The sequence below is a fragment of the Halichoerus grypus genome, chromosome 8 (assembly GCF_964656455.1).
Source record: "Halichoerus grypus chromosome 8, mHalGry1.hap1.1, whole genome shotgun sequence".
Taxonomy (NCBI): Eukaryota; Metazoa; Chordata; class Mammalia; order Carnivora; family Phocidae; genus Halichoerus; species Halichoerus grypus.
In genome coordinates, this window is record NC_135719.1 from 40800251 (window position 1) to 40851997 (window position 51747).

At 47.2% G+C, this 51747-nt stretch overlaps 2 protein-coding genes across 6 annotated transcripts; one reads left to right on the top strand and one right to left on the bottom strand.

Moving 5' to 3' along the window:
• Positions 1-2069: 2069 nt before the first annotated feature.
• Positions 2070-7814, bottom strand: LOC118543671 (cytochrome P450 1A2). Of its 4 annotated transcripts, none has more exons than XM_078079086.1 (7): positions 7708-7814; positions 6022-6852; positions 5345-5465; positions 4782-4871; positions 4399-4522; positions 3416-3502; positions 2070-2473 (listed from the first exon to the last, which is right to left on the bottom strand). In XM_078079086.1, the coding sequence occupies exons 2-7, from the start codon at positions 6838-6840 to the stop codon at positions 2176-2178; spliced, it is 1539 nt and encodes a 512-aa protein (XP_077935212.1). In that variant the 5' UTR covers positions 6841-6852; positions 7708-7814; the 3' UTR covers positions 2070-2175. The 4 variants fall into 4 exon arrangements, with proteins under 4 accessions (XP_077935212.1, XP_077935210.1, XP_077935211.1 ...); XM_078079084.1 differs by having other exon boundaries at positions 5345-5480; XM_078079085.1 differs by having other exon boundaries at positions 5345-5480; positions 6022-6849; positions 7708-7735.
• A 14282-nt stretch (positions 7815-22096) lies between these two features.
• On the top strand, positions 22097-28686 carry LOC144382871 (cytochrome P450 1A1). 2 transcript variants are annotated; one of them, XM_078079088.1, is made up of 7 exons: positions 22097-22221; positions 25012-25876; positions 26412-26538; positions 26627-26716; positions 27023-27146; positions 27292-27378; positions 27526-28686. In XM_078079088.1, the coding sequence occupies exons 2-7, from the start codon at positions 25031-25033 to the stop codon at positions 27809-27811; spliced, it is 1560 nt and encodes a 519-aa protein (XP_077935214.1). In that variant the 5' UTR covers positions 22097-22221; positions 25012-25030; the 3' UTR covers positions 27812-28686. The 2 variants fall into 2 exon arrangements, with proteins under 2 accessions (XP_077935214.1, XP_077935215.1); XM_078079089.1 differs by having other exon boundaries at positions 22127-22221; positions 25015-25876.
• Positions 28687-51747: the final 23061 nt, after the last annotated feature.

Below are 51747 nucleotides of genomic sequence, written 5' to 3' on the forward strand. Positions count from 1 at the left end.
CCATCTGGTCTAACATGTCATTAAAGGCCAAGGCTTCCTTATTGATTTTCTATCTGGGTGTTCTCTCCATTGATGGAAGTGGGGTATTAAAGTCCCCTACTATTATTGTATTACTGTCTATTTTTCTCTTTAGGTCTTTTTTTTTTTTAAGATTTTATTTATTTATTTGACAGAGAGAGACACAGCAAGAGAGGCAACACAAGCAGGGGGAGTGGGAGAAGGAGAAGCAGCCTTCCGGCTGAGCAGGGAGCCCGCTGCAGGGTTCAATCTCAGAACCTGGGATCATGACCTGAGCCGAAGGCAGACGCTTAACGACTGAGCCACCCAGGCGCCCCATCTCTTTAGGTCTATTAGTATTTACTCTATATATCTAGGTGCTCCTACGTTGGGTGCATATTTACAAATGTCATATCCTTTTGTTGGATTGACCCATTTATCTTATGTAATGACCTTCTTTGTCTCTTATTATGGTCTTTATTTTAAACTCTTTTTTGTCTGGTATGTGTATAGCCACCCCAATTTTCTTTTGGTTTCCATTTGCATGAATATTTTTTTTTATCCCTTCACTTTCAGTCTGTGTGTGGCCTTATATCTGAAATGAGTCTCTTGGAGGCAGCATATAGATAGGTATTGTTTCTTTTATCTATTCATCCACTCTGTGTCTTTTGATAGGAGAATTTAGTCCATTTACATTTAAAATAATTATTGATATGTACTGATTGCCATTTTGTTAATTGTTCTGTGGCTCTTTTGTATTTCTTCTGCTCCTTTCTTCTTTTCTTGCTCTCTTCCTTTGTGATTTGACGATTTTCTGTAGTGGTGTGTTTATTTTTGCTTTTGTTTTTTTATTTTGAACATAATATATATTTTTAAACATTTTATTTATTTCTTTGTCAGAGAGAGAGCATGCATACCACACACGTGCACAAGCAAGGGGAGCGGCAGGCAGAGGGAGAAGCAGACTCCCCGCCGAGCAAGGAGCTTGTTGTAGGACTCTATCCCAGGACACTGGGATCATGACCTGAACTGAAGGCAGACGCTCAACCGACTAAGCCACCCAGGTGCCCAATCACTGTAGATTTGGATCAAGATATACTACTAGCAGGGCACCTGGGTGGCTCAGTCGGTTGAGCGTCCGATCTTGATTTCTCCTCTGGTTGTGATCTTGGGGTTGTGAGATTGAGCCCCGCCTTGGACTCCATGCTCAATAGGGAGTCTGCTTGGGATTCATGTATTAGGTCTTTGTCCATAGATCCTGGCTCATAGCTCCCCAAACCCTTGGAATTTCCTAAGTGTTGAGAGTGATGAAGGTGTCTTTTGTTATATTAATGAAGGTAACGTTTGGACTGCACTCAAGGGCAGGAGCTGGTTGGCAGGAGATCCAACCATGTGTTAGAGTGGGATCTGTCCCACTCCCTGACCTCCAGGGAGAGGAAAGGGGCTGGAGGATCAATCAGTCAATGGCCAAAGCCTTAGTCAGTCCTGAGTATGCAATGAAGCCTCCATAAAATCCCAAAAGGACTGGGATCAAGAGCTTCAGGTTAGTGAACACACAGAGTGGGGAGAGTGGGGTGCTTGGAGAGGGCACGGAAGTTCCGTCCCCCTTCTCCAGACCTCCCCCTGTGTATCTCTTCATCTGGCTATTGATTCATATCTTTTGTCATATCCTTTAATAAACTGGTAAACTTAAGTGTTTCCTTGAGTTCTGTGAGCCACTTTAGCAAATTAAAAGACCTAAGGAGGAAGTGGGTGGAACCTCCAATCTGAAGTTGGTCGATCAGAAGCACAGGTAACAGCCTGGGGCTTGTGACTGGCAACTGAAGTCAGGGGTGAGGGGCAGTCTTGTAGGACTGAGCCCTTAACCTGTGAAGTGTCATGCTATCTCTGGGTAGGTAGTGTCAGAATTGAGTTGAATTCTTGGACACCCTGTTGGTGTCTGAGAATTGCTTGTTGTTGCATGTGTGGAGAGCCCCCATGTCGAAACTGGGTCCAGGAATGCCCAAAGATCTGTGAATACACTAAAAGCTACTGGATTGTATGCTTTAAGAAGGTGAATTGTATGCTATGTATATTATGCCTCCATAAAGCTTTTATTTAAGAAAAAGGATAAAAACAAGGGCTGAGGCCCCATGGGTGATCCTTACCCCTCCCTCTGCTTTGGCATGCCCGGTGCCTTCACTTGGTGGAGAAACGTGGCCGTGCCTGGACATGCTCACAGCGGGTGTGCTTCATGGTCAGCCCATAGATGGGGGTTAGATCTACTTTCACACCGTCTGGCACACTGAACTCCAGCCGCTGCAGCAAGATGGCTAGGAAGAGGAAGATCTCCCACTTGGCCAGGAGCTCCCCTATGCACCGGCGCTTGCCCATGCCAAAGATCATCACCTTCTCACTCAAGATCTTGTTGATTGAGGTGCCATCAGCAGTGAGGAATCGCTCTGGTCGGAACTCAAATGGATCCCCCCACACCTTTCTGCAGGAAGAACAGAGGAGATGGGATTTCTGGCTGGGGGAGACCCTGGGAGGAAAAGCCTTGGGGAGACTTCTATGGATGGCACCAGTGTTAGAATAGATTGAGAGTAATGAGAAGAGAGTGGAGAGAGGAACCAAACTGTACTTTCATGCTTATTTCTTTTACAAAACTCTTTCTAAAATGATTGGCCTTGGGGTGCCTGGGTGGCTCAGTCGTTAAGTGTCTGTCTTCGGCTCAGGTCATGATCCCAGCGTCCTGGGATCGAGCCCCGCATCGGGCTCCCTGCTCCACGGGCAGCCTGCTTCTCCCTCTCCCACTCCCCCTGTTTGTGTTCCCTCTCTCGCTGTGTCTCTCTCTGTCAAATAAATAAATAAAATCTTAAAAAAAAAAAAAAAATAAAATGATTGGCCTTGCAAATGGTGCTTTGTCATATCAATTTGTTATTTTAAAGAAATAATGTTTCAAATAAAAGAAATTAAAAGAAGGAAAACATCTCTATCCTACTCAATATACAAGGGGAATTAGCAGTATATCCTGGTTTATGCTTTATTGTTTTGGAGTAATTGTTGACAGCATCCCTTTTCACACTCAGAAGTGCCTCAGTTTGGGTGGTAAATTATATGGTCCCCCTACCTCTAGGCTAGATTGGGATTTTCCAAAGAGAGGTCGCTGGGCCATTGACATCACAATCACCTGAGGTACTCCACTTTACCTACCAAAGTAGAATTCTGGGGGATGAGGCCCCCTAATCTAACCAACCTTCTGGTTATTTCCTATGTACACTAATGTTTGAGAAACATGGACCTAAATTTTGCTACTTAGAACAGAGTATATATAGCAATTGAGGCCCCATTCCTCTATTTACACCCAGTTCCTAGGGGGACAAACAGCCTTCCTGTCTGCTGAATCTCATGTATTTTTCTGTGGGGGAGGTATACTCACTGGTCGTGATTGACATGCCACTGGTTTATGAAGACACAGCGTTCCTTGGGGATGTAGAAGCCTTTCAGTGTCGTGTCCCTTGTCGTGCTGAGGAGGGAAGAGGGCTCTGTCAGGCTCAGGGCAGGAACACCGGGGCATGTCTCTGGGAGCTACTTGCTCCTACTTCCCCCCCACCCCCCGAATAGCTTGCCCTCCACAGTCTCCATAGTCTCCATATCCTACACTGGGAGGGACGATCAGGAGCAGGGAAGGGATGAAACTATCCTTCCCCTTCCTCAGCTCCTTCAACTTCAGCAAGTGTTTACTAAACTTTTGTTTGTGTCCAGCTGTGCACTTGGTCATCCTCTGGAGCCAAGAGACAGGCAGTCTGGGCTAGCCCTGGGGAGTTCCCAGCCTGGCTAAGGAGTCAGGCCTTTTGCTCTGGGAATAACTAGACCAACATATGGGTAGAAGTAAATGCTCACTAACTCTCTTGACATTGTTAAAATCCCAGGACATAATCAAGGACAAATGACTGATCAGAGAATGAAGCTGTGCTAGCTGGATGAGTCAAGAAAGCCTGCTAGTGAAGGGCAAGTTTGTGATTGACCTTGGACAGGGATAGGATTCTGGTAGCGGAAGAAGAGGTTAGAAGGCATTTCAAGCAGAAGGTCCAGCATAAGCAAAATTGGAGGTTGACTGCATCATGCTGGCCAGGTGCAGTGAGGCCAGCCTGGCTGGGTTGAGAATACTTGTAGGGAGGGAACGTGAGCAGAGGTGAAGGAGAGCTGAGGTCAGGAGTGTGACTTTCTCCTGAAAGCTGGGTAGTTTGATCATGGTTGGACTGGTTAGGGGCAGCCTAGAGGTTGAGGGTCTGTGAGGAACTTGGTGACACAGCCAGAAATGAGAGGCCAAGGTCTGAGCCAGGGCCAGGGCTGAGAAGATGGGAGGAAGAAACATGGTGAGGACTACAAAGGTGGCAGGTCAGGATAAGCTGGCTTTACCTGTGCGGGATGGTGAAGGGGACGAAGGAGGTGTGTCGGAAGATCTCCAGGATGAAGGCCTCCATGTAGGGCAGCTGGGGTCTGTCGGAGAGCCGGGGCTGCCGGGCCCTGCCAGTCACTGTGTCTGCAGAGAACAGAAGACCAAACAAGGCTTAGGGCTGCCCTGACTGCTCCATGGCATCTAAGTCCCCTATTACATGGAACTATGCCTTCTATATCTGAGGCCCATTAACCACCCTTCCCCCAGCATGTTCTAGGCAAGAGTGGACACCACTGTATGCCCAGGGCTGCTACATAGTAGGTGCAAAACAGCTATATGGACATTGAAGAAATGACCTGGGGATCCCAAGTCTTCTCTCAGCTTGTACATCTCTACCACATACCCAGCTCCTCCTGGATCTTCCTCTGTATCTCAGGGTTTGTCACAAGGTATATGAGGCTCCAGGAGATGGCCGTTGTGATGGGTTCAAATCCTGGGCAGCATGGTGCAAGGTGAGGAAGGGAGGAAGACAAGAACAAAAAAACAGCATTTACTAAGCACCCAGCACTTATGTACCAAGCATTGTTTTCTCTGCCTCCTTCCCCCTACATCCTCTACCCTCCATGAGTTTCCTGAAGGCAGAGACCAGGTCTCCTCAACACAAATTTGAGTCACTAGTTTCATAATTAGCTGCTGGAATTACAGGGATCTAGACTTACAGGCTAGAGAACCCCTTATTGTTCAGGTGGGGAAACTGAGGCCAAGAGGCCAAGAGGGGCTTAGTTGAATTCCCACTGGGAGTTGTTGGCCCAGCCTGGATTCAGACCCTGAATATGGGCCAGGTGTCTGTGTCCCACACCATCTGGTATGTGGTTAGCAAATGATCGGATGGACTCAGGGGCTGGGCAAGTCTGTGGGTGAACAACAGGCACTGATGGATGGAAGGGGCATGGGTCTGGTTCCTACCTGCCCCAAAAATATCATTGATAAGGCTGACGATCTTCTCATGGGGAATGTGGCCACCACCAGCTCTGGAGCCCTTCTCATTGTGCTTCAAGAGGGCACCTGTGACGTCCTGGATGCTGCTCTGTGGGGACACAAGCTTGGGGCGCCCTGGCACTTCCAGGTCAGACCTTGCCCTACCCCACAGGGCACTCCCGCCCGGCCTCCAGGCAGTAAGCTGGGCTTCCAGGGGGAGCTGGTAGCAGCCCTGGGTGCCCTTCCTCCCAATAACCCAAGGGGGCCAATTTCAAGGGAGGGGGTTGGGGGAAGTACTGGGAAGCCAAGTGCCGCCTGAGCTGCAGATTAGCTTCTGTCAGGGTTCAGGTTCCTGCAGAACAAAAGCCTTCTCATGATAACAGCCGCCCCCCCCCCCCCCACATTGTGGCACTCTGCCAGGGCCCCATTCACAGACAAATATCTCTGGGGCTCTGAGTGACCCTGAGAGGGAGGCAATTGGTTGAGAAAACTGAGGCCTGAGAGGGAGAGGGATTGGTCCCAGGTCACACAGCCAATCCAAGGCATTCCAGAGCCTTCCTAGGCCTTGGCAGCACATCAGCAGTGTGTGTACCTGGAGGCTGGGTGAGAGTAGCTACACCCAGGCCCTGCAGGGTGTCCCCTCACCACCAACACCCTGGGCTCACCTCGTCAAAGTCCTGGTAGTGCTCCTGCACAATTTTCTGCAGGAACTGCACTAACTTCTGGTTAAAGGCCTTGAATCTCTGCAAGGCGGGGTTGGGCATATACTGCAGGATGGGGAAGAAGTCCACAGGGTTCCCGGAGGAGGCAGTCTCCACAAAATCATTGCTGCTCTTTATGAGGCTGAGCATTTCCTCATTGCTCTGAGGGAAGTGCTGCCCAAAGCACATGGCACCAATGACATTGGCCACTGAGAGCAGCACTTGGTTGTAGGGGTCAAAGTGCCCAACTTCTGCCATCTGTTCCTGCAGCCTGCTGAGGAGGGCCTCGGCCTCCTTGCTCACATGCTCTTCCAGGTAGCAGGAGGACGAGGAACCCGGGTCTGAGGCAATGGAGAAACTCTTCAGGGCGTTCTGGGCCAGGCGCCTGCGGGCAGCCCACACTGGTCCAGAGTCTGGGCTGAAGGACATGCTTTGGCCATTAGTAATCAGAGTGAAGCTGTAGAGGTCGGGCCGGCCCTTGAAATCCTCACCCTGCCTCACTAGGGCCTGCCGGACAGTGTCCAGGCCGCTGAGCACCAGCACGGGTGTGGAGCCAATGTGGATTTGCAGCACGTCCCCGTAACGCTGGCTCAGCCTGGACAGCGCCAGATGTGGGTTCTTCCCCAAGGTCAGCACGTTCCCCAGCAGGGGCCAGCCCCAGGGCCCGGGGGGACTCTTCAGGCCTTTGGGAACCCGAGGCTGCCAGGCCCTGACCACCCAGAGCACCAGGCAGAAGACGGCAGAGGCCAGGAGAAGCTCTGTGGCCATCTGGGACAATGCCATCTGTACCAACTACTAGGGAAGAAGGAGGAGCCAGGCTGAGTGTCAAGATGGAGCCATCCCTTCCTTCTTTCATTCACTCCCTCAGTCAGTAGACACTAGCATATGTTCGGTGCTTGGCTCCCAGCCGGACACCAGAAAGACTAAGATGCATCCACCATGGGTCCTGTGTCCCAGGAGCTCACCCTGAGAGCATCACAGAACCTGAGGCCTGGAAAGGAACCTCAAAATGCCCAACCTGAGTGTCTGCACTTTGAGCCCTGACCCTCCCCTCTGCCCGTCTCCTCAGTCTCCAATTCTGAGGCTGGAGTGGAGGCAACTGACACTTCAAAACAGGGAAGCACCCTTGCCAGGCCCCATCTCAGGGTTATGCTCGGCATTATGCCAAAGGGTCCGTGCCAATGCTGGCTTCCCGCCAATACCTCCTCCTACCCAGGGAACGGGGAGCTGCTCCCACCCAGCAACACCAAGGAGGCCAAGGTCCCACCCAGGGCTGATGCGAATGACTGGTGATGGCCCCTTCCCCAAGGCACTCTTTACCACATCCAAGGAGAGCACCTCCTCCCCATCCCCTCACAGTATTAGAGCCTGAGGTCGGGCTGCAGCCAGAGCCATGGCTGCCCCCGTGCCAGGTGGGGACCCCTCCCCATTTCTCCATTTGAATCACACTAAGGGTCCTTAGAGATGGCCCAGTCCAAGCTGCCAATTGAAAAATGGAGAAACTGAGGTCTGGAGTTGGGCAGGAAGGACTAGAACTCAGGCCTCCTACACCTAACCCAGGGTCCCTTCATTCCTCCATCTCCACTGGTTCCCAGGATACATTGGGCGGGGGGGTTCCCAGGGACTGGAAAATGAGCCCCAGAAAGGTACCTGTAGACGGAGGTGCTTGAAATCAGCAGGCTTGTGGAGGCTGGTACAGAGCTTCTGGCTCCGGGGGAGGGGACCTTTTATAAATACCACCCTCTGTCAGATTGGCCTGGCCATCCTGGTCACCTGATATCAAAGTTACCAAATGAAGCTGGAAGGGTCAGCCCTTGGCCTTGGGCCATGATCCCTCAGCTCCACCTACTACCTGTGGCTCAGGGCAGCTCTTCAGGGAGAGGTGCTATGTCCCTAGGGAGGAATGCCCAGCTCTTTTCTGGGTCCCTAGGATCAATAGACTTATTTTTTTCCAGGGCAGGGCAGGTGCTGGGAGCAAAAGTCTTCTGGGTTGTTCCAGGCTCCTTTCCCACTGCCCCCATGAGGAGAGACCCTGCCTGAGCCCTCGGACCAGGCTGATCTGCTCCTCTCAGGAAGGGTGCTCTGTAGCACCCCTCCGACCACCTGCAAAACCAGGTAGGGAACGGGCATGCTCTGGCCACCTCTGAATTTCAGCCCAAGTCCTCAATCTGAAAACAGATGAAAAGGCTGCTGCATTCTAAAGGGCGACCCCTTAGCCCTCGTTCCTCCTGGTAAGAAATGACAAGAAACTTAAAATCAAATGAAGAATATCCATGCTGTGAGCTGTTCCTCATGGCAACTGACTTAGATTCTTCAAGACAGTCAATGTCATTAAAAAATAAAAGGTCCTGGGTGCCTGGGTGGCTCAGTTGGTTGGGTGTCTGCCTTTGGCTTAGGTCATGATCCCGGAGTCCCAGGATGGAGTCCCGCTTGGGGCTCCCTGCTCAGCAGGGAGCCTGCTTCTCCCTCTGACCCTCCCCCTCCTCGTGTTCTCTCTCTCAAATAAATAAATAATAAAATCTTTAAAAAAAAATAAATAAAAGGTCCTTTTCTAGAACAAAGAGCCTAGAGACAGAACAACCAAATGCTAATGTAAAATTTCACTAGACCCTAGACCTCAAGAAAAAATGTTTTAAAGCTGCAAAAGACATTTTTGGGACAATTGGAGGCACATGAGCATGGACAGAAGATTAGAAAATATTATGGAATTAATGTGTATTTCCTTTTTTAAAAAAAGATTTAAATGATTTATTTGAGAGAGAAGAGTGCACAACTGGGGGGAGGGGCAGAGGGAGAGGGAGGAGCAGGGATTGGGGGGAGGATTGGGGGGATCCCAAGATACATCCACCATGGGTCCTGTGTCCCAGGGGATCCTTGGGGATCCCAAGACCCTGGGATCATGACCTGAGCCAAAAGGCAGATGCATAACTGACTGAGCCACCCAGGCGACCCTAATGTGAATTTTCTTAGGTGTGAACATAGCATCGCAGTTATGTGGGAGGATATTGTAGGAAATCTTCTTAGGAGATTAATGTTGCAGCATGTAGGGGTGAGGTGTCATGATTTCTGCAACTTACTTTTAAATGATTCTGTTTAAAGATGAAATCGGAGAGGGAGACAAATTATAAGAGACTCTTAATCATAGGAGACAGACTGGGGGTTGCTGGGGGGAAGGGGGAGGGGGGTACCTGGGTAATGGACATTAAGGAGGACACATGATGTAATGAGCACTGGGTATTATATAAGACCAATGACTCGGGGCGCCTGGGTGACTCAGTCGTTAAGCGTCTGCCTTCGGCTCTGGTCCTGATCCTGATCGAGCTCGGCATCGAGCCCCGCACCGAGCCCCACATGGGGCTCCCGGCTCCACGAGAAGCCTGCTTCTCCCTCTCCCACTCCCCCTGCTTGTATTCCCTCTCTCGCTGTGTCTCTCTGTCAAATAAATAAATAAAATCTTTAAAAAATAAAAAAGAAGACCAATGAATCACTGAACTCTACCTCTGAAACTAATAATACACTATACGTTAATTAATTGAATTTCAATAAAAAATAAATGATTCTGTTTAAAAGTGTACGTCCACGTTCGTATGTATATAGAGAGGAGAGTGAGTAGATAATGGCAAATGTCAGCTATCCGAGGTCCTAGGGGAAGGTATGCGGGCGTTCAGTAAAAGTAAAGGAGCCTTCAGGTAGCAAGAGGGCTGTTGCTTGGTAAGGAGTTCCACAGTGATTCTCTCTCCTCTCCCCGGGAAGGCAGGAGGAACTCTCCATCTCAAGGAGCCACGTGAGGAAAGTCCAGGAGACCTTAGCTTTGAGAGCGGGATACCTGCAAGAGGGGAGAATGGCTTCCCCTTCCCAGCCAAGAGGCCAGGTGGGTTGGAGAATGGGGAGGGGAACTCTGCCATTTGTATATTTATCACATACTTTATAGAGCTTGATAGTTATGGGCCCAGTTGTTCTAAGAGCTTTACATGTATGAACGAAAAACATTCTCAGTAATCTTGTGGAATGGAAATTAACACTATTTTGTTTTGTTTTGTTTTTTTATTATTATATTATGTTAATCACCATACATTACATCATTAGTTTTTGATGTAGTGTTCCATGATTCATTGTTTGTGTATAACACCCAGTGCTCCACGCAGGACGTGCCCTCTTTAATACCCATCACCAGGCTAACCCATCCTCCTACCCACCTCCCCTCTAGAACCCTCAGTTTGTTTTTCAGAGTCCATCATCTCTCATGGTTCATCTCCCCCTCTGATTAATACTATTTTTATATTACAGTGGAGTAATAGAAGCACAGAGAAGTGGTGTAATTTGCTCTAGGTCCCAGAGCAGTGTGTTAGAGCTGGCACCCAAACCTTCAGAAGACTGCTCTGGACCAGCACGCTATGCACCTGCCTGGAAAGTATCCCTGGACTGGGGGGAGCAGCTGAATTGTGGGGGCAGCAGAGGGCAGCCTGCATGACCAGAGTGGGGTGCAGTACCAGGATATGAGTTTCCTGAGAGTCAGGTAGACATCCTGTAGGGATGGGACCTCACTGCAGAAGAGAGGGACCGCTGTGGGGGTGAGCTGGTGGGGGCGGGCAAGATGTCAGCCAGGGTCCATCAGCCACTTTGGGACTCTGTGATGTGAGGACAGTTGGGGCTCTAAGGCACTTGATGAAAAGCTGGCCGTGGAACATCTGCGACATAAGGGCATCCTTAACCCAGAGAGGTGATACACAGTACCAGCCAGATAAAAAGAAATTGGCTTCTCCTCCAGCACCCTCCTCCTTCGCGCCCTCTGATGGAGAGGCCAGCAAGGTGGGGGGCAGTGGAGGGAAGGAGTACAGAAACAGAGCAAACTTCTCCCCTTCCCACGGGGTCTGGTTGGGTCCCCAGGAGGCTGGGAATGCTCCCTACCTAAATTGGATATGAGAAGCCATGTTTGATTTAGATTGGACTGGGCTCTCTAATTCCTGAAAAAGAGAAAGCTGTGGGGTCAAACTGGGCTGAGGTCAAGGGGCAAGGTTGGGAAGTCTGATAGAGCTGCAGAGCATGTTTGAAGACCTTGGCTGAGAGAAAGGACAACTGTTTTCTGTCTGTATCTCTACTGGGTTCAGCTCACACAATAAAATGATCAAGGTCTGAGGCTAGGCTAAGTTTTATTTACAGAAAACTATTTCTCTCTTTCTGTCTGTCTGTGTCTCTCTTGCCCCCACCTCCTTCCCTCCCTCCCTCCCTCTCTACCTCCCTCCCTACCTCCCTCCTTCCCTTCCTCACCCTCCTCTCTACCTCTGTCTCTTTCTCCCTCTCCCTCTCTCTTGCTCTCATTCTTCAATGAACTAAAGTCATACTTTATTCAGATCTCCTTAGCTTTTGCCTGATGTCTTCTTTTGTTCCAGGGTCCCATCAGGAAGACACCACATAGTACTGAGTGATCATGTCTCATTAAGCTCCCCTTGCCTGTGACATTGCTCAGACTATCTTTGTTTTTGATGACCTTGACAGTTTTCACGAGTACCAGTCAGGTATTCTGTAGGATGCCCAGTACTGGAATTTGTTTGTTTCTTTCATGATAAGGCTGCGGTTATGGGTTATTGGTAGGAAGACCAAGAAGGAAAGTGCCATCTTAGTCATATCATGCAAGGCTACATGTTGTCAACCTGACTCAGGATGGGTGATGTTGGCCTCGACCAGCTGGCTGAAGTTTGTCAAGTTTCTATATGGTGAGTCACTCCTTCCGCCCCTTTCCATACTGTGCTCTTTAGAAGAAATTCACTGTGAGCAGCCCACATCTATGGAGTGGGGAGTTCTGCTCCCCATCCTTGAGGTTGGAGTATCTACATAAAATATTTGAACTTGTACATGACAGACCATCTTTATTTTTAATAAAAATCTTAAAACTTTTAAATTATAAGATCCATCCAGAAAAGTGCAGCTATCATGTACAGCTTGAATTTTTACAGATTTAACAAAACCACATAACAAGCTGTCAGATCAAGACACAGAACATTACCAACACCCTAGAGCCCCCCCTTGTGCTCCCTCCCCAAGGGTAACCACAACCCCAACTTCTAATAGTGTAGATGAGTTGTGTCTGTTTTTGTTCTTTATATAAATGAAATCATGCTGTGTGTACTGTTTGTTTGGTCATGGAATATTTTTTTAATTAATAGATTTTTAAAAAGATTTTATTTATTTATCTGAGAGAGAGAGACCTAGACAGAGAGAGTGAGCATGAGTGGGGGTGAGGGCAGAGGGAAAGGGAGAAGTAGGCTCCCTGCTGAGCAGGGAGTCTGCTGCAAGGCTTGATCCTGGGACCCCGAGATCATGACCTGAACTGAAGTCAGACACTTAACTGACTGAGCCACCCAGGTGCCCTTTGCACACGTGCTTGTATGTATTTCTGCTATGTATAGACCCGTGAGTAGACACGCTAGGTCATAGGCTAGACATATGTTCAGTGCTAGTAGATTCTGCCAAACAATTTTTCAACATACTAGATATGCCCACTAGCTATGTATGAGGGTCCATGCTTCTCATGCTCACTACCATGGAATATTTTTAATATTTTTCATTTTATCCATTCTGGAGTGTGTATTGACCACCTCCCTTTTTAAAATCCCTCAATGCTTCCCATAGATTTCAGGATAAAAACCAAACTCCTGGGACGCCTGGTTGGGCATCTGCCTTCAGCTTGGGTCATGGTCCCAGGGTCCCGGGATCAAGCCCCACGTCGGGCTCCCTGCTCAGTGGGGAGCCTGCTTCTTCCTCTACCCCTCCCCCCCCCGCTTGTGATCTCTCTCTCTCTCTTTGTCAAATAAATTAATTAAATCTTAAAAAAACAAAAAATTCCTTTGTTTAGCACCCAAAGGCTTCAGCAGCAGCTCTTGTTCACCTCTCTGGCTCTGTTTGCCCCAATGAACCCCCTGCCCCACCCCCATTGTCTTCTCCATATGTCTGTCCCTTTGCTTGAAACTCATGCCCCCATCCTGGGTTCTCTGGCTAGCTCCTGCCTATCATTCTATACCCTGCTCAACTGTCACCACAGGCTCCACACTGCCCTCCTTCGTGCTGCCTCCCCTTTGGACTGTGAGCTTAAAGGTTGAGGTGGCCTCTGCTTCTCTTCTTATCTCTAGTTTCTAGCACTGGGACTGGCATACAGCATTCATTCAGAATAAGATTTGTTGAATCAATTAGTGTTCCCAAGTAAGAATGCTAACCGGCACAAGAGCTTTGTGAAGACTCTGCTTTGGGCATTTTCCTGCATCGGTTTTATGGAACTTGCTATAATCCTTATGGTTAAAATTTATTGAGCACCTGCTATGCCCTAAGCTCTGTGCTGTGTGCTTAAGGTCGGCCATCTCTGGTTTAGCTTCATAATAATCCTATCCTGAAGAGAGGATCCCAGGGAAACACACAGGGCTTGGCTAAGTTTAAGGTGAGGGGAAGGGTGAAGGGCACTCCTGGGTCACTCAACAAATTAATTCAGTGCACATTCATCAGTCTGGCTGCTGGTCAGGACTCAGTAATTGACAGCCCCTTTTCTGCTCCTTGGGTGAGTCCTTCTTTGTGCCTCTCATCATTCAATTCTCACTTCTGCCACGGCTCTGGTCACAAGGAGCTGTGGTTTTTGGCTGGCCCATCGTCTAACCCAAACTCCAGCAGAGACTGTGGGCCCCTTGAAGGCAGGGGCTGAACCCCTTTCGTCTCTGAGCCCAGACCTGGCAGAGAAGGAGCACCTTGGTGGACACAGATGAGTCATTAAATCTAGGGAGTCTCAAATCTACAAGATATGGACCTGGAGCTTCAGTCCTGGACATCCAGTCAACTGCTGCATGTGTCCACCCCGAGACCCCCCTCTCACAGCATCCTCATCATGCCCGAATGAAGCACGTCACCTCCCCGCACACACACTTCCCCTCTGATCCTCACCCCAGCCAGAAACCTGGGAATCCTGGAAGTCTCTTTCTGTCATTCACCACTAGCAGAATTCTCAGGATTCTACAGTTTAAATACCTCTTGGGTCTCACTCCTTCTCTCCATTCCTGTGGCGCTGTCTGCAGAAGGCTGTCAGTACCGCTTCCCGCCTGGGCTTTTGCAGGAACCCCCTACTTGATCTCACCACCTGTAGGCCAGTGCTGTCCCATAGAGCTTTCTGCAGTGCCACAAATGTTCTCTGTCTGTGCCATCTGATAGGGTAGCCACAAGCCACAGGACCCAGTGGCAAGATGAATGAGATCATTGCAGACTTACTGAAACTCCTCTTTGTCCTCCAGATCCAACCCCCCGCTCTTGCTCTGTGCACCGAGAGGCTGAACTCTGCAGACTCTATCAGTGGGCTGCCCCCATCCTCTGGCTCCTTGTTGGGTTCAGTCAATAGGAGGCACTAGCATGAGATGCAAGGGTGGGAAGAGAATGAGACTGGCATGCTTTTTCTCCACAGGTCCCAGCAAAGTCACTATGGTAGGCCACAGCTCCTGCCAGGCAGTCTTCCTCTCCTTAGTCTCTCTCTGGGTCCAGGAAACACCTTCTTCTTGTCCCTTCCAGCCCAAGAGAGTGAAGGCTTCTCTCTGTTACTAATTGTATGGTACCACACTATCCTGTGTTGGTTTCCCCAAGCCCTGCCCACACCTTTGTAAACCGTCCTTATTAAACTCTCACCAATGACCCAGTTTGAATGGATCTTGTTTCTTGCGAGGACCCTGAATAATAAATGGGTTCTTTGCAAATATGTGATCCACCATCCTTGGAACCTCGGCTTTTTGACCCAAGCTACCTCCCTCTGGTCACAAGATAGCTGCTGCAGTTCCAGCCATCACATTCAGACATGACAAGGGCCAGAGGGACAGGACTGCACCTCTTGCCATGTATCCTTTTTCAGAGTGAAGAAGTCTTTCTCAAAAGCTGTCCCAGTTGACCCTGTTTTCAGAATAGCTTGCCTTGAAGCATTTTTTCATTAAGGGAATTCCCCTGTCCTTCCTGTGGCTTTCAGTAAACAATCACAAATATGTTCCAGAAAGTATTTGGTCCCAGCTATAATAAAATTACTCTTAGTAACAAACAAACAAACAAAAAAACTTTGTCAGCCAAATGCTCTTGGATGTGCTCCCACAGTGTCTGCAAGGAGGTGGTCTCATTCAGACCTATCGGGGCACACCCTGGTTGCCCCACCTGCCAGTGACAGGCCACTCAACAAACTTAGGAACCCTATCCTACCTGCCCCACCACTTGTAGACACCCAATGGCCATTCCTTATTTTTCATCCTGGGGAATAAAAACTGAAGCAGATTCTCAGTCTCTCTCCACCACACCTCTAGCTCTTGCCTTCTGTTTCCCTGCTGGCCACGAGGCTTTGGGGGGCATGCTGGGCCTTCTCAGGCTCTTGGGAGCCTCTGTCTTCCTGGCCAGTGGTGCAGGCACTGTCTAGGACCCAGCACCCTTAGGAAGAGCAGTGGCCTTGACTTTCAGCCCCTCCCAGGCCCCTTGGCAGCTGCCTCAATTGGACCTTGTTTCACACACAAAACAATACAAATGGTCCAAAAAACATTCTCCTTTCTTTCTGAAGGTTTTGCGATCAGTTGTTATCATTAACCAGTCTTTCTTTTTTTTTTTAAAGATTTTAATTTATTTGAGAGAGAGAGAGAGAGATCATGAGCAGGGGGAGGGGCAGAAGGAGAAGCAGACTCCCCACTGAGCAGGGACCCAGACTTGGGGCTCCATCCCAGGACCCTGGGATCATGACCTGAGCCAAAGGCAGACGCTTAACCGACTGAGCCACCCAAGCGCCCCTTAACCAGTCTTTCTTAACCAGATTCCTATCATGAACCAGATTTCTCCTACATATCATTGGCCAGAATCCTGTCACAGATCTGTGTTTAATCCAATCACCAGCAAGGCACCTGGGGCCACGATGGCTGGTGCAGAGCAGCCGGGACCCAGTGCTTTAGGCCGGGGGGCTAGGGTCAGCCTCCTCCAAAGCACATAGCTCGGGACAGGAAGATGGAGGACACTGCACAAAACTAGGCTTGAGGAGGGTGTTAGGAAGAGGAAAACTCAAGGTGGGGAGAATGGCCATCGGGTGCCTACAAATGGTGGGCCAGGTGGGAAGGGGTTTCTCTGTTGGTCAAGTGGCCAGGTCCTGGCTGGTGGGGCAGCCAGGCTGTGCCCTGATAGGTCTGAATGAGACCACCTCCTTGGCAGAGACAGTGGGAGGTCATCCAGGAGCATTTGGCTGACAAAGCAGAGGCCTTGCTTTGATGAGAGGATGAGAACATTCATTCTCAGCAGACCCCGGTGTTTATATATAAAAGGCCATCTATAACTGGGAATCGGAGCATTCCCCTGAGCATGCCCAACATCCCCTTCAGCAGGCCAAACATTTCCCTGCAAGGCTGTTTTCACAATCCACTGGCTTGGTAAACATTCCCCCAACAGTAAAGGCAACTGCCAACCTGAGTAGATTAGTTAAATTCAGACATATACTATGGGTCTAAATTAATCATATCTGTTGCTATTGAAGGAAGAAGAGAAAAAGGAAGAAGAAGGTCTGCCTTCATTTCCATTGCCCTCTAGAGTTAGCCCAGAGCCTATGGGCACTCTCCCCGGTTCCCCAGCCTTCTCTGTGCGGTTTCCCAGGTCTGCTCCTTCCCAGCTGTTCCCCACCTATCAAAATATGGAGGTCTCTCATCCCAATCCTGCAGAGCTCTCTGTGCTGAGGGCCACCCCAGAGCCTGCCCTCTGCCGATTACTGCGGGGGACCCGACTGTGGGCCCATTGAGAGGAACCAGGAGGCTTTGAAATGGAAAGAAATTGAGGGCTTCTGGTGACCACGGTTATGTGGTCCGCCATGTGGCCTCGCCCAGATGCTGGCCCTGGACAGAAGTGAAGGAGGCATAAGGTAGGATGCCTGATCTGGGCCAGGCTGAGATGAGCTTCTGAAGACAGGATGGTGCCCAATTGCCTGTCTTCTGGGAACAGAATGACTGACTCACTGAACAGGTGCTGAAAAAAGGATCCGGGGGGGAGGATCTATTTGGCTGACCACCTTGGACCTGGTGCCCTGCTCACAAAGACCCAGAATCTCACTAGGCTTCTGCTATTGAAAACTAGATGTGTTTTCCTATTTGGGAGTTTTGCATGTTTCCATTCACTTATGTCACAAATATGCTTTTACCATCCACAATGTGCCAGTTTGCTATTGATGAAGCATTGATCAAAACAGACAAGAGGGGGTGCCTGGGTGGCTCAGTCGGTTAAGAGTCCCACTCTCGATTTTGGCTCGGGTCATGATCTCAGGGTTGTGGGACGGAGGCCCTGCATTGGGCTCTGCACTCAGCCCAGAGTCTGCTTATCTCTCTCCCTCTCCTCTGCTCCTCCCCCTGTTCATACTCTCTCTCTCAAATAAATAAATAAAATCTCTCTCTTCTCTCTCTCAGAGTAAGAGAGAGAAGAGAGAGAGAGCACGCACAAGCAGGGGGAGTGGCAGGCAAAGGGAGAGAGAGAAGCAGTCTCCCCACTGAGCAGGGAGCCCGATGCAGGGCTTGATCCCAGGACCCTGGGCTCATGACCTGAGCTGAAGGCAGACGCTTAACTGACTGAGCCACCCAGGCGCCCCTATAAATAAAATCTTAAAAGAAAAAAAAAAAAAAACAGACAAGAGTCCACACTCTGCTGGAGCTTACATTCTAGTCGAGGGACATAGACCATACACAGCATGATAAAATATACAGTATATTTGAAGTTTGGAAATATACAAATAAAACTCATGTTGAGAAGAGGGGTAGACTGGGAGTCAGGGTAAAATTTTACATAGGATGACTAAGGAAGGCATACTGGGAAGGTGATATATGAGGAAGTAAGACAGGAAGATTTGGGGAGAAAGTCTCCAGGGGGAGGAGAACAGCAAGTACAAAGGCCCTGAGGCAGAGTCTAGAACTCTGGCCCCTTGCTTCCTGGCCAGGACTCTATCCACCACGATGTCTTGTCCCAGACTACCAGCAAAGCCGCAGGGGTCCAAAGGTGGACAGGCTCAGCCCCTGGGTCAGGGCCCCCCATCTCCCCATACTCCCGGACAGGTGCACTGGGGTTATGGGAGGCGTTGCACTTCTCATTGCCAATGCTGTGTCAGTGAACAGCCCACAAGACAAAGGGGCCTCCAAATCACCAGGCAGAGAAGGAGGGAAGCAGGCAGGAGGTTAGAGGGCAGTGTGTGGAGCTCAACAGCCCGTCCTGGGTCAAAGTTCGCATGCCTTTGCGTGAGAAGATCTTTGGCTAGGATTCCCGAACCATCGATCCATCTGCTACCAGGAACATGGGGACAGCGGGGCAGTGAGGAGGGTAGAGGGCTCTGGGCTGAGGGTCTTGGCCCAACCAAGACTGTTTGGTCAGCACTGCTGAAGGCCGTGGGGGGTGGGGAGAGGGTTGGAGAGACAGTAAGATCCACAACAAAGCCCTCTCCCACGGTGGAGATGGAAAGCATGCCCCAAACAGCCTGTGCCAAATCTGGAAATGCTCCAGGAGCTGTGAGAAGGCTGAGACCCTGGGGTGGGGGTGGGCAAGGGGCTCGGCAGGAGGGTAGACTAAGAAGAGTATAAGGGGGGCGTTCCAGGCCTGGGGAGGAGGCATGGCAATGAAGAGCTGGATTTAATTGTTTTACCAATTATTAATATCTTGCAAAGGCTTGGCTTATCAATCTATTCCCCCAGGTTGGTGTTCGTTCCATGTTAGGGCATGGAAGAAGGAAGGAATGACAGGTTGGGTTGAGGTCATAACAAGGGTCAAGTGCCCTGAGAGTTACTATGGAGGAGTGCTGGAAACATAGATCAGGAGACATTGAACTAGCTGTGGGGAGGATTTGGGGTGGGGTAGGGGCTTCCCAGAGGAAGTGATGTTTTAGCTGAGATTTATTTATTTATTTAAAGATTTTATTTATTTATTTGAGAGAGAGAGAGCACAAGCGGGGGGATAGGGGGATTGGGGAGAAAGAGGGCAGAGGGAGAGGGAGAAGCAGACTCCCCATTGAGCAGGGAGCCTGATGCAAGGCTCCATCCCAGGACCCCAAAATCGGGACCTGAGTCAAGGCAGACCCTTAACTGACTGAGCCACTCAGGCGCCCTTTTTTATTTATTTTTTCAAAGATTTATTTATTTATTTATTTTAGGGAAAGAGAGAGAGGGAGAGAGAGAGCTGGCATGTGCAGTGGGGGAGGGGCAGAGGGAGAGAGCGAATCTCAAGCAGACTCCCCGTTCCATCTCATGACTCTGAGATCATGACCTGAGCCGAAAATCAAGAGTCGGACACTTTAACCGACTGAGCTACCCAGGTGCCCCTTAGATGAGATTTAAAATAGGGCAGATTAGAAGTAGGAGTGGTGGGGCTCCTTGCTCAGTGGGGAGTCTGCTTCTCCCGCTCCCTCTGCCCTTCCCCCTGCTTATGTGCTCTCTCTCTCTAATAAATAAAAAAAATTAAAAGTGTGATACCTTAAAAAAAAAAAAAAAAAAGAGGAAGTAGAGGTGGTCCAGCCTGGTAGGGTCTGTCAAAGACTCTGGTTTTCCTTCAGATGGGAACTACTGAAGGGGTATGGTTGTGACAGAATGAGATTTCCCACTTTTGAAAAGACCCCTCTGGATGCCACAGGCTTGAGAAGGAATTGGAGGGAGTGACAGGCAAGTGGGAACCAGCTTTGGAGGCTATTTTTACTCTAGGGAGTGATGATGGGGTCCTGGTGGAGGATGGGGAGAACGGGGAGGATAGGGTAGTGGGGCTGGACAGATGTCAGGGGGGAATAACCTATCCTCCACGCGGTCTGTTCTCAGCACAGGACCCAGAGTGATCTTCTTTGCCTCACACCCCACAGTGTGTCCATCTCACACACAGGAGATGTTTCTCAAGGGGGTGCTCTCTGTACCTGGGCAGGGGGTCACTCGAGGCTAGCAGAAATCCCTCACAAGACCACTGCCCATCTCCAGTGCACCTGGTACTGGCCCCTTCCTCCGTCCCTCCCAAGGACCACCTTTAGCGGCCTTTGAACTTGCTGTTTCCTCTGCTTCCAGATACTTGTGCGCCTTGAGCCTTGATTCCACATTCTTGCCTCTGCTCAGTGTCATTTTCTCAGTGAGGCCTTCTCTGACTACCCTATTTTTTTAAAGTAGGTTCCACACCCAAAGTGGGTCTTGAACTCACGACCTCGAGATCAAGAGTCGCTTGCTCCACCAACGGAGCCAGCCAGGCGCCCCTGACCACCCACCCTATTTTGAACTGCAATTTTCCCCAGGATTTTCTACCCCTTCTCTCCTTTGTTTTTCTCTAAAGCACTTTTCACCCCCTGACATTCTCTATGCATTATCTGGCCCCGCCTCGCCCCGTCCCCAATGTAAGGTCCATGTGAGCAGGAGCAGTGTCAGTTTTGTTCACTTGTATATCCATCGCCAGCATCCAGGACAGTGCCCGGCACATAGTAGGCGTTTGGTAAATATTTGTCCAATGTTTGAGTGGAGTGGTGAAGGGGAGGGATGAGGCTCTGTTTCTGGTTGGGCCGGCGGGTGGAAGTGTCATTCGCTGGGTCTGGGAGCACGGCGGGGAGGGCGGGTAATGTGGTTAGTTGGGGACAGGATCAGCAGGACAAGCAAATGCGCCACCCCTCCACCCCCCCGCGCGCGTTCTACAGCGGGAGGGCTGGGCAGGGGCAGGGGCAGCCTCGGAGGCAGGCAGCCAGGCGAGCCGTGTGGCGCTGGGGCTGCGTGTCCTGCCACAGGCGTGGACCACAAATACCACACACGCAGGCTCCTGCTTGCAGGCAAAAGCCTAGCTCCGCACGCAAACCTGGGCCCTTTGCACCGCCCGCCCCTCAATCCAATCACTCACCCGCCCGGCTTCCCCGTTCCTCTCCCTCCTCCCTCACCTCCAGGCTCGCCTAGAGTCCGGCTCTTTAAGAGCCCCGCCCCCGACTCCCCTCCCCCTTCGCGTGACTGTGCCGGGACCCGAGGTGGGGAGTCGGGCAGCTGGGTGGCTGCGCCCGCCTCCGAGCCCTTCTCACGCAACTCCCGGGCACCGCGCCCCCGGCCAGGTGGGGCGGGGACGGGCCGCGTGACCTCTGCCCCCTGGAGGGGTGTACCAGACACTTGCACGCTAGCCCGGGGGGCTTCTGCGCTGGGCGCCCCCTCCCCTGCCCGGCCGGAGGGTCCCCCTCTCCTCGGCCACGGGGAGCTAGCCGCACAGCCCCACTCGCCGCAGCACAGCCCCACTCGCCGCCCGATTTCTCCGCCCCGCCAATGAGCTAGCAGCCCCGGGAGTCAAGAGGGAACCTCGAGGGCCTGTGGGTGCCAGCTGGAGGTACCCCGGGTTTGCAGCATTCCAAAGTGGCCCTAGAGCTAGTGAGGGCCAGTGAGCGCTCAGCGAGACTGCGCGTTTCCATCCATTCGCGTCTGTCTGTCGGGGAGCTCAGACGTCGGCTAGTCACCCGGGCTCTGGGGGCTCTTGGGGAACGAAGCCAGCCCTTCGGCGCCTCTGGCCTTCCGGCCCGGGTGACCTCGGGGCTGGGGTCGCCGTGCTTCTCACGCGAGCCCGGACTCGGTAACCCGAGGGAAAGAGGTCATCACACGGCAGCCCCGCCCCGCCTGCCAGGCCACTTGTCAACTAGTAGCAGGGGGGAGGCACTTGCAAGCCCAGTGTTCCAGTGGATGCAAAAATTAGGCTGAGGGGTTCCCCGCACCCGGGGATGGAGGGCTTCCCATACCGGGTCTTCGGGCTGCCTTGAGACTTCTCCCTCAAATCCCCACCTCAGTTGGGGTCTGCGCTGTCCATGGGGACCTTGGAACTGGGGTCTCAGGTGTCTCCAGCCCTCACCCATTCATGTGCTGGCACTTGGATGAGGAGTCCCTATAGTGGGTTCTGACCTGTCCCTCTGAGTTCCCCCAACCCTGTCTTCTTCCCCACTTCCCAACCCCCTTCCCTCCCTTTTCTCTCTTTCCTAGAACCATCCCCCCCCCAACTTTAGCTCGCCCCTCCCTCTCTCCTAGCTCCAGGGGGCGTGGCCAAGCGCAGAAGCTCTTTATAAAGGTGGAAGTGCTTTCACCCTCTTCAAGGTTCCTAGGAGCCTTCCCTGATCTTCTTTGGGGCCTCTGGCTTAAGAGACCACTCCTCCCAGCTCACTTCAGCACCTCCTCACAGCCACAGGTGAGTGCTGGGGACTTCTAGCTTGCCCTTTCTCTCCCAACAGAAAGAAAATTTTGATGCCTCCTAGGTTTTCGTAGGTGGCCACTGGTCTGGCACCTCAAAAAAGGAGGCTAAGAGTGTCCTTAGTGACCAGGGACTCTGGCTCCATAGTGGGAAGACTGAGGCCAGGGCAAGGGCAGGAATTACCCAAGGTCCCACAGATAGTGCCAGAATTCTAGATTTTACATGGCCCCCCTTCAAGGACTCCAGGATTCAGGCTCCGGATCCATCCCCACTGATTCTCTGAATGCCCTGGGGCTTCCCCCTCAGGGTCACCTGGGAGGCTGGAATAAGGACACTACTGTGGGAAGCTAGGATGATGTGCAGCTCCTTGTCCAAGCTGTGTGAGGAGGGCAGCTTCTCCCTGGGTGGGCAGGATGGATGGAGGGGGCAGGTTGGGTTCCTATCGGTTGTACCTTGCCTTATCTAAAAGCTACCCCTGGCTGTCTCGACCCTCCCAAGGCCTGGCTTGTCAGAGCCAAGATGTGCTGGCCGGGACAAGAGATGCTGATCTGAACGGGAGTCCTGGGCACCGTCCAGGGCCCTTCCCTATCCCATTGACTGCCTTCTCTGTCCTGTACTAGGGGGCGATCTGTGTGAGAGACTGCCAGCTGCAGAGCTGGACTATCAGTCCCTGAAGACTCACCAGTCACATCTTTCTTGGCCTCTTACCGTCTCGCTAAGGCTGGAGGTCCTCGGGGCACCCAGTGTGCAGAAGGGAAACCAAGGCACCCCAAGACCTGTCCCTAGTTCACTCAGGGAGTCAGGGCTTGAGGGACGCAGCTCCTCCAGGAGGCCTCCCTAGACCGATGGCTATATACTTAGAGTAGGAGCCAGACAATCTCCCCATCTTGGCAGGTTCTCCTGTGGGGAAACCAGGATTCAGAAGGGGAGGTTCCCCAGGTCAGATCTGGGTTTTCTCTTCTCTGAAATCTAGCTGGGCCCCCTGAATCAGAGATCATATCCCCCGGACCCCCACCCCAAATGATATAACTGGAGCCCAGAAAGGCAAAAGGACAAGTCCAAGGCCGTGCTATTGAGCCTGGAACACTGGAGCTCCTCATCTCCAGTCCAGGGCACCTGGCAGGTGCCCCAGTCAGAGGCCAATGTCTTGAGGAGAATAGTCCATGAATTTGCACACCCTTTCTAGAACAAGCCTTGAGAGAAAGTATTGTCTCCACTTCTGTTAAATTTAGATTGATTCCTAATTTCCCTAATTCCAGTCTAGCATTTTCTTGCAGCCCTTATCTCGTGAGAGTCTTCCATTTATTCTCTGTTCTCCTGTGACTGGGAAATGGGGGAGGCCCAGACAGTTCATTCATTGAGAACTGAGCCCAGTGAAAACCCTGGCCTGGATTTCTGTGACCCAGAGCCTCAATGTAGCTTGTCTCCAGCTGCTTTTAAAACGTGGGTCAGTTGAACTCAGAGAGCCTCATGAGGCAGAGTAGTGTGGCTTAGGCAGTGGCCTTCAGGTCCCCTGTCCCTTCCCTGCCCTGTCCCAGGGTCTGGTCTGGCAGGATTCCCTAGACCCTGGGATGGAGCAGAAGAAAACTGAGAGTTCTGGGAGAGAATCTGACCACTCTTCAAAGGGAAGTACCTGTGATAGGAGCTGTGAACTTTCCAGGGAACTTGCCCTAAGAGGTCTGAGTCCAGGCTCTGTCACTGAGTGCTGGGTGACTTTAGGCAAGTCAATGGCCCCTCTGGAGGTCAATTTCCCCAAATGTGAAATGATGCAAAAGGAGTGCATGATCCCTAGTTCTGATGGCAGTGTTTCCCCAAGTGTGGTGGATAGTACTCAAGGGGATTGGGGGTGACACATGTCGGTTATGTGTTTAATATACATTAGCGGGGGAAAAAATCAAACCTGTACTTTGACGCAGATATTTTTGTTTGGGATGATGCTAAGTGGGTAGATTTAAAGTTGATTTTAGAAAAGCATAAAATAAATAACAGTACAGGTGCTATATGGGAATCACAGACTGATGTGTGGAAAACCTGTTTTATTTTATTTTATTTTATTTATTTTATTTTATATTTTTTTATTTTATTTTATTTTAATTTTATTGTAAGGGGGCTCCACGCTGGGCTTGAACTCATGACCCTGAGATCAAGACCTGAGCTGAGATCAAGAGTCGGAGGCTTAACCAACTGAGCCACTTAGGTGCACCAAGGAAAACCCTGTTTTAGATTGGTGCAGGATTGTTCTGGAATTGGGCACTTTGGTTTGGGAGTATGGATCCAACACTTCCTGACTGTGTGAACTTGTGCAAGTTACTTAACCTCTCTGAGCCTCTCTGTAGTCTACCTTTTAGGCTGTGGACAGGACTGAATGAATGGCTATGAAATTATTTTATTTTATTTTATTTTATTTCATTTTATTTATTTATTTGACAAAGAGAGCGAGAGAGCACAAGCAGAGGAAACAGTAGAGGGAGAGGGAGAGGCAGGCTCCCCGCCAAGCAGGGAACCCGATGTGGCACTCAATCCCAGGACCCTGGGATCATGACCTGAGCCGAAGGCAGACGCTTAACCATCTGAGCCACCCAGGTGCCCTGGCTATGAAATTCTTGGTACACGGTGGCAGCTCAACAAACAGCTTCTCCCGTCTCCTCCTCCCCTTCATGTCCAGTTAGCTGTTCTGGATAAGAAAATTTCTCCTTTCTTTGACCAGCATGCTGACACTTTAGGACATTGGTTCCTCATATCTCCCCATCTGATATCTTGGTCTTTTCTTCCCACCCCACCTCTCAGCAGCCATCTTGAGAACTCTATGCTGATGATGTTCTCTGCGTCCAGATTGTCCATCCCCATCTCGGCCACAGAGCTTCTCCTGGCCTCTGCCGTCTTCTGCCTGATGCTCTGGGTGGTCAGGGCCTGGCAGCCTCGGGTTCCCAAAGGCCTGAAGAGTCCCCCCGGGCCCTGGGGCTGGCCCCTGCTGGGGAACGTGCTGACCTTGGGGAAGAACCCACATCTGGCGCTGTCCAGGCTGAGCCAGCGTTACGGGGACGTGCTGCAAATCCACATTGGCTCCACACCCGTGCTGGTGCTCAGCGGCCTGGACACTGTCCGGCAGGCCCTAGTGAGGCAGGGTGAGGATTTCAAGGGCCGGCCCGACCTCTACAGCTTCACTCTGATTACTAATGGCCAAAGCATGTCCTTCAGCCCAGACTCTGGACCAGTGTGGGCTGCCCGCAGGCGCCTGGCCCAGAACGCCCTGAAGAGTTTCTCCATTGCCTCAGACCCGGGTTCCTCGTCCTCCTGCTACCTGGAAGAGCATGTGAGCAAGGAGGCCGAGGCCCTCCTCAGCAGCTTGCAGGAACAGATGGCAGAAGTTGGGCACTTTGACCCCTACAGATATGTAGTGGTGTCAGTGGCCAATGTCGTCTGTGCCATGTGCTTTGGCAAGCGCTATGACCACGACGACCAAGAGCTGCTTAGCTTAATCAACCTGAATAATGAGTTCGGGGAGGCGGTTGCCTCTGGGAACCCTGTGGACTTCTTCCCCATCCTCCGATACCTGCCCAACCCTGCCCTGGATTTCTTCAAGGACCTGAATAAGAGGTTCTACAGCTTCATGCAAAAGCTGGTCAAGGAACACTACAAAACATTTGAGAAGGTACCGGCTGGGGAGAGGCAGGTGGGTGGTGGGAAGCAGTAGGGTTGGGGCCAGAAGGTCAGAGATAATTGGAGAAGTAGGGGATTTGGCAGGCTCTCCGGGCCTTCACCCTGAGATTTTGAGGTGAGTGGTTGAGTGGACTCCATCCTTGGCAGGGAAATAGAACTTTTCCCTGATTAGCCTTTCCAGCCTTCCATCAGACAGCAATATTTACTGAATACCCAGTCTGTGCAGGACCCAAGGCCAGTGGTTGTGGGAAGCAGGAAGAATTAAAAAGTTGGTCTCCTGGCCTCATGGGAGAAAGAAGGGTAAAGAGCATGTCTAGATGACCCCTCTCTCTCAGGTGTCCCTTGAGTTGGGGCTGCCAGTATTCCGAGGCAGGAGAGAGCCTTAAAGAGGCACGAGAAGCTGGGATGGCAGCCTTGAGGTAGAGGGGTCACCTCTTGAATGAAGGTTCTAGGGACGGTGAGGGACCAGGATGGAGAGGTTGGTCTGGGTTTGGGGTCTTGTTCACCTGCGGGCCTTCCCTACCCAGGGACACATTCGGGATATCACAGACAGCCTGATCAAACATTGTCAGGACAAGAGGCTGGATGAGAATGCCAACATTCAGCTGTCTGATGAGAAGATCGTTAATGTTGTCTTGGACCTCTTTGGAGCCGGTATGAGCTACCCCATCGTGCCTTTCCTGTGTCCGACTGCCCTGGCCTGCCAACTGCTGAATCTTTCCCTTTGCTCTCCCCTGGTCAGGATTTGACACCGTGACAACTGCCATCTCCTGGAGCCTCCTGTACCTGGTGACAAGCCCCAGTGTACAAAAAAAGATCCAGGAGGAGTTGGGTAGGTGGTGGCTTCCTTTAATGTGCTCAAGGCAGAGGGCCTGGCCAAGTTCTGGGCAGCCCCTTCATCCACATGGTCCTTTTTTATTTTATTTTATTTTAAAGATTTTATTGCGAGAGAGTGAGCGAGAGGAGAGCACAAGCTGGGGGAGGGGTGGGAGAGGGAGGAGCAGATTCCCAGTGAGCAGGGGGCCCGGTGCAGGGCTGGTCTCGATCCCAAGACCCTGAGATCATAACCTGAGCGGAAGGTAGACGCTTAACCCACTGAGCCACCCAGGCGCCCCACATGGTCCTTTATGTTCTGCAGACACAGTGATTGGCAGGGCCCGGCAGCCCCGGCTGTCTGACAGGCCCCAGTTGCCCTACCTGGAGGCATTCATCCTGGAGACCTTCCGACACGCTTCCTTCGTCCCCTTCACCATCCCTCATAGGTGAGGCCCCATGGATCAACTGCTGTCTGATACTGGGCCTTCCTCCAGTCCATGTACCTGATCAGGGCCGGAGGGAGGGATGGGTATGGGAGGCACGGGGATGTCCTTGTGGTCCTGAGCTTGACTGGGCTTCTTTCTTCCCCAGTACCACCAAAGACACAAGTCTGAGTGGCTTTTACATCCCCAAGGGACGTTGTGTCTTTGTGAACCAGTGGCAGATCAACCATGACCAGTAAGTTGAGAGGAGGCAGGGCAACCCTGCCCTCTCCCGAGCTCCTGGGCCACTTGCCCATCCCCCACTCTTTGGGGCTGGGGTTCAACCCACTTGATGCTTCTGAGCCCCCAGGCTACCACTTCAGCTGTTTCTCTCTGATTACAGGGAGCTATGGGGTGACCCATCTGAGTTCCGACCAGAACGATTTCTCACTCTTGATGGCACCATCAACAAGGCACTGAGTGAGAAGGTGATTCTCTTTGGAATGGGCAAGCGGAAGTGCATCGGTGAGACCATTGCCCGCCTGGAGGTCTTTCTCTTCCTGGCCATCCTGCTGCAGCAGGTGGAATTCAGTGTGCCCCAGGGCACGAAGGTGGATATGACCCCCATTTACGGGCTGACCATGAAGCATGCCCGCTGTGAGCATGTCCAAGTGCGGGTACGCGCTTAGGGGACTGAGAGCCCTGCAGCCTAGCCTCTTGTCTACCTGGCTTATCTGGGCAGCCAGGCCAGTGGGCTGGCCCAGGGTCAGGGAGGTATTCTAAGCTTCAGCCTGAAACCCACAGATATTGGTCTGGCTGGGTTTTGCTGTCTGGGCTGCAGGCAAGCCTGAAGGATCGTGCTTGCCCCCCACCCTGGACTTGCTCCTCTGCATACTGACCACGGACAGTGAACACAGCAGGGGCCACAAAGGAGCAGATGGAGCCTTCTGGAGTTGTGCTTGAGCCAGGAGGCTTGGTTGGGTTAGGAAGTCTTAAGCCCCAGGAAACCTCGAGGGAATGCTCTAGAAGCCCCTAAGCCCAGGGGCTGGCTGGTTTTCTGTGGGGGCTGACTGGCTTGAGAAACATTTAGAGCAGGCCACACCAGGGCCTGTCCAATTTCTTTGACACTTAGGAGCTGTCACGAGTGAAGGGAAGAGGCAGCTCAGGATACTACTGAGCGATCTGACCACATGGTTCTGGGACACTGTGATGCCTTTTTCTGCTCTCCCTGCAGGCAGGAACAGGGCTGCCTCCTGGCCTTGGAAGGCCCCTGTTCCTGTCCAGGAGGGGCTGAGGACTTGCGCCTAAGAGGAGTAGAGAGCAGAGGGAATGTTCAGATTTCAGGCACCAGAGACCAGGTCTCTATGCCCTATATAAAAATGCCTTTTAAAAATGTTTGTACACAAGAAGCTTTTTTTCCACCTGCACTGTACTGGCATGTCTGCATTTATCATATATAAGAGCTTAAGAACAATTTATTGAGTGCAATAGAAAAATTCTAACCCAAATATCCAGAAATGTGTAAGAAACCTTTACCTAAGCTAAATAAAGATATTATCCAGAAGTCCTACTGTGGAAATTTTTTGACTTTTTTTTTAAGATTATATTTATTTATTTATTTATTTATTTATTGCACAAGCAGGGGGAGGAGTAGAGTGAGAGGGAGAAGCAGGTTCCCCACTTAGCAGGGAGCCTGATGTGGGGCTCGATTCCAGGACCCTGGGATTGTGACCTGAGCTGAGGGCCGCTGCTTAACTGACTGAGCCACCCAGGCGCCCCAGTTTTTTGGCTCTTGAATGAATCCATCACTCCTCTACCTGCCCAGTCTGAGCCCAGTCTTATGTTGGGTTCAACTATGGGAGGAAGAAGAGGAAGAGGAGGCAGTGAAGAGGTGAAGGCGTGGCTCTCAGAAGCTCGCCATCCAGCTGGGGCACAAGACTACCACTTCACTGCCTTCCCCTAATTGATCACACATTGATGAAGTGCATTCTCTAGACCAGGCACTGGGGGCTATAAAGCAAATAAAACATGGTCTCTGCCTTCAAAAGCCTCCCAAATTGGTTGGAGGAACCAACTCATAAACACATCATCCACTTCCTTGTGATGAGAGCTCTACCAGACAGATGCATGCAGGAAGGCGAGGCCCATAGCCGGAGCTGGAGGACGGGGTGCAAGGGGATGTTGCAGATCTTGGAGACAGCTATGCAGATGCCTCCTCAAAAATGAGAAGTGGGGGGTGCCTGGGTGGCTCAGTCTGTTGAGTCTCTGACTCTTGATTTCGGCTCAAGTCTTGATCTCAGCGTCATGAGATCGAGCCCTGCCTCATGCTCTGTGCTCAGCGGGGTGTCTGCTTGAGATTCTCTCTCCCTCTCCTTCTGCCCCTCCCCTCCACCCACATGTTCTCTTTCTCTGTCTAAAATAAATAAATATATCTTAAAAAAAAAAGAACAATAATAAACTGCAATGTCTAGGAATACACACTTGGTGACGAATCTTATAGTAAGAATAAGGAAATGATTACTATCAGGATATGGACAGTGGTTACTCTGGTGGGGAGGGAGTGTGTTATAATTGAAATAGGACATGTAGAGGGCTTCCAGGATGACCGATAAAGTTCCATTTCTTAACTTGGGTGTGTTTCAAAGATACTTTATCTATAAAAATAAGAAAAAACACAATTAACTTGAACTGCTCTTTGCTTTTTAGAAATGTAATTAATATATATGGTCAATGCCCTTCACTGAAAGACCACCAAGAACACACCTGTAGTGAAGCGAGCTGGGTTTATTATTCATTGCAGTGAGGGAGAACACACACCATAGGAAACTGTGGGGTGTCTCAATAAGAGGAATGTTAGAACTTCTTACACAATTTGGGCTTTGGGTGAGTAATTTAGGGGGGTTTAGCTCTAGACTGGATGCTGTTAAAAAGTGGAGACAATTCTATGATTGGGTATTTTGTGGGTAGCACTGTGACCTAACTTCTACCTATGCTTAGACAAAATTATGAAGTGGCCTTGTTTTTTTTTTTCCATTTTTAAAAATTTTGGTAAAATACATATAAATGAAATGTACCACCTTAACCATGTTTAAGTGTACAGCTCAGTGATATTAAATACATTCATAATGCTTGCAATCATCCCCATCATCCATCCCCACAACACTTGTCATCTTGTAACTCTAGAACTCTACCCATTAAACAAAACTCCCTATTTTCTCCTTCCTGCGGCCATTCTACTTCTGTCTCTACAAAAAGTGACCTTATTTGTTTCATTTTATCATGTTCTCAGAATAACCTTGTATGAGGTTGGTGTTCTGTAAGAAAAGAGCCAGAGAAGAGGGGAACAAAGGAGACTGTGAGCATTAGACCAACCTGCGATAATAGTGAGGTCTAGCTGTGATCAGTACACTATTTTCAGCTATCAGGGGCTGTTCTTTCTCGGTCTTCCTTTTGGGTCAAGTGCAGACAAAGTTAGGTCTTAGGACATTCATCCATTATTATATCCAGATTTTCATCATTGCCAGGGTTTTGCAGATTAAAATAAATTTGCTGATTAAGAAGAACATCTACTGAATGTCATCTATAATTGACCCAGGATTCATCTTTTCTTCTGTTGTAGGATGAGTTATTGGACCATCTGACGTGACAATGGCTGTCCTCCCAATAGTGTCCTAGTAGTTCTTAGGATTCTAGATAGGCTATATAGGCCAATTGTAACATAGGCAATTATCAGAATCAAAATGACTATTAGTCTTTTGATAGGTCTGGAAGCCAAGGTCCTAGATTATTAAATCCAGGCAATCAAAACGTGTCCCAAAATCAAGTTGGCCTATTTTAGAGAGTCATTTTCTTTTTTGCCTTATAGTATTTACACAGATGCTGCAAGTAGTGTTTGCTATAATCCAAATTTCCCCTTGATTGATTACAAGGAAATCATGGGTATACAATTATCTCTGACAACTCTAGTTAATGAATTTAGACTAGTTTGTTTAGAACAGAAGTGTGGTAATATATGACATGATAGGTCAGCGACAAGCTTTGAACTTTTTCTACTTGTACTAGTCCTATTGTTATAGTTGGCGGAGGGCACATGAAGAGGGAATCAGTTATCCCTTCTGGAAGGTCTCCTGAATAATCTATGCTTGCCTCATTTTGGGGGCTTCTGAGTGTCTTTTAAGGGAAGCATGTATACTTTAGTGTCTGTAAAAATACAGGCACATGAAAAGATGCTCAACCTCACTCATCATCAGGGAAATGCAAATCAAAACCACGATATATCACCTCACACCTGTCAGAATGGCTATTACAAAAAGACAAGAAATAACAAGTGTTGGCAAGGATGTGGAAAAAAAGAAACCCTCATGCACTGTTGGTGGGAATGTAACTTGGTACAACTACTATGGAAAACAGTATGAAGTTTCCTCAAAAAATTGAAAATAGAAATTACCATAGGATCTAGTAATCCCACTCCAGGTATTTATTTGAAGAAAACAAAAACACTAACTCAAATATACATTCCCATGTTTGTTGCAGCATTACTTAACAATTGCCAAGATATGGGGGTACCTGGGTGGCTCAGTCAGTTAGGCGTCTGCCTTTGGATTCTGTCGTGAACTCAGGGTCCTGGGATGGAGCCTTGCATTGGGCTCCCTGCTCAGCAGGAAGCCTGCTTCTCCCTCTCCCTCTGCCCCTCCCCCCGCTCATGCTCACACACATACTCTCTCTCAAATGAATAGATAAAACCTTAAAAAAGAATAGCCAAAGATATGGAAGCAACCTAAGTGTCCATTGATAGATGAATGGTTAAAGATGTGTGTGTCGGGGGCACCCGGGTGGCTCAGTCGTTAAGCGTCTGCCTTCAGCTCAGGACATGATCCCAGGGTCCTGGGATCGAGCCCCACATCGGGCTCCCTGCTCAGCGGGAAGCCTGCTTCTCCCTCTCCCACTCCCCCTGCTGTGTTCCCTCTCTCGCTGTGTCTCTCTCTGTCAAAGAAATAAATAAAATCTTAAAAAAAAAAAAAAAGTATGTGTGTATACACAATGGAATACTACTTATCCATAAAATAAATGAAATCTTGCCACTTGTTCTGGGACACCTTGAGGGCATTATGCTAAGTGAAATAAGTCAGATAGTGAAAGAGGAGTACTGCATGATTTCACTTACAAGCAGGATCTAAAAATCAAAGCAAACAAACGAAACAAAATTCAGACTCATAGAGAGAGAACAGAGCTGTGGTTGTGAGACAGGAAGGGGATTAGGGGTGTGAAATGGTGAAGGGGATCAAGAGGTACATACTTCCGTTATAAAATAAATAAGTCATGGGGATGTAAAGTACAGCAGAGAGAATATAGTCAATAACACTGTATTGACTTTGTATGGTGGCAGAAGATAACTAGACTTATCATCGTGACCAGTTTGTAATGTATACAAATGTTGAATCTCTGTGTTATAAACATGAAACTAATAGAATATTGTATGTCAATTATACTTAAAAAAACAAAAAAAGAAAAAAAAGAAATACTATGTATTGCTGTGGAAATGTAAAATGATGTTGCTACTTTGGAAAATAGCTCCTTAAAAGGTTAAACCCAGAGTCACCATATAACCCAGTAATTCCATTGCTAGGTATATACCCAAGAGGACTGAAACATATATCCACACAAAAATTCGTACATGGGTGTTCATAACAGTGTTATTCATAATAACCAAAAAAGAAATAATTCAAATATTCATTACCTGATGAATGGATAAATAAAATGTGGTATATCCATACAACGGAATACTCTCTCTCTCTCTCATGTAAATAAATAAAATCTTAAAAAAAAAAAAGCTAGTTTCAAAAAATAAATAAATAAAAAAATTTAAAAAGTAAAAGCTAGTTTCATTAATCTTTTCTATTATTTTTCTGGTCTTTGTTTTGTTTATTTCTGGTCCGATCTTTGTTATTTAATTCTGCTAACTTTGGCCTTAGTTCCTTCTTTTTCTAGTTCCTTGGAGGTATAAAATTAAGTAGTTTATTTGAAATCTTTCTTTTTTCTTAATGTAAGCATTTATTGCTGCAAACTTCCGTCTTTGAACTGCTTTTGCAACATCACATAGGTTTTGGTGTACTGTGTTCCATTTTTATTTGCTTCGGGGTATTTCTTGATTTCCCTTTGGATGTCTTCTTCGACCCACAGGTTGTTCAGGAGTGTGTTGTTTAATTTCTACATATTTGTTCATTTTTCCCTCTTTCCTCCTTTCAATTATTTCTAGTTTTATACCAATGTGGCTGGAAAAGATACTTGGTATTATTTCAATATCCGTAAATTTGCCATGACTTGTTTTGTGACCTATCATATGATCCATCCTGGAGAATGTTCCTTGTGCACTTGAATAAAATGTGTATTCTGCTACTACTGGATGGAATCTTCTATATATGTGTGGTAGGTCTATTTGGTATAAAGTATGGTTCAAGTCCAATGTTTCTTTGTTGATTTTCTCTCTGGATGGTCTATCCATTGTTGAAAGTGGGATATTGAAATCATCTACTATTATTACATTGCTGTCTACTTTTCCCTTCAGATCTGTTAGTATTTACTTAATATATATTAGGTGCTCTGATGTTGGGTGCAATATAGATACATATATTTCTATTATTATATCTTATTGATGAATTGACCCCTTTAACATTATATGATGACCTTCTTTGTCTCTTGTTAGCATTTTTGGCTTGAAGCCTTGTTTTGTCAAAATACAACTACCTATGCTGTCTTTTGGTTTCCACTTGCATGGAATATCTTTTTCCATCCCTTCACTTTGAGTCTTTGTGTGTCCTGAAAACTGAAGTGAGTCTCTTGTAGGCACTGTATAGTTAGGTCTTGTTTTTTTATTTTTTTATTTTTATTTTTTTAAAGATTTTTTTATTTATTTGACAGAGAGAGAGACAGTGAGAGAGGGAACACAAGCAGGGGGAGTGGGAGAGGGAGAGAAGCAGGCTCCTGCCCAGTGGGGAGTCTGCTTCTCCCTCTATACCTCTATACCTCTCCCTCTATACCTCTCTCTCTCAAATAAATAAATAAAATCTTAAAAAAAAAAAATCTAGGGCGCCTGGGTGGCTCAATCGTTAAGCGTCCGCCTTTGGCTCAGGTCATGGTCCTGGGGTCCTGGGATCGAGCCCCACGTCAGGCTCCCTGCTCAGTGGGAAGCCTGCTTCTCCCTCTCCCACTCCCCCTGCTTATATTCCCTCTCACTGTGTCTCTCTGTCAAATAAATAAAATCTTAAAAAAAAAAAATCTAATTTCTGTTTCCCAGCTGCCTTTTCCTGTACCCTAAGTTTCTTTCATCTTTATCTTATTTTTTATTTTTTCCTACGTTGTTTTAAATAAATCAACAAGGATTCTTTGCTTCAGGAAGGATTAAGATTCTTAGTGATTATCATGCTTTTATTATGTTATTGTTTTAAATATTGTTATTATTATTCTGATTAATGAGGTAGCCAAGATAACATATTCCTTGTTCTTGAGGCCAGTCTGTTCTAACAACTTTTTTAACACTGCCTTTCCAAAATTCAAAATAATGAAGTATTAAGTCTTTGGGATAGTGATGGATGGTTATACAACCTTGCAAATGCACTTAATGCCATTTAATTGAACCCTTAAAAATGGTTAAAATAGGGCGCCTGGGTGGCTCAGTTGGTTAAGCGACTGCCTTCGGCTCAGGCCATGATCTTGGAGTCCCTGAATGGAGTCCCGCATCAGGCTCCCTGCTTGTCAGGGAGTCTGCTTCCCCCTCTGACCCTCCCCCCTCTCATGTGCTTTCTCTCTCTCTCATTCTCTCTCTCTCAAATAAATAAATAAAATCTTTAAAAAAATTAAAAAAATGGTTAAAATAGTAAATTTTATGTTATGTGTATTTTACGTGTTTTTTACCACAATTTTTATTTATATTTTTTAGGATTTTATTTATTTATTTGTCAGAGAGAGCGAGCACACAAGCACGGGGAGTGGCAGGCAGAGGGAGAAGAAGGCTCTCTCTGACAAGTAAATAAAATCTTTAAAAAAAAATAAAAGAACAAGAGTCTTTTTTTTTTTTTTAAAGATTTTTTACTTGACACAGAGAGACAGCTAGAGAGGGAACACAAGCAGGGGGAGCGGAAGAGGGAGAAGCAGGCTCCTGGCTGAGCAGGGAGCCCGATGCAGGGCTCGATCCTGAGCCAAAGGCAGATGCTTAACTTAACGACCGAGCCACCCAGGCGCCCGGGTCTTTTGTACCTAAATTGACTTCGAGGTTTCCCAGATGGTCAGTCAGAAACCACAGAGATTTGCTTCTTCTCATGAAAGGAGGAATAATAGGTTTATTTGTTAATTTCTAGATTTTATATAACTCAAAGTATTGGAAAATTCTTTTGTTTTCCAAATCCTGGATAAAAAGAAATTAAATCTGACACATCAAAAAAAAAAAAGAGGCCAGTTTTGATATATATATATTTTTAAGATTTTATCTATTATCTATTTACTTGACAGAGAGAGAGAGAGAGAGAATACAAGCCGGGGGAGTGGCAGAGGGAGAGGGAGAAGCAGACCCACCCCCGCCGAGCAGGGAGCCGGATGCAGGGCTTGATCCCAGGACTCTGGGGCCATGACCCGAGCGGAAGGCAGAAGCTTAATGACTGAGCCACCCAGGCGCCCCAGGTCAGTTGCAGATATTAATATAAGTATGTTTTAGGGACTATATATATTTTAGCTTGAGAACAGGCATTCTTGTGTTCACCTACAACAACTGAAACAGTAACTGCACACAGGCTGATGAACAACTTTTGCATTTCAGTTGGGAACAATCATAAGAACAACTTTGTGGGGGGCACCTGGGTGGTGCCTGGGATGAGCATCTGACTCTTCATTTCGGCTCAGGTCATGATCTCAGGGTCGTGCGATTGAGCCCCACGTCAACTCCATGCTCAGTGCAGAGTAGGCTTAGGACTCTGTCCCTCCCCCTTGCTTTCTCTCTCTCTCTCTCCCTCCCTCTCTCTTTCTAAAACAAACAAACAAATAAATAAAATCTTAACAGCAACAACAACAAAACTTTGTGGTATAAGTGGCAGACTGAATGTGTATTATTCTCAAGAAAGGATTCCACTTGCCTTGTTCTAGTATTGTTGATATTAAAATAAATTAACCAGAGGGGCGCCTGGGTGGCTCAGTCCTTGGGTGTCTGCCTTCGGCTTAGGTCATGATCCCAGCATCCTGGGTTAGGGCTAGGGTTAGGGTTAGGCATCGAGCTCCCTGCTTGGCCAGCTTCTCCCTCTCCAGCTCCCCGGTGCTTGTGTTCCCTCTCTCGCTCTCTCTCTGGCTCAAATAAATAACATATTTAAAATAAAATAAAATAAAATAAAATAAAATAAAATAAAATAAAATAACCGGAGCCATTCAGTCTTCTCGAGTAGGTTTTTTTAAAGATTTTATTTATTCATTTGACAGAGACAGAGAGAGAGAGCACAAGCAGGGGGAGCGGTGGAGAGGGAGCAGCAGGCTCCCCGCCGAGCAGGAAGCCCAGTACAGACACTCCAGGATCATGACCTGAGCCGAAGGCAGATGCTTAAGCGACTAGGCCACTCCGGCGCCCCTCAAGTAGTTTTTGTTTTGTTTCCTTACACCTGCCTTCTTCTTTATACTGCCACAAGTTAGAGATCAGAAACTGAGTTTTCTAGAAGGAACACCAAAAAACCTCAACAATGAACCATCACAGACACTCGCCAGACTAGACTAAATGACCAAGTCAGGACCTTTCAGACTTTTTAGTCCAGAAACAGGGACTTCACAGCTCAACCCCAAGACCTTTCAACCAAGATCAATACCCAAAAATAAAGCTAATGATTTACCTTTTAATTCTTTTTTTTTTTTAAGATTTTATTTATTTATTTGACAGAGAGAGACACCGTGAGAGAGGGAACACAAGCAGGGGGAGTGGGAGAGGGAGAAGCAGGCTTCCCGCTGAGCAGGGAGCCCCATGCAGGGCTGGATCCCAGGACCCTGAGATCATGACCCGAGCCGAAGGCAGACACTTAATGACTGAGCCACCCAGGCGCCCCTTACCTTTTAATTCTGCTAAAAGATACATTTTTTTTTTTTTAAGATTTATTTATTTATTTATTTGAGACAGAGAGAATGAGAGAGAGAGAGCACATGAGAGGGGGGGAGGGTCAGAGGGAGAAGCAGGCTCCCCACCGAGCAGGGAGCCCGATGCGGGACTCGATCCAGGGACTCCAGGATCATGACCTGAGCCGAAGGCAGTCGCCTAACCAACTGAGCCACCCAGGCGCCCTAAAAGATACATTGTTAATGACTGAGCCATCCAGGTGCCCCTTACCTTTTAATTCTGCTAAAAGATACATTGTTAATGATTTAAATCTTTCTTTAAAAGGTAAATCTTGTGGGGCACCTGGGTGGCTCAGTCGTTAAGCATCTGCCTTCGGCTCAGGTCGTGATCCCGGGGTCCTGGGATTGAGCCCCGCATGGGGCTCCCTGCTCCACGGGAAGCCTGCTTCTCCCTCTCCCACTCCCCCTGCTTGTGCTCCCTCTCTCACTGTTACTCTGTCAAATAAATAAATAAAATCTTTAAAAAAAATGGTAAATCTTTTGATGATTTACCTTTTAATTATTTTAATTCTAATTCTCTTAATAATGAAATTTAAATTTTTTAAATTTTCTGACCATCCTCATCTAGGACTAACTTTTTATATAAAGACAGCTCATTTGGGGGCACCTGGGTGGCTCGGTCAGTGAAGCATCTGCCATCCACTCACGTCATGATCCTGGAGTCCCAGATTGAGCCCCACATCGGGGAATCCCTGCTCAGCGGGGAGTCTGCTTCTCCCTCTTCTTCTGCCTCTCCCCCTGCTCATGTTCTCTCGCTCTCCCTCTTCTCGCTCTCAAATAAATAAATAAAATCTTAAAAAAAATAAAGACAGCTCATTTGTTAGATTTAGTAGCTACCTCAGGAAATTTAACTTGCTGTTGAATTTGTCATTTGTCTCCAAGAAGAGTGGGGAGCTCTCTCTCTTCTATTAAGTTATTCTGTTAAAGATGCCACCAGCTGCAATTGTAATAAGGCTCATTCATGGGAATTAATTTGTTCTGATTGACCCACAATTAACAACTTTAATGTAAAAAGAAAGTACATCATACTGATTATATTGAGGAAATGAAACTAGTTATAAGAGTTCAAAAAATTTTCTAGATTATATGGTTTGAGTTAAGATAGCTCATGTAAATATGACATAAATATCTCAGTTATAAAGGACGATAGGTTTTCTGTAAAGCTGTATAATAAAACCTTGCTGGTTATGTCACATGATAACCAATAACACTTTGTGACACTCAGCTAATTGATCAAGGAAAATGTCCTTGTGCTGGCAGGACTAACTACATTCTTTTGGTTGTCTCTTTAGACATATTTAGCTACAATCATTCCCAGACATCTGAGAAATAGTACATTTAAGAAAACTACAGACTGTACCTTAAGTGTTTACGCCAAACAAATATTGCTCCACAATGGGGCCCCTGAAGGGAGTGAGAAGCCTGCTACCTAGGAATGTTTTCTTATGCCATTCGTGGATTTTAATACTATTATATTCTCTGATAGTCTCTCAGAGGTCTTACTCTGCTCTCAGTGGCATGCCTCTTGAAGTGCAGATCATCTAGGAGGAATCCAAGAAATGACTTTCCTACCCGTCGTGAATGTCTTTGCTCCTTGATTTGGTACACCTGCACTGGAACATTACATGCAAAATCCTTTTCTTTCTATAACATTCATTATTGATGCCCAATGAAAAAGCCTTGATTCATTTGCCACCATGGCATTAGGTTATAGAATTAGACTGAGTTACTTGTTGGCTGAATGAGGTGCTGTCTGTCCATTAGGAAATACCTCCTCTTGTATATTTGGAGAAATGCTTCTGCTTAAGTAGAAAAATCTTTATATAAAATTAAAAATAAGGTACTTGGGGGACGCCTGGGTGGCTCAGTTGGCTAAGTGTCTGCCTCTGGCTCAGGTCTGATCCCAGGGTCCTGGGATTGAGCTCCACATAGGGCTCTCTGCTCAGCAGGGAGTCTTCTTTTCCCTTTCTCTCTGTCTGATGCTCTGCCTGCTTGTGCTCTCTCTCTCTCTCTCTCTCTCTCTGTTAAATAAATAAATAAATAAAATCTTTAAAAAAATATGCTACTTGCTTTTATTTTTTTTCTTAATATTTCTATTTATTTATTTATTTGACAGAGAGAGACAGCGAGAGAGGGAATATAAGCAGGGGGAGTGGGAGAGGGAGAAGCAAACTCCCCACTGAGCAGGGAGCCCGATGCAGGGACTTGATCCCAGAACCCTGGGATCATGACCTGAGCCGAAGGCAGATGCTTAACAACTGAGCCACCTAGGCGCCCCCTACTTGGCTTTTAAAAATACCCTTTGGAATCAATTCTCATGGCTAGCTCTCGGGAAGACATGAGTTATGGTTTAGAAGTGCTTTTTAAACTCTTCTCAAGGTTCTAATTGGTATTTTTACATCAGAGTGACAGGACGCTTGAACTCTAGAGTCCTAGAAGCTACTGTGCAACTGCTATTTTGAAAATTGATTCATCAAATGATATTGCAGAGAAAGAAAGTGGATTAATTATTTGAACAACTGATGATCAACTGGACACAGAGAAGGAATAAACACAGCTGTGAAGATCTGGGGACATGAATCCAAATTTAGTGGTCTCTTCTTAGATTAAAAAAAAGGATCAAAAGGGAGATTTTAAAAAGGACAAACAGGGTGCTGCTTCTGATAATAAGTATCGAGGGCATAATATTAGGGCTTATGTTCATTGAAATCATATCAATGTCAATGATAGTGCTGAGAATATTGTTCTTTTAAATCATAAGACCTGGGAAACTTTGCAGATGCTTAACCAACTGAGCCACCCAGGTGCCCTGGTATCAAAATGTTAATGAGGGAAGTTGAACCCTTACCTCACACCACTTACAAAAATTAATTCAAAATGGATCAAAGAGCTAAATATAAGAGTTAAAATCATAAAACTCCTAGAAGAAAAACACAGATGCACATCTTTGACAGTAGTTTCTTAGATATGACATCAAGAGGCATCTGGGTGGCTCAGTCGGGTGGACATCTGACTCTTGATGTCGGTTGGCTTGGGTCATGATCTCAGGGTCGTGGGGTTGAGCCCTGTAACAGGCTCTGCACTCAGCAGGGTCTGCTTCTCTCTCTCTCCCTCTGCCCCTCCCCCCCGTTTCTCTCTCCCTCAAATAAATAAATAAATCCTAAAAAATAAAAAAGATATGACATCAAAAGCACAACAACAATACAAAAAATAAATTGGACTTCATCAAAATAAAAAAAAGTAGTTTTTTAAAGGACACTATTGAGAGAGTGAAAAGACAATACACAAAAGGGAAAAAATATTGGCAAATTACATATCTGATAAGACACTAATATCCAGAATATATAATGAACTTTTCAACCCAGTATCAAAAAGACAAGCAACCCAATTAATACATTAACAAAAGACTTGAAGAGATGTTTCTCCAGTGAAGATATACAAATGGCCAAGAACATAAAAAGAGGGCATCTGGGTGGCTCAGTTGTTAAGTGTCTGCCTTCAGTTCAGGTAAGGATCCCAGGGTTCTGGGATCGAGCCCCGCATCTGGCTCCCTGCTCTGCGGGAAGCCTGTTTCTCCCTCTCCCACTCCCCCTGCTTGTGTTCCCTCTCTTGCTGTGTCTCTCTCTGTCAAATAAATAAATAAAAGCTTAAAAAAAAAAAAAGAACACAAAAAGATGCTCGATATCATTAAGCACTCAGAAAATGCAGATCAAAATCACAACGAGATCACTTCATAGTCAATAGAATAGCTGTAGTAATCATCATCTTAAAAAGGAAAATAAAAAGTGTTGGAAGGGTGTGAAAAAATTAGAATCTTTATATATTGCTGATGGGAATATAAAAAAGCAGCCGCTGAGGAGAACAGTTCGTTGGCTCCTCAATAAGTTAAACACAGAATTACCATATGACCCAGCACTTGCACTCCTAGATATATACCCAAAAGAACTGAAGACAGGTGTTCAAAAACTTGTACACAAATGTTCATAGCAGCAATATTCACAATAGCGAAAAGGTGGAAATTGCCCAAATATCCATCATCTGATAGTTAAATAAAATGTGGTGTGTTCACACAATGGAATATTAATTATTCAGCCATAAAAAGGAATGAAGTGCTGGTACATATTACAACATGGATGAATCTTGAAAACATTCTAAGTGAATGAAGCCAGACACAAAGGCCATGTGCTGTAATAATTCCATTTATATGAAACATCCAGAGTCAGCAAATCCATAGAGACAAAAAGCAGATTAGTGATTGACAGGGGTGGCAGGGAGGGAGGAATGGGGAGTGACCGCTTGATGGATATGGGGTTTCCTTTGAGATGATGAAATGTTCTGGAATTAATGGTGATGGTTGCATAACATTGTAAATATACTAAATGTCACTAGTGGTAAATTTTATGTTACATGTATTTTACCTCAATAAAAAATTTTTTTAGGGCGCCTGGGTGGCTCAGTCGGTTAAGCGTCTGCCTTCGGCTCGGGTCATGATCCAGGGGCCTGGGATTGATCCCTGTGTAGGGCTCCCTGCCCAGTTGGGACTCTGGTTCTCCCTCTTCCTCTGCCCCTCCCCCCCCCCCCCCGCTCATGCTCTGTCTCTTGTTTTCTCTCTCTCTCAAATAAATACATAAAATCTAAAAAAAAAATTTTTTTTAATGTAAAGAAAAAAAAAACCTCATGAGGAGTGGGACCCTTGTAGAATGTTGAAGTTGCTCAGTTTTGGTCTAAGAACCAATCAGAATCTTTTCCCATGTCTGTTAGTGGTGCCATTTAGAATCTCTCCATTTCTGTTAGAGCCAATCAAAATCTCCTGCATTTATTCAGTGTAAAATCTATCAGACCTGCTCAAGCATTGCTGGGAGACTTTCTGAATGAACACAGGGCTCCCTTGGCTAGCAAGTTGAATTCATTCAGTTTTGTCTTTCTGTTGGTCTTGGTATCTTATCAATAGTGCAAATCTCAGCTCCTCCATTTACTGTATGACCCTCAGCAAGTGACTTCAACTCCTTGAGTCCACATTTTCTCAACTATGAAATGGGGTAATACTTCCTACCTGTTCTATTGTGTACATGTTGGATATGGTATGATAAAGTTGGTGAGGCTACAGGAAGAAACAGGAATGAGGCTTGGAAGGAAGAAATTTGTATGCACAGGTCTCCGCACACCATGCAGGGCCATAAGAGAAGGGCCTTGTTACTTGCTTTGGTCAATAGAATGAATTGCAAGTGATGGCGTGCTAGTTCTGAGCACACTGCTGTCCTTTCTTGGGCTCCTGACACCACCAGGCGCAAACCCAGGCTAGCCTTCTAGAGAATACAAGACTATGTGGAACAGAGAGCAGTCAAGGTCACCTTAAACCAGACAGACCCTGGCCAACCTTCCTTGAGGAAGTCCAGCAAAGATGAGCCAAGCCTAGCCCGATCAGGGAACTATCTGACTAATCCACAAACTAATTAGCTGAATAAATGGTTGTTATTTTATTTATTTTTTATTTTAAAGATTTTGTAAAATTTTTTGAGAGAGACAGAGATAGCGACAGAGATAGCGAGAGAGAGCATGAGAGGGGAGGAGAGGGAGAAGCAGGCTCCATCCCAGGACTCTGGGATCAGGACCTGAGCCAAAGGCAGATGCTTAACCGACTGAGCCACCCTGGTGCCCCAAATGGTTGTTATTTTATTTTATTTATTTATTTTTTTAAAGATTTTATTTATTTGACAGAGAGACACAGCGAGAGAGGGAACACAAGCAGGGGGAGTGGGAGAGTGAGAAGCAGGCCTCCCGCTGAGCAGGGAGCCCGATGTGGGCCTCCATCCCAGGATCCTGGGACCACAACCTGAGCCACCCAGGCACCCCAGTGGTTGTTATTTTAAACCACTAAATTTGGGGGGGAGTTGGTTACATAGCAATAAATAATTGATACAATGTATTAATTTGGTTTCCTTGGTTGAACAATAAGCTTCTTCATGGCAGGCCTATTTCTTTGTTGCCTCCATCCCAGTTTTTTTTTTTAATATTTTATTTATTTATTTATTTGACAGAGAGAGACACAGCGAGAGAGGGAACACAAGCAGGGGGAGTGGGAGAGGGAGAAGCAGGCTTCCCGCCGGGCAGGGAGCTGGATGTGGGGCTCGATCCCAGGAACCTGGGATCATGACCTGAGCCGAAGGCAGACGCCTAACGACTGAGCCACCCAGGCGCCCTTCCATCCCAGTTTTTAACATGAGGGATGAGCACAAGGTTGGCATTCCATACATCCTTGTTGATTTCTTCCCTCATAACTTTCTCTGTTGGTTGGGTGACTTGGAGCCTCTTACTTTGCTTGTCCGGGTTTACTTTTCTCCTGTTTACACCTCTGTCTGCTTTTCCACAGGATTGGGTCATAAATAAATAAAGATGTAAATTGCCCTGTTGGGGCTTTTTTTCCTGAGCATTTCTTTCTTTTTTTTTAGAGAGGGGAGAAGGGGCAGAGGGAGAGAGAGAACCTTAAGCAGGCTCCATGCCAGTGCGCAGGCCTGACAGGGGCCCAATCTCATGACCCTGAGAGGAAATCATGAGTCAGATGCTCAGCCAACTGAGCCACCCAGGTGCCCCAATTCCTGAGTGATGTAAGAGAGATGTTAGGGTTCAAGCCAACGGCCAAGAAAGAATTCTTGAGACATCTTTGGTGAAAAAGGGTGGTTTTATTAAAGCATGGGACCGGACCCATGGGCAGAAAGCTGCACTGGAATTGTGAGGAGTGGCCCATTATATACTTTCAAGTTGGAAGGGGGTTAGGGATAGCTTAAGCCTCCCAGGTGTTTTGGAAACAAGGTTTCCAGGATCCCAGGGGGCTAGCTATTGTTAGGTCATTTATTACTATTTAGTAAAAACTCAGTCATGAGACCCTTCAGATGTATATCTGTGGGTCATATGCTTGGAGGATGATTGTCAAAATGTATCTTGGGGGGTAGAGATAAAGCAAATTTCCAAAGGAATTTTTATATGTTAAAGTAGACTTACAGGATCCTGAAGATTGAGCCTAAGATTGCCTTTTGCCCTTAGCAAAGTATTAACGTCGGGACAGCTGAGTCCCTAGAAGAATGTCCCTCTGCCTGTTTCAAGGACTTGTCAATGGAAGTAGTAAGGAAAATTAGTAATTTTTCTTCTGCCTTTGTTTCCCACATCACTGAGCATTTTTTGGGGGGGTCTCCAAAAGAAGACTCAATCTATTTAAGAAAAATGCAGACTTGTGAAACAGGCCATGGAATTCTTGGGTTTGTCACCAAATTTGTTTAAAGGCTTTACCCTGCATGTGAAACTATTCATTGATTTCCCACTCGGCACTTCTCTTGAAGGGGAAATGTCAGAGATCTCAGGATGTGGTACCCAGGTGCGTGGTAGTGGAGAACAAGGCATCATGGAAGTATACGACTTGCAGTCATCACCCATTTGGGCTGTGGGGAACACCCAGAAGTGTCCTCAACTCCTAATAATTCTGCACAGCAAGTCTGACCCCTGAAGTATGCTGGGGGAGCATAGCTGGCTTCTAGGTCCCCAGGAGCACGATGACCCTAGAAGGGAGCCCACCCTCTGGGCCGTCTGCCAGGACGACCTAGGTTTTCTCCATGGAACACCCTCCCTGCTGACCTTCGGACTTCTGCTTGGTCCCGCTCTGTACTTGTACGGTGAGATCTTCTCTCCTGAGTACTTTATTTATTTATTTATTTTTAAAAAGATTTTATTTATTTATTTGACAGAGAGAGAGGCAGCGAGAGCAGGAACACAAGCAGGGGGAGTGGGAGAGGGAGAAGCAGGCTTCCCGCGGAGCAGGGAGCCCGATGCGGGGCTCGATCCCAGGACCCTGGGACCATGACCTGAGCTGAAGGCAGACGCTTAATGACTGAGCCACCCAGGCGCCCCTCTCCTGAGTACTTTAATAGCTGGCTTGCAGGATCCGCAGAGGAAAATCTGCAAACCTATGCACCCTCGCAACCCCTAAGGCTTGCCTGGGAACCTGTGAAGCAGGGATTCCCCAAACTGTTTAAAACCCCGCAACCAGAGTAGGAAGTGGCAACTCAGCAACACCATTGGAAAAAGCCAATTGTTGCTGAGCTGGTTCATCCCTGAGTATGCAGGAGGACAAGGGGAGGGAGAACAGGAGGCTGGGTGGCTGGAGCTGGGAGCCTCCTCCTGCCTGAGGCCTCAGCCGGGACAGTTGTCTGTTCTCTTCCTGGACATCTTTTCCAACAGGAAACACACCCTCCCCTAGTATCCAGCACAGTTCTACCTTCCCCTGGTTCTTTATGCTCAGTATCTATCCCTGCCTTATTTAAAAAATTAAGACCATTCTCTCTCGTCTGGATATTGGGAAAGGAGCTTGACAGAGAAGGCCAAGAAGGTAAGGATCACAGGTTGTGGTGGGAGAGGTGTAGAGGTGATGTAGTTTTGGAATATAGGTGAGGTTCGGTGGGGTGAGGTCCGGTGGGGTGAGGTCTGGAGGCGACGACCAAGAAAGAATTCTTGAGATGTCTTTGGTGCAAAATGGTGGTTTTATGAAAGCACAGGGACAGGATCCGTGGGCAGAAAGAGCTGCTGCCCCAGGGTTGTGAGGGGTGGCTGATTTTATACTTGGGAGTTGGGGGAGGTAAGGAAAAGGGAGGATTTCAAAAGAACTTTCATATGCTGAAGAGGACCTCCAAGATACTAGAGGCCTTGCTATTATCAAGCTAAGGTGGTTTTTCTCTCTAGTAAGGCATTAACATTAAGACAGTTGGGAGCTTCTTGGAGGAATGTCACACAAATCCCACCCAGGAGTGGGGGAGGGGGGAAGGTTGCTGGGTGTCAGCCTGTGCTTTGTCCTCAGCTAGCCTTCTGCTCCCTCTCAGGGCTGATTCCCTCTTGCCATTAGCAAAGTCAATATTAAGGCAGCTGAGTTCCTAGAGGAATGTTTGTCCGTTTCAAAGACTTGTCAATGGGCTGTGGGCAGTAAGAAAATTTAATAGTTTTTCTTCTGCCTTTGTTTCACACATCACTTACTACTTATAGCCCATTGACAAATACCTGAGACAGGCAGAGTATCACCTTCCTCAAGGAACTCACAACCGCCTTAAGGTTATTGTCAATGGGCTGCAAGATGTAAGGAAATTTAATTGTCTACATTTCTTTTGCCTTTGTTCTCATCTTGGAAGCAGCCAGCCACAAAAGACCATGTACTGTTATGATTCCGTTTACGTGAAATGTCCAGAAGAGGCGCATCTATGGAGACCCTGGGCCCATTTATGCATAGCCATTTCCCATTTGCCCCTCCCCTGAGCCCCAGGCAACCTCTAATTTAATTTGTCTCTACGTTTATCTGTTCTGTTGATGGACATTTAGGTTGTTTCCACCTGTTTCCAGCTATTGTGAACAATGCTGCTTTGAACATTTGTGTACAAAATTTTGTTCGAACATATGTTTTCAGTTCTCTGGGGTATATACCTAGAAGTGGAATTGCTGGGTCATATGGATATTCTAACTTTTTGAAGAACTGCCAAATTGTTTTCCACAGCAGCTGTACCATTTTATGTTCCCACCAGCAACGGATGAGGGTTCTGATTTCTCCACATCCTCACCTACACTTCTCAATTTTTTTTGTTTTTAATTACAGCCATCCTAGTGGGTTTGAAGTGGTATCTCATTGTAGTTGTTGATGTGGGAAACAAAGGCAGAAGGAAATGTAGATAAAATTAAATGTCCTTATAACCTGCAGCCCATGGACAAATACTTGAGGCAGGCAGAGTATAATGTTCCTCAGGGAAGTTCCCAGCTGTCTTCATGTTCATGCCTTAGTAGAGGGAAAAACCACCTTAGCTTGACAATAGCACTGCCTCTAGTATACTTACTGTGAGTCTTCTGTAGCCTAAAAAATCTTTTTGGAACTTCGCTTACCATTACTTCCTCCAACCCCAAAGTATATAATCAGTTGCTCCTCACAATCCAGGGCACTAGCTCCTTCAGCTTTAATAAAACCACCTTTTTGCACCAAAGATGTCTCAAGAATTCTTTCTTGGCCATCGGCTCGGGACCACACCAACCTCACCAATATTCAAAAAAACTACATCGTTTGGCATCTGAATGTGGGGCTTCAAGTCTTTTCAGCTGGACTCTGAGCTTCGGTACAAACTCGGTGAGTACTTTCCTCTCCCTTTACTCTCGGACTTTTTAAGGAGTATGGTCTTTTTTTTTTTTTTAAGATTTTATTTATTTATTTATTTATTTATTTATTTGAGAGATAGTAAAGATTGAGAGCACAAGTTGGGGGGGCGGGGTCAGGGGCAGAGGGAGAAGCAGACTCCCCGCGGAGCAGGGAGCCCAATGTGGGGCTCGATCCCAGGACCCCAGGATCATGACCTGAGCCGAAGGCAGATGCTTGCTTAACTGACTGAGCCACCCAGGCACCCCTAAAGAGTATGGTCTTGTTGGAACACTCATGTCTATTGCTCAGGCTCCAATCCTCTAGCCTGTGGCTACTCTATGTGGAGGAGAAAGCCTGCCTTTTGGCTGGAAGTTAGTACCCTGGCCAGGATGGTAATAAGACCCAGAAACTTGATGCCATCTCTTTATTCCTGTTCTTGTACAAAGTTGTCTGTCTTGGGCATGGGACAGCCACCTATGTCATCAGGACGGCTGCCAATCTTAAGAGTCCCGTGTGAGGTTTCCTCCTCATTGGTCTAATGTGATCTTCTCCACATCCCTGGTCTAGCATGGCCTCAGTAGGATTTATCAGTTCTGCAGGAAACAGGGCAAATAGATGGAGGTACCCTAGGTCCATCCAGGCCTTCGGGGCTCTAAATCAAGACCCAGACATAAATGCCTCTTGCAGAATGTGTTTGGTCATAACCAGACCAGTAAACTCCTTCCTGATATATTGGATGATAATTATCTAAATAGGCCTCCTCCGAATAAACCCAGATTGGAGGAAACACAGGCCATCCCTGACAAAGGGGATGCTGACTCTAATTGTTCCTCCTATTAGATGTGGGGTCTTTGTCCTCATTCATTTCCCAGGTTATTGGCTATAATTGGAACCAACTGTCTCTGTTAGTCTACTCCAGGACGGGGGCTTTAAGGAATATTCCTGGGGCACCTGGGTGACTCAGTCAGCTAAGTGTCTGCCTTGGGCTCAGATCATGATCCCAGGGTCCTGGGATTGAGCCCCACATCAGGCTCTCTGCCCAGCGGGGAGCCTGCTTCTCCTTCTCCCTCTGCCTGCCGCTCCCCCTGCTTGTGCTCTCTCTCTCTCTCTCTCTCTTGCTATCTCTCTGACAAATAAATAAATAAAATCTTAAAAAAAAAGAAGGAATATTCTCAAGCAGCTGTCGAAACTCCCTTTGTTTTGGGATAAATCTGTCTTCTCTAGCTGGTTGTGGACTGCCTATTCCCTCTTGTTGGCAGGAAAACATGGCATCTGCTCTCTGTTGAGCTGACGAGCTCTAGAACGGGGAACCCTTTCTCTGCCTCTGGCAGCACTTCGCCTCTTCGGTCTCCCCTTTCCCCTCCCTTCTGTTTCTGTACCACCTTGGGTACGGCCTGCATAACTGGCTTCTAGACCACCCTGGGTGCCTCTGGCACCATGGCTCCTCCACCTCCCCTCGCTGTCCAGGAGCAGAGCATACTCTGGATTTAACACTCCCCACTTCAGATTTCCCCACCAGTCTCTCAGGTAAAAATTAACAATGGGGAGCAAACTCACTGACTTTTAAAAGCGGATCCCGGTGGAACATAGTTCGGTATTTCAACTAAGTTTTTTGGTTTATTTAAGGTAGACCTGTCTTTAGAGTTATCAGCATTTTATTCTACCAAAATTTACTGAAGGTCAAATAAGCTTGTGTTATCTCTGTTGCAATTTTATTTTATTTTTTTAAAGATTTTATTTATTTATATGATAGAGAGTGAGCAAGCACAAGTAGGTAGAGCGGCAGGCAGAGGGAGAGGAGAAGCAGGCTCCCCTCTGAGCAGAGAGCCCGATGCGGGGCTCCATCCCAGAAACTGAGCCCAAGGCAGACGCTTAACCGACTGAGCCACACAGGCGCTCCTCTGTTGCAGTTTTAGTAAAAAGATGACTAAAATCATGATTAATGGTCTGTCTCAAAATTTTCATGGGTAATTGTTAAGATAGCTTTCAAAGTCTTTGGTAACCTGAAACTTTAAAATTTTGCTTGGATGATAAATTGGATTGAATCCATTGGACATCTAGGTCTTTTACAAATAGGATAAAGTGCTAAAGCATTGATTACTGGATGTAGGTTTGTGCTTTTGACTTTTTTTTTTTAAGATTTTATTTATTTATTTGACAGAGAGAGACACAGCAAGAGAGGGAACACAAGCAGGGGGAGTGGGAGAGGGAGAAACAGGCTTCCCGCGGAGCAGGGAGCGCCCGATACGGGGCTCATCCCAGGACCCTGGGATCATGACCTGAGCCTATGGCAGACGCTTAACGACTGAGCCACCCAGGCACCCCAGCTTTTGACTTCTTATTGCAAATAAACTAAGGATGTTTAAGTCTGTTGGTAAATCTGCTTTGTGCTTAATAGATTCATAAAACTGCCATCTAAAGAATTCTGGTGTGACAGTTCACAATTGGTTACTACTTAGTTTTCACAGGAGACTAAGGTCTCTAAGAGTTAAAATTCTGCTAAATGTAATTAAGACTGATGGAAATAAGGGAAGCATTGTTAAACAATAAGCCTTAAGTTGTATTGCTTGGGTAAAAGCTGTAACTATTCTAGAGATGATATGCAGTTCCTAAAGTTTTAATGTGTTCTGGTATAAGGCCATTACTTAATATTCTGATTACTTAAGTGTTCTGTGTCACAGGAATAACCAGATTTCCTTGCCAGCTATGTTGTATTGTTACCTCTCATCAAATCTTTAACCCTGTCCATTTTTGAATCTTTTGTCATGAATAGTTATTGTTCTTATTCTCTTGCAAAACGTGTTTCATCTTCAAGGGGATTCATAAAAAGGGCTTTTGACAAATACAGGTTTTTATTATCTTTAAGATCATAAAATTGAAATGGGTAAGTATTTCCAGAACCAACTAAGCGGAGGATGATTATAGTTTGACTCTTGTTTAAAACATTGGTTCTCTAATATTTATTCTTCCAGACTAGGGAAACTTTCTCTTAAGACACCAATGATATATAGAAATAATAATAAAATAAATTAAAGCCTTTAACTTTTCTATCTGAACCCTCTGAAATTCAAAGGATCTCCATAAGTATTCCTTCTTTCATCAAGTACAGTCATTTGCATAAGTTCATTAAGAATCTGTTCTTCTTGGGCACCTAGGTGGCTCAGTGGGTTAAGCCTGTCTTCAGCTCAGGTCATGATCCCTGGGATCAAGTCCCGCGTCTGGCTCCCTGCTCAGGGGGAGTCTGCTTCTCCCTCCACCCCCACCCCTGTTCGTGATCTCTCTCTCTCACTCTTTCAAATAAATAAAAATCTTAAAAAAAAAAAAAAAGAATCTGTTCTCCTTGTAACAGGACACCATGGGAAACATTGGTTATTCTACCAAGACTTTGACAGGAATGTCATATTTGAGAGACTTGCATAGACTCATATATGACCATATAGCTTTAAGGAACTAAGGTTGACTTTATGAAGCATGGAGCCAATAGAGTCCCTTGTAAATGTTGGCCTGATACCTTGCTTACAGAGTTCCCAGCAGCCCTACCAGGCGAATAGAGTGTTACTTCGTGGAAGGTGCAGGACCCTCAGGATATATTGGGGACCCTGAGAAGAGGAATTTGTCTAGATATACAGGTATGTCTAGCAAGCACTTGGCTTGGTTTCCGGCCTAGAGAAGCTACTAAAAGTTCAACTTAGAGATTCCTTATAAAAAGTTCCAGGAAAGCAGATTTTATTTTATTTATTTATTTATTTTAAAGATTTTATTTATTTGAAAGAGAGAGTGCGAGAGAGAGTGAGCAAGCATGAGTGGGGGGCAGAGGGAGAGGGGGAAGCGGTCTCCCCGTTAAGCAGGGAGCCCGATGTGGGGCTTGATCCCAGGATCCTGGGATCATGACCAGAGCTGAAGGCAGACGCTTAACCGACTGAGCCACCCAGTCTCCTGGCAAAGCAGATTTTAAAACATCTATATGATCAATCACTTCTTGCTGAGCTTATATAAATCATTAGGCCAAATCTGTTAAAATTGGACTTATTTCACAATGAATTAGTCCTGATTTGGCTATCTCTGATTTAAAAAAATGTTTCAATAACACATCTTTGTAGATACTCAATCTTAAGCATTGAGACTCAGGAAAACTGGAATGGGGATTGCCCCAAAACAACCAGTAGGGTTAAGTCCTTTTGAGTTAGTATATGGAAAACCTTTTCTCACTGTAGACCTATCAAAAGATGGAGAATATAATGCTCTGTTAAATTATTCACTTGAGGCCGGGTTAACTCATAAATCTCTAAATGAATATGCAAACCATATCCTCCCTAAACTTGATCTTACAGTCAC

What these genes read in the sequence shown, in the direction of transcription:
- LOC144382871 (XM_078079088.1), top strand. Translation starts at nt 25,031, where the DNA reads ATGCTGATGATGTTCTCTGCGTCCAGATTGTCCATCCCCATCTCGGCC. An exon ending in CCCTTCACCATCCCTCATAG is followed by an intron (nt 27,147 to 27,291) that starts GTGAGGCCCCAT and finishes TTTCTTCCCCAG; the next exon opens with TACCACCAAAGACACAAGTC. An exon ending in TGGCAGATCAACCATGACCA is followed by an intron (nt 27,379 to 27,525) that starts GTAAGTTGAGAG and finishes CTCTGATTACAG; the next exon opens with GGAGCTATGGGGTGACCCAT.
- LOC118543671 (XM_078079084.1), bottom strand. Translation starts at nt 6,840, where the DNA reads ATGGCATTGTCCCAGATGGCCACAGAGCTTCTCCTGGCCTCTGCCGTC. An exon ending in ACTACCAGGACTTTGACGAG is followed by an intron (nt 5,481 to 6,021) that starts GTGAGCCCAGGG and finishes GGGCGCCCCAAG; the next exon opens with CTTGTGTCCCCACAGAGCAG. An exon ending in CCCTTCACCATCCCGCACAG is followed by an intron (nt 3,503 to 4,398) that starts GTAAAGCCAGCT and finishes TTCCCTCCTCAG; the next exon opens with CACGACAAGGGACACGACAC.